At 40.7% G+C, this 53,424-nt stretch overlaps 4 protein-coding genes across 4 annotated transcripts; 1 reads left to right on the top strand and 3 right to left on the bottom strand.

Moving 5' to 3' along the window:
* Positions 1-9,920: 9,920 nt before the first annotated feature.
* On the bottom strand, positions 9,921-11,501 carry LOC128737479 (protein saal1). Its single transcript, XM_053832121.1, has 2 exons — positions 11,411-11,501; positions 9,921-11,345 (listed from the first exon to the last, which is right to left on the bottom strand). The coding sequence occupies exon 2, from the start codon at positions 11,341-11,343 to the stop codon at positions 9,931-9,933; it is 1,413 nt and encodes a 470-aa protein (XP_053688096.1). The 5' UTR covers positions 11,344-11,345; positions 11,411-11,501; the 3' UTR covers positions 9,921-9,930.
* A 15,237-nt stretch (positions 11,502-26,738) lies between these two features.
* LOC128737988 (39S ribosomal protein L48, mitochondrial) lies at positions 26,739-28,769 on the bottom strand. Its single transcript, XM_053832781.1, has 3 exons — positions 28,661-28,769; positions 28,511-28,591; positions 26,739-27,215 (listed from the first exon to the last, which is right to left on the bottom strand). Exons 1-3 carry the CDS (start codon positions 28,670-28,672, stop codon positions 26,787-26,789), a joined length of 522 nt encoding a protein of 173 aa, XP_053688756.1. The 5' UTR covers positions 28,673-28,769; the 3' UTR covers positions 26,739-26,786.
* LOC128737986 (uncharacterized) lies at positions 27,684-28,858 on the top strand. The gene has a single exon (XM_053832779.1). The coding sequence runs from the start codon at positions 27,785-27,787 to the stop codon at positions 28,499-28,501; it is 717 nt and encodes a 238-aa protein (XP_053688754.1). The 5' UTR covers positions 27,684-27,784; the 3' UTR covers positions 28,502-28,858.
* An 8,322-nt stretch (positions 28,859-37,180) lies between these two features.
* On the bottom strand, positions 37,181-38,744 carry LOC128737984 (venom serine carboxypeptidase). The gene has a single exon (XM_053832776.1). It carries the CDS (start codon positions 38,661-38,663, stop codon positions 37,212-37,214), a length of 1,452 nt encoding a protein of 483 aa, XP_053688751.1. The 5' UTR covers positions 38,664-38,744; the 3' UTR covers positions 37,181-37,211.
* Between the last annotated feature and the right edge of the window lie 14,680 nt (positions 38,745-53,424).

Below are 53,424 nucleotides of genomic sequence, written 5' to 3'. Positions count from 1 at the left end.
AAGACCAAATACATGGAAGGAAGAGGCTCAAAGGAAACAAACGCGCGTCTCCCATGGACGTTGACGGCGACGAACTAGAAGTGGTAGAAGAGTTCGTGTATTTGGGATCGCTGGTGACCGCAGACAACAACACTAGTAAGGAGATCCAGCGGCGCATCCAAGCGGGAAATCGAACCTACTTTGCCCTTCGTAAAACGCTACGATCCGGAAATGTATGCCGCCGCACGTAGCTAACAATGTACAAAACTCTTATTAGACCGGTAGTTCTTTATGGACTTGAAACCGTGACGCTGCTCACGGAGGACATACGTGCCCTTGTCGTATTCGAGCGGAAAGTGCTGCGGATGATATTTGGCGGAGTACAAACTGAAAGCGGAGAGTGGCGGAGGCGTATGAATCACGAGCTACAGGCACTGCTTGGGGAGACTCCCATCGTACATCTAGCGAAAGTTAGCAGGCTACGGTGGGCCGTCGTAAGGATGCCGGACGACAGTGCGATGAAAATCGATCCTCTTCAACAACCCCACCGGCATCAGGAATAGGGGGCCCAACGTGCACGAGGGCTCGACCAGGTCGAAAGCGATTTGCGACTTCTGAGACGACTAGGAAATTGGCGACGAGTGGCCTAAGACCGAGTTGAATGGAGACGAGTGCTTGAAACAGCACGAGCAACCCCGGCTGTATGCTGCTGAAGAAGAAGAATGTTCCCGAAGGACTCGTCGACCACGACACTTTCGAAATTACTCCGATTGACGATTGTTGAAGCAGCTCGTAGATTGAAGCGATCATTTTCCCCGAGACCTGATGGCATTCCAGCCACTATTACTTTGTTGTATTTTTAAGTTTTAACAAGTCTTTTGCACAAGGCAAATTTCCTAGTATTTGGAAACGATCCTTCATGTTCATAAGAGTGGTGATCGTCGACATGTTAGGAACTATAGAGAAATTACCATTTTGTCTGCAGCTTCCAAGCATTTTGAAATTATTGTGAGCACTGCCATGCTTAACCGTACCAAAAACTATTTATCTACCTATCAGCACGGTATTCATGCCTGTCCGATCGGTTTCCACCAACCTGCTCGACTTTACCTCCTTCTGCATCACGCAACTTGAAGAAAAAGCACAAATCGACTCAGTTTACACTGACATAAAAGCTGCATTCGACTGCATCGATCATCGCATCCTTTAACGGAAACTGCATCGTTTGGGAGCCTTAAAGCAACTTGGCTAGGTTTGAATCATATTTACGCAATAGAGTCTTGCAAGTCAAATTAGAATCTACTGTTTCATCTGCGTTTACAAATAAGTCTGGGTTTCTTCAAGGAGGCAAGAATGGGCCCTTGCTGTTCATATTAGTCTTCAACGATGTAGTTATGCTACTAGAAATCGGATACGCACTTGTCTACGTTGACGATCTTAAATTGTTTCTCACCGTACGCTCCATCGACGATTGTCACCGGCTTCAAAGATTATTAGATGCCTTTGTGAATTGGTGCAAGTTCAACTACTTGATCGTGAGCACAGCAAAATGTGAGGTAATAACTTTCCATCGCACTCAAAACCCTATCATCTTTGACTGCAATATAAGCAGAATTACTCTTCGTAGGGTAGAGCAAGTTAGCGACCTCGGCATCTTACTCGACTCTAAACTTATGTTTAACACCCGCCGTTCTGCTATTATTTCCAAAGCATCCCAAAAACTAGGATTTATCTCCAAAATCGGAAGAGATTTTAAGGACCTGTCGTGCCCTTAGCCTTTCATTTCAGCGGCACGCTGAAAACTTGACTTTATTCGGCAAGTATATCCAACAGACTGATCCTTCAATTAAAAAAGGCCTGAGAAAAAGAGTCTTTGTTTGCCCGCATATTTCCTTCTCGTTTCTTCCTACGCATTGCACTATTCTCGCGTCAACAGTATTCCTGTTTATGTCCCCTTTCGCCGGCTGGCTGGGCGAATAATTTTGGATGCGTACTTGTATCAACACGCTAAAATCACTTATTACAAATGACCTCATTTTAGCCTTAAAATCATTATTTGCATTTCACTTACAAATAAGATCTTCTTAAGTGTTTGCTATGATCCCTACAATATTCCCCTTCTCTATTCTTTTCTTCTGTAAAAACTTTTTTTTTTTATTTAATCTTGACGTTTTGTAAATACAAAATGTACCCATCATCATCATCATCATCATCAGCCGTTATCATTACCATCAACATCCTTATGAGTGGTATTGGAGAGTGAACCAATCGAGAAGCTATTTTGAACCCAACATCTGTTAACTGTACTCAAAATTTTAGTACTTTCACATAAAGATATGTATTTGGCTCATAAACCTCTATGTGTGGGATGCATTGAAACTATATCAAGCTTTTTTTTCGTGTGAGAGTTCACCCAATGAGGTAAAGAGGCGTGAAAGAACAAGATCTTTGATGGTTTTAGTAGCGAAATATCAGGAAAGGATGTCAAACTACAAAACCAAACCACGCCGTACAATGGGGTTTATTCGTGAAGTTTGATGTTACGTTTGATCGTGATTGGTTCATTTACGATTCTACTTACACCATGATGAAATTTTTTCATTGCACTAACACTACTTTACCAACACCTAGTGATGTCCGAAATTTTCAATTATTCGATTAGCGATTAATCGGCGAGCGTTGTCTGAACTAATCGATTAATTCAACTATTCGTGCTAGTGGTATTCGATTAGAAATATTCGAATATTTTTTTCATTAATTCGATTAATCGAACGATTATGAACGATTAGCGGCCATTATTCGGGGATTATTCGCATTCATATTATTTCCTTTGAACTATTCGATTAATTCAACTACTCGTGCTGGCAGTATTCGATTAAAAATTATTCGAATATTTTTATAATTATTCGATTAGTTGAATTAATCGAACGATTAACGGACATCACTACCAACACCGCCACGCCTGTATATACCTCATTGGAGCTCACCAGTGTAGCCTTCGTGCTATTCAAGTATAGTTTGAGTATTGTGAACCTTTCCTTTACTCAGTTACTGCACACATTTTCATAGCGAATACAAAACCAAAGCAGCCATGAGTACTCTCTAGTATTTTATTATTGGATTTCCAAGTCAGTTCAATTACAGTTCACACACAGGAAAATTAGAAAAATCGGCAAGTTTTTTTTAAGATTGCTTGTTGAAATTGGCAACACAGGTTCAATGTATTTCCGCCGTACTTCATATAAATCGCCATAAGTTGAATATCGTTTCGTACATAAATTGTCAAGAGTTTGACCAAAACATCCCGTTACGCCTCGAAATTCGATACAATATTTCAAATAAATTTAATGATGAGGTCCTCAAATTCCCTACATTGGTGTAGATCCTCCGAAAAAGATCGTAACCAAAGGCAGCGTTGAGATCTGACCAGCGTAACACCGACTCACCAACCGTAACCACTTCTCACCGCGCATTCAGAACGAATTTGTGCGTCGGTACAACTCTATCTTTCAACTTCACCGAAATGTCTGAAAAGGTCTTAGTCATTTCAAGACGGAGACACCACTGCCAAGCTCCTCTAGACTGTAAACATTGTCACATGCAGCAGCCATGCCAAACTTCCGCTCAAGCTCAGTACATCTCCTTTTTAGGAGCCACTGGTGCCTTTCCAACTTTACAGAATCGCAATTGGTTCGCACTATTACTTACCCAACTGCAACGCTTAGCCACACTTCCTTGATAAACATTCCGTTGTTAGGCAGCTGTGCTTGCGAACCGATATAAACATTATCGGTATACGAACCTCTCGCTAATTGCTCTCAAAATACAATTGCCAAAACTGACACCATGGATCACAAACGCCATACGTTTCTGCCTTCAATTTTTGTTTCTATTGAATTTGAACGTACATCATTGTTTTTGTCTCTCAACTGAATGCCATTATATTCCATACTTTTTTTCACTCAATGCCGTTTTATTCCAAGCATATTCTTGTTTTCCGCTCTATTCTAACAACATATTTTTTTTGCTTGCCCATTTTTTTTTTACTATATGCCTTCAATTTTCATGCCATAATCATTTGTTTGCCTTATTCTTTTTTTTTTCATTGAAGTGTACATCAATTTTTTTCAATTGAACGCCATTTTATTTTTTTATTTAATTTTTTTATTCTTTTGCACGTACTAATATTCTTTTTTTTTTCACTCTGCTATAATTTTTTTCCATTCTTTTTTTCACTATATGCCATCAAATTTTTTTTTGCGTTTTTTTTTTTTACTATATGCCATAATTATTTTCGCCCATTCTTTTTTTATTCAAGTGTACACCAATTTTTTTTCCACTGAACGCACGCAGAATCTCTTTTTTTTCACTCTATGCCGTCAATTTTTTTTTGCCTGTTGGAAAGCTTTTTTTTCGCTATATGCTATATATTATTGCCTGTACCTTGGCCTGTACGTTTTTTTGCACTAATATGCCTTACTTGTTTGTTTACTCTTTTGTCTATTTTATACGTGATATTATTCTACTTCCCTACTGGGATAGTAGGAATTTAACTTACCGCGTTAGAGCGTCCTACCGTCTGCGCCATGTCGTGCCCTTAGCCTTTCATTTCAGCGGCACGCTGAAAACTTGACTTTATTCGGCAAGTATATCCAACAGACTGATCCTTCAATTAAAAAAGGCCTGAGAAAAAGAGTCTTTGTTTGCCCGCATATTTCCTTCTCGTTTCTTCCTACGCATTGCACTATTCTCGCGTCAACAGTATTCCTGTTTATGTCCCCTTTCGCCGGCTGGCTGGGCGAATAATTTTGGATGCGTACTTGTATCAACACGCTAAAATCACTTATTACAAATGACCTCATTTTAGCCTTAAAATCATTATTTGCATTTCACTTACAAATAAGATCTTCTTAAGTGTTTGCTATGATCCCTACAGGACCCTCACTAATTTAAATCGTCATACTGTGCATTAGTCCGTCCTAACCACATCAGCTCACCTGGATTCTAAGAATCGAACGCATCCAAAGACGAATTATCCGTATTGCCCTCAGAGATTTGCCTTGGAGAGACCCAGAGTATCTTGATCCTTATTGTGAACGTTGTCTTCTGCTCGGTTTGGATACACTGGAACGGCGCAGAAAAGTTTAACAGGTAACGCTTGTAGCAAAAATTTTGAACAATGACAATGATTCAATCAATTTTCGAGCATCGCAAAGATCTCTGCGAACTACGGCTTTATTGAAGGAAGTCAATGTCAGTCAATCAGTCAGTTGTCACGGCTTGTAATTGAGCAGACTGTCAATGCGAACAGCATCAAAAGCAAGATGTGATTGAATATTTAAAGCATACAAGCGTGAAGAACGTTGAACAAACAGAGAGCTACATAGTTGACAATTTTCACAGACTATGAGAGATACAAAACGATGTCGGTTATTTTGTTATTCACACGCGCTCTCGTAAAAAATATACTTGTGCTACAGTTTTGACTTGGTGTATTGTTATCCTGCACAATTTTTTTTTAAGTGTAAGTCAAAACATTTCGTGTTTCGTGTTCAAGGCCCCTGTAGTAGATATGTGTGATGTAATGGAAAAATATGAAATTACAAGAAACATACACACACACACTCGAAACATAATTACTTTCTTAGTTCTGGAGAGAGAAAATGGCATAAAAGAAAAGAAGAACACTTGTATATGTGGGAATAAATTTCAAGAGTTCGGCATTGACGTTAACTTACCGTCGACTAGAGCAATCACGGGAGAATACGTGGGATATATCGCTATTGTAGAACAGCTTGCTCGTAGCCGAGTTTATTGTCGCAAAAAAAGAAGACGGGAGTACACTGCCGATCGGGAAAAAATCGATTCGTTTCTGAACGTAAGCAACAACAACCGAACGCTTTGGTGAGAGGGAGAAGATATTCGGCTTTCAGATAGAAGCAGAAACCGAGAGTTGAAAAAGCGAGGATTGAAATTCGTAAATCAGTCTGTTAGCTAAACTTGGAAGAATCGCATGGTTTTTGCTGGTGAAAATAAAAGCAATAATTTCTGTTACGACAGCCCCCAGCCCCCGACGCATTTATTTTTAGTCCAATTCTCCTAGACTCCGCTTTTAGTCTGGCGTAGATTGCCTCCGCCGTCGCAAAGTTCCTGGCTATGATATCGAAGTCATCTGCAAAGCCTAGAAGTTGGCTATCCTTGGTAAAAATCGTGCCTCTCGTTTCAATGCCCGCTCGTCGGATCACCCCCTCAAGAGCGATGTTGAACAGCATGCCTGATAAACCGTCACCTTGTCGCAACCCTCGCCGCGTCTCGAAGGGACTCGCGAGTGTCCCAGAGAGGCGTATACGAAACACATCACTGGATCCAATGTAGCTCTGATTAGTCGCGGCGATTTGTCCGGAAAACCGTGTTCGTGCATTATCTGCTATAGCTTGTTTCGATCGACTGTATCGTATGCTGCTTTGAAATCAATAAAGATGTGATGCGTGGGCACGTTGTACTCCCGACATTTCTACAAGATCTGTCGGATGGTGAAAATTTGGGCCGTAGGTGCGCGAGCCCCCATGAAACCCGCCTGATAATTCCCTTCGAAACCTTGTGCTATCGGTGACAACCGGCGTAAGAGGATCTGGGAGAGTACCTTGTAGGCAGCGTTTTCCAGTGTAATACCTCCCAAATCCTCGAAATAACCCAGTGTAGAGCCTTTGCTAAACTGCTTGGTTTCGCTGTGTAGCCCTTCTGAGTTTGGTTCACCTTCTCATAAAACTTGCGCGTGTCATTAGCTCGGAATAGTTGTTTTAATTCTTCACGATCTCAGTCCTCCTTTTGGCGCCTTTTCCTCCTCAGGATCGTGGTCAACTGGTTCCTACCTCATCGGTCGGTATTTGGTCAGGTTCTCTCTAGTGGCAAAACTTAAATAATCTTTCCAAGTAGTTTTTTTCCTCCGCCGCTTGTTGGCATTCCACATCAAACCAATCATTTTGTATACTCCGAGGTTCAATACGTAGTGCCTCTCCGATGGCCGAGCGTATTCTGCCGTCTTCGAGGTTTGAAGCACCTAACTCCTCGGAAGAAGGCAGTGCCTCGTTCAGTGCTCGCGCGCAGTTCTCGGCAGCTTGCGGGTTATCTAGCTGCCTGATGTTCAGCCGAGGAGGGCGGCTTTGACGTGTCCGGTATACGGTGGACAGCTTTGAGCGCACATGTACTGCTACTAGGTAATGATCAGAATCAATATCCGAATCCCGTCGGGAGCGTACGTTCCTGATGTTAGAGAAAAACCGGCCCTCTATGAGAACGTGTTCAATTTGGTTCATTGTACGTTGGTCAGGTGATTTCCAGGTGGCTTTGTGGATATCCTTGCGCGGGGAAAAGGTGCTTCGGATCACCAGGCCTCGGGAAGCTGCGAAGTTTATACATCGTTGGCCGTTATCGTTCGTGTCGGTGTGCAGGCTATGAGGTTCTACCACCGGTCTATACATTTCTTCCCTAGCGACCTGGGCGTTCATATCCCCGATGATCCCCGATTTCCTGCAGAGCTACGATGCCGAGTTTGCGGGGTTCGAGCTGTTCAATCAGCACCCGCTCGCAACCTGCGAAACTTGGCGATCTGCAGTTCCAAGTACCGAGTCTCCATTCGTCGTCCTTGTTCCGTCGCCTAGGTCGATGCCGAATATTCCGCTCCGAATTTGCTTGAATTTTGTAAGTGTTGTAATTTAATTTAGGTGTGTAGCCATACTGGGGCAACACTACCGAGTCTCGCGATGGGGCTGCCATCTTATAGTGCCGAGACTCACTATACCTCCTTCCCGGTTAGTATTCGACCTTAGTTTCCACCGGGGTTGGTGACCCGATCTCCGCTAAGGTTGCTTGTATTCCGCCTGGTACCACGAGGAGGTCGGGATTGGAGTTGCTGGATAAGAGGCTAACGCCCACTATGGAGTCTATATTCCGCATTAACCAGCCATTTACCATATTCAATGCCACATGGCCTAAAACATGGCCTGTCGAATTATCGGCTCTTTATTTCTTCCGAAAGAACATGAGGAAATTTGGAGTCCAACAGTTTCATGTTCCAAATTTTCAATTATTAGTCCGCCTTCGTCGCCTACTGGGTCTTTGCCGATCCGAATTACTGTTTATATCGTTCGTTGGTCGTTTTTTTAGTGGTGCTGGCTTGGAAGACCCGCGACCAATTCCACTGTATTGCCTACGTAGCAACTTAGCCTGTCAGAAGATCCGGACTGGTACCACGAGGAGATGGGAATAGGAGTCGTTGGATAAGAGACTATGAACCACTGTACTGGGTTTATTTTGGTACCCATTATGCAGCGGTATAACAACCCAAGGAATATCCAGACCTCATAGTTTCTCAAATCACACTGCGAAGTTGTTTAACTATTCGCTAGCTGCCAGCACCACGCGGAGGTAGAGCGTAGAGGTAGAGAAGTTACTGGTAGAACCAGATAGTGGTGAAATCGGGTATCGACGAGATTATGTTTTTGATATATCAAGCCTGAAAATCATTTTTGACTGCCATGCTGTCGATGTCGTTAGAAAAGCAATGCGGGGTGGAATTCAGTCACATAGGGGACCAGCAAGGGGTGCATTTTGGCGCCTGCGGTCTACTACTATCCTGTTCGCTTGCAAAAATTTGACTTTTGAGACAGACGGCCTTTGTAATAGATAGACGGAACCGCCGTCATGTCGGATAGTATTACACCTCAGCGCCCGGGTAGCAATGAACAGCGAGTTAAATTCCTCGTCAACAGTGAGCTATTGTCGGATGTTTCATTTACCGTAGGCAAGGCAGACACAGTCATCTACGCTCACCGTTTCCCGCTCGTCACCGCCAGTGATGTTTTCTATCAGATGTTCACCGAAAAGCCTTTGTCCGGCACGGTTTCTGAGGAACCCATTGCTGTTCCGGATGTGGAACCGGAAACGTTCATTGAAATGCTAAAATTTGTGTACTATGATAATCCCACCATCAGTGAGGACAACCTGGTAGACCTGTATTATGCTGCCGACAAGTACAACCTAAACGGATTGAAGAAGCTATGTCATCAGTTTATCAATCGAGAGGAGGCGTCAGTGATGAAAATTCTAACAACTAACATTTCCAAAGGCTTCACAGAATTAAGCGAAGCATGTCTAGCATCAATCTGCCGGAATCCATTGGTTGTGTTTAGAAGTTCCGACTTCCTAGAGCTGCCCATGGAACTGGTCGAGACAATATCACGACAAACCAAGCTTCGTTGTAACGACGACCAACTGCTGGATGCTCTTCGCAAGTGGTGCAGACATCAGAAAGCCAAGCAGACCGAACTGTTTGATCAACTGTCTGGCGTGGTTCGAAAACGACAAAAGCAAAGCCGCGACTTTCAGTGCCGCAAGTGGCTTTTCTTTGGACCGATCTGCTACACAATAGACGCCTGCAAGGGAACCTTTTCGGTGACCGCTGTTCGTGAGTTCGACCTGTTCGGAGTGGGAATGTACATAGGATGTCACGAAAATGAGCAACCGATGTCGATTTCGGTGGTGGTTATGAGTGGAGAGAAAATGATTCGCCGATGCCAAGCGAATGTTGTGCCCCGCGAGGACGTCTACGTGTACGACTGTATGTTCGAACGGGTGTCGCTTCGGGCTGGTGCCAAGCTGACCGTCGTGTGTGACGGGCCGCGAACGAGCGATGGAGTGCTTAAGAAGTTCACCTTCTGGAATAGAGGTTTTTCTTGGACCGGCGATAGCTCGGTCATGAAGGTGGAAGACGACAGAAACTTTGAACACACGGCAATTGCCTATCTGCTTTTTCAGACAAAACCATTTACCGACTAAATTAAGTAATAAACGCAAATATTAATAATTTATGAGCAAGGCTTCTTCGAACAGTAATTAAGATTTTTCGTTTCGTGCCTTGTATTGTTGTAAAAAGTACGGAATAGTCTTAAGTTAGGATCGGTCTTTTTTGCTCCAAACGTTGCGCGCCCCTTCCATGAGTAAATTACACGTTCGTTCCAGCAGCGGATCCCCGGCCATGGTTCCTCGAATCGCACTGCAAAGCCGTTCCACTATTGGCTCGCTAAAACAGCTTGCTTTCCACGTATTTTCTATGGTGCTTAAATCGATCGGCTCAGCAGTAAAGTAAAGGGTTTCCAGTATTTCGCCCAACGCTGTTTGTATGTCAAATTCACAGTCTTCAGTTTCTTCCTTATCATCTGCGGTGGAACTCTCCTGATTTGTTGCGTTCTTCTGAATCGCTTCCTGTTCCTTTGACAACAGAGTATAAATCTTGACTAAAGCTAGAAACGTTTCGGCATGAAAATGATAGACTATTGCGCTGTAAATACTGTTGATGGACACGAAAATCCGAACATGCATCTTGGATAGTGGAAGAAGTGAACTTTCACCACTCAGCGGAACAAGCACACGCCACATACAATAGACTATTTTTTCCACGTAGTTCGTGTAAGCTTCGTTAGCATTAATAATCAGGTTTTCGTGAATCTCAAGGAACTTTTGAATAGTTTTCAAATCTTTACTTGTTAAATATTCCTCTTCGAACTTATTCTCAGCCGCTGTTTCGGGATAAACTTGCTTAAATCCTTCCATTAGTCCCTCGATAAGACTGGGCTTCGCAAAGATACTGTAGAATTCGTTGAGCTGAGCATAATCAACTTCAGCTTCCGTGAATCGATTCACCATCGCATGGACAGCTTCCACGGTATGTTCGATCAGCTCCTTGTTTGTTGTACTGCTTAAAATAAAGCCCAGTTTGTCCGTCATGCCTTCAATCTCTCGAAACAATTTAAACCAGCAGTACTGCTCGTCATCGGATCTATCCAGCAAAGACGTTATAATCCTCATCAACTGCACAAGTACGAGCGTATCACTGGATTCTAGAAACGCACATAAACTCATCAAAAGTGATTTGTTCTCATACAAACACTTATGGGTCTCATCGACACAGCACATATTTCCGATGATCCCGAACAAAATCTCCATTAACCGGTAATCCTGGGAGTTCTCGGACAATCCAACAAACAACTCCACGACGTCGTGCTTCAACAGAAACAGCACTACATCCTTCTCGATCGTCATGTCCCACAGACTGCACAAATCCTTCTCGAAATCCTCATCATCGGCGAGGCTCGTTTTCAGTTGCGGCAGCTTAAGGATCGTTGTCAGCACAAACCGTTCGCTGTACATTGTCTCGCCGATCCGATCCCCTTTCAGTTTCTCCAAAATGCCATCCTGTTCCGGTTGATCGTCTTCTTGTTCGTAGTTCGTTGGCTGGACTGCCGCCGATTCCATCACCGGCTGAGATTCTTCCTTCGGTTTTTGTTCTTCGTCAGAGGCTTTCATTTCTAAAAAAAAATTAGGCGTGATAACTATATATCAGTAATTTCATAGACCAATTTTTAATACTAACTTTTGTTTTAATAGTTTTCGTGCAGATTTTCACTTTATTGCACAAAATTATTACGCTCCTGGAACTGGAACCACTTGAGGCTCTTGAAAGAAACTCCCGGACTCGACAAACGATAACAAACGATAAGTGACGATTGTCAAAGCAAAATCGTAAACAAATGAGTTGCGTTGCAAAAATAATCAAACAATGTTGGATTAGGGTTGTCAGTAATATTTTGTATTAACATTATCAGACTGGAAGAAATTATACTCAAATTGGGTATTTTGGATATTTTAGTGGTATCCAGCTTTTTACGCGCTATAATGGCGGACGCTATAAATTGTGTTCGTAATATGTGAACAATCTTTTTGACAACTCTGCATACATCAAAACATCCTGTACGGCAGTGTTGCTCTTTCTTTCGTTTACACAAAAGAAGGAAGGCAATAGTTTTGTTTACATTTCGCGCAGTTTTGCTTTCCTTCTTTGACGTAAACGAAAGAAAGAGCACGGTAGTGTTGCAAGAGAAGAGTGCCAAATTTGATGTATGCAGAGTTGTCAAAAAGATTGTTCGCATATTGCGAACACAATTTATAGCGGCCACCATTATAGCGCGTAAAAAGCTGGATATAAATTTTCCAAGGGTAAGTCGCTTAGAACACCCTAGCCGGAAAAAAATAACCATAACACGAAGATAAAAATTAAGGTAACAGTAGGATACAAAGTACAGCAAAAACAATAAAATTTATCGTCTGAAAGGATAACCGAACTATCAAACTTATTGTTGACCACCATAACTTTCATGGTTTTCAGAGATTCTATACCACAAAAATGACGGGTTGTTAAGTATCTTAACAATAAAAAAATCGATTTTTCGCGAACAAAAATTTTCATTGGCAGTGAAAGTTACCGTCCTATTATGATAATTTTTTTAAGCGCAAAAAATAAAATATAATTAAAAAACGCAGTAAATTTGTGATGAAATATGACCAATTCTATTGCTTAAAATAAGAAACAAAAATATGAATAAAATTTGATTTTGAGACACTTTTGCAATAAATTTACCATAAGTTTCAATGTTCACAATAAAAACTGTTGTTGACGCATTGTTTTGTTTCTACTACAAAATTTTTCTTCGGGTATTTATTTATTTGTTTATTTATTAGGGATATTTCATCTGACATAAAATATTGCCCGTTTCTTTGGTAACAAAACGCGCTGCTCACTTTTTTGATAGCTTGAAATCGTCGCAGAAAGAATCTGCTTAGCTGTATGTAAGTTATAAGTCAGGGTGTCGACTCATTTTCGAAAATAAAATTCCCTGATTTTCCCTGATGCATTAAAAACTTTTCCCTGATTCTCAAAACTTGTTTCCAATAGGTTTATTTAGGCGATTTTGTTTGCTTTTGCGAATACATTGCAAAGATTCTTTGCAAGATGGTAGATTTAAGGTTTCTAATACTGAAATCTCAAATAACAATAACTAAAATCGATTCGCAGTAATTTGATTAATATACCCTTAGTTACAGCATCCCGGTTAACTGCGAGGTACGATTGTGTAACAAGCTAGTCGTTGTATGCTCGAATCTTAGTTGTGAGTGGGAGGCACAATTGCCCCGTACTCTAACAACAGCGTACTCTAAACTGTTGAATAAAAATCAGAATGTTTAAGTTGCGAAAGTGAGATTGTAATAACCAAGACTGTCTTTTTACCATTAGTTGTTACATTTTATTGTTACAAAAAAAACAAGCGATATCGTTTTTATATTTCAGAAATACATACTCGTTTGGAATCAGTATCGACAAATAACAATACAATAAAAGAGTAGTCAGTACGCCTCGACACAGTCAGACATGAAGTTCTTAAGCGTCGACCGTAGACAGTATGCAGAGCTGTAACTAAATTTTGCTTCTTATCTTTGCGGATTATTAACATGGAACGGTTTATAAAAAAAATTAAAAGAAAATCACTGCGAAATCATTACCTGGAATTACGAAACTTTTCATTCACATACCTCCCAACTTTTACAAACTGTAACTATCTATTAATTTGTAATGCAAAATCATTTCTTCAACTGTTCAATCTGTTCTTTTAAGTTTGCTGCTTGTTTGGCCGCATCATCAAAAATTTGCTTACGTTTATTCTCCAGGATTTTTACTTCAATATTACGTTGATGATTTACTTGTTTATTTCTTTCAGTATCTGCAAGCTCTTTTTTACGACATTCTTTAAATTCCATAAATTTTGCATGAGCATTTCGGGCGCTGTGGATTAGTTCTTTCGTTATCGACAACAATTTTATACCTCCTTCGTAGGACACTGCATCGTAGACTTGTCGCCTGGCGACAAGTGATTCATCGTGCATATTTTCAAACACGCATTCAGCATTAATTGAGAAACCTCTTTCAATGTTAGCATTGCCGTGAGACAAACAGCAAATCATCTTGACTACCGTTGACAGCTCTTCGTTTTTTCCTGCTAACAATCTAATCCAGAAGTGATCTATACGATTCTCCGTTCTGTTGTATTGCTCAAAGATTTGACGGTCATTAATTATCTTACGATATTGATGCATTGATCGATCCGCTGCATAACCGGTGAGTCGCCCAGCATCGACTAGTATGGATAACAGTTTTTCGGCATGACGTTTCGCTGAATTCGCATCTGCAACAATTACAGCTGGGTCAAAACACGAAGCAGATTTGGTTAATGGATAAATGAGAGGTGATCGGTTCAACATCTTGCATATAATGGCCCTTAGCATTTCTCTGCATTCTGCTCGAAATCCGAGAATATCCTTGGCCTTCACATTGCTACCAAGATTCTTAAGAGCTTTTGACGTAGGACTACGTCTTACGGCAAGTTTTGAGAATAGGGTGTCATTCCAAAAAATCGAAAAATGCGAGCGTCACGAAAAATGAAAGGTTTTGAGCGCTAATAGCTCAGCGGTTTTCCAATCGATTTTCAATATTCTTACACCAATCGATTGGAAAATCTTCTAAGAATTGACCCAAACAAAGAAAAGTGTGGATTCTTGATGTTGAACTATTGAAAAATTGAAAATAATGAACCTATGTTTTACCAGAATTCTCGCTTCTTGATTGGTTGTTGGAAATGACGTCATCAAAGTAGAAACGCGTTTTCACGCTTCGGCTTATAATTCAGTCAATTTTCAATAGATTTCCAAGATATTTACGCCAATTGATCGGGAAATCGATTGAAAATATTGAAAATATAGAAAACTATTGATTTTCCCAGGTAACCAATAAGCATTTCCAATGCCATTTAAAAGCAAGCCAATAAGCATTTAAGTTGCCTTAAATGCTACTTAAATGCTATTTTGGCAAAATATGCGGCTACTTTACTGCTAGCCCTCTTATAGTGCTGACAATGCTTATTTGCAGCTAGTTACCAACAAGAAGAATTTAAATAGAATTGTGGATGCCAATTTACAACAGTTATGCAGTCAAAAAGCTGATAAACAACAACCTGCAGTATAAAACGTCAGGGATGCTAATAAACGACTGATTTACTGCTTATTTTAATGCTTATTGGTTACCTGGGTTGTTTTTGAAATTGAATTTGAAAAATTGTTGTTTTTGAATTGATTTTGAAAATTTGAATTATTTTCATATTTTTGCCTTCTCTCGTCAGTGCTTCCCTAGCACGAATGACAGAAATATATACGATATAAGCTATGGATTAAGCTTCCTTATGATTGTATTTAATTTACGCTCTATAGAATCCGATCAAAAATTGTTGAGCTTCAGCTGTTGCTGCTTCCCACGGATAAGGCAACGAAGACATGCAAATTCACCAAGCGAGTTGGAGCTGGAGCACTCAATGATCGCTGCCGTGATGGAATATCTGGCGACAGGAGTTCTGGAATTGGGACGACATATGCTGCATGTCGTGGGACATGAAGCATCCCACGTCACTTGCAGCTGGCCACTTGGAGTGGTATTTCATCGTGATTCATAGCTGCTGAGGCTTTCCGGTTGGTCCGTTGCAACCAGCCGTGCCTGGTTAGCGGTTATCGGTACTCCAATTTACCGAACAGAGAATTACGTTAAATGCGTTAGTGCAAGTTTATTGCAAGTAGGAGTTATGATAATCAAACAATCGGTTCTTTTAAGGGCCACACAACGATTGAAGAGTTTATTATATTTTCTTGCCCAGTTAATACCATAATTAACACAGTCAACGAGGGAAAAGTTGAATTTTTCGCCATTGCGGACGACCAACCAATGACGGTAATAAGTTTTCGGGTCACAGGTGACATTTTCTGCGACTTCCAATACGTCTGCAGGTTGTAAATGCTTTATCCGTGTCCTTTTGTAAGCCGCAGAAAAGTTGCGCAAAATTTTCAACTTTTTGAAAACTCGCGCGTACCGTCTACCGATTACCAAAGGAAAAGCACTATTCAACGTAGAAACATATCATACAAATTTATTTACTGTTTGGTTTAGTTACTAACTTGGTTTCGTTTTAATAAAATAGATTCAATCAATTCATGGATATAACTCCAAAATCGGTTGAGGATTGAATGTATACAATGTTACTACTTTGATAAACGTTACGTATGTAGCTTGTATTGACTTACGTGGTCCTACGTCACCTATGAGGTCGTGTCTTGTGCACAACCCCTCTGATTTTTTTTGGTATCAAATCCAAGTGAAATGTCGCTTAACGGTAGACAATTTTTATTGTCTTTTACGACGTCTGCAGTAACCTAGATATGTTTAGTAAAAAAAATTAAACAAAAAGAACCGTGCACAGAAGACTATAAGCCGCACAAATAAAACAGTTTACATGGTAGTTATCGTATTAACCACACGCGAGGAGAAAAACAAAACTGATTTATTCATGTAGCCATTCTGATTGTACTGATTGTAAGGTAGCCATTCATCACTTTTAAGAATCCACTGCTCATTCTTTATTATATTTTTTCAGCACTGTAATTATTTAAGATATTGTTGAACAGATTGTGTTGAAAGATCCTAGAATTTTATGAAACATTGGTCACATAGTTCATATAGACATAGTTCATGGACTCACGAAAGAAAAAATAATTTAAAACTACGAGATTATCAGTTTTCCTAGGAAATTCTAATGAAAATTTACTGATTTTCTCAGATATCGCTTATCAACATACCTTTTGTTATGAAAATATAGATAAATTTGAAGATTTCTGAGGTACTGGAAAAATGATTTTAAATTTATTAAATATATTTTCCGTTTAAAATCCAAACATTACGCTCGTGCACAAAATTTCATAAAATTCACTCTTCAGCTCAATCGATGGGACAATAATGAAACAAGCCCCTTTTTGTTACAAGCAATTAATTGACATCATCGAAATTTTTGATTATTCTGCCTTACTGAAGTAATGAATAGTTACTTAAAGTTCCTGGACTTAAAAAACCGTGAGCAGGTCGAATGGCTGATGGATGACGACGACCTTATGAGATTTGTAATTATTGTATGTGTAAAAATACCTTTGCAATGTTTTTCAGCTGATCAACTAACATGAATCTTTCCATTAGATTCCGTATGTTGTGACAAAGGGAATTGTACAAAAAAGGTAACATAGGTTTATCAGTTTGATATTCCTTCAAAAATGGTTCAATTTCTGCAGCGACAGATTTGAAAAAGGATAACTTTGCGCTTAGCAAAGGATCTTTCAAATATTTTAAAACCTCTTGATAAGAATACGTGGTGGGCTCGATTTTATCCTTTTGCACGCCTTCTGAAAACTTTCGCATGTTCGGAATTGTGTCTAATGCTCTTTGTGCAATATTCAATATTTTCCAACCATCTATGAGCACAGAATTTTAGTGGAAAGGTACTGCTACCTGTATATTGTATATACAGGGCGCGCCGTGCAGGCACATCTTTAAACACGTTATAAATTGATCGTAAATAGCGGTCTATGTCCCATTTTGCATTTTTCAGGCCGTCTTTGAAAGCACCATGAAATATGTGAAGCCCGCAACTGCCTATGTCTAGAAGTTTTTTATTATTTTGCTCAACGTCTACTTTTAGTTCTCTCAGGAAAGCCCAATTCGTATTAGGAAGGACCGTCCATCGACACTTGCAGGAGCTTATTCAATCGAATATCATTTATTCCGGCTTTAAATGCCATTAATAAATCACTTGCTCTAGATCTGCCCAAGAACTGTGATGTGAGGTATCGTGTGACATTGCCCAGTAAACATTTTCGTACGTATATCGAAGTGGAAAATGAGATATATGTACCGATATATATCTTGAAAAATCGCACTAGACGCACGAAACCAGCATATGCGTACTATTTTGGAGGCGATATACGCACTGCAGATTATTCGTAAACAATTCACATTCATAAGTATTTGTATACGATGAGATCCGATTCAACATGATTAATTCCATAATGCTATACAATTCTGTGATGAAAATCGTATGTAAATCAGTCGTCATCATTTTGTACGATTGAATACAAACTAGGGTGCGATTTAATAAGCTTTGTGTACGATTTCGATTTTGTTCAGAGACATTTAAGATTATTTTCATATATTGATATACGATTTGTGGTTTACTGGGTGACAACCTGATTAAAACAAATGTTTTGTTAAAAAACTGAAGTTCGCATTTCAAGGCGCGAAGCAAAGCCTAGGTGCTACATTCCGATAGGAACTTGACCTTCACGGATTTCAAAGCCAGGTCAATTACCACATAATTGCTACAGGCTACGCCTACGACCCTGTCGAGTTTTCCATGAGCGAGAATGACGAATAGTACAGTACCAGCACCAATATGCTATCAGCCGTTTTTCACCTGCATGAACTTTCAAACCTGTATAAATTTCACCTGCATAACACGCAAATTCCACTTGCAAACATATAACATACTGACATTGTCCGCCATTCTCGATCATGGAAAGCTGGTTAGAGTCTAACTCTCATCTCTCAGCTTTAATTCTGGTTTGTAAGGCCAGCATCGTATCTCGAGGCCAACTGGGAGGCTCAAGGCGAAAAAACCTAAAAATCTGAAAAAAAATGATAAAATTTACCTCATTTTTGTCCACGTCCCAAAAACGAACGTTTATGTCCATTTGTTGTTTCTTCGAAACTTTGTTTAGAGACTCATCAAAACCAATAACTATGACATCGGCATTTTTCATCATTTCTATGAGCTTCTTCCGAAAAAATGGAGCTAATCCATGCATTATTGTATAGCTTATTTTGTCCCGTCCAAGCTGCATTTTTGCTGCCGTTTGGCTATCGCTGAACATTAATTTCATGATGGCCAGATCATTTTCAGCAGATCTCACGGACTTGTGGGCCATAATTGTTTCAAGGCACCACAATATTTCTGCCTTTGAGACCTCATCCTTGATGAGAAATTTTTTCAATGGTGCCGAACAGGAACGACGTTCTTCAGATGCACTGGCTAGAGGTTCAATGACGGACTGCGTAGTAGCCGGAGTCCTGTGCGGTTCTGGTGTGAAATAATTGTATACGCTGTCAGTACAGCATCGCTGTACATGCTTCTTCGACTTCATGTGGCTTAATAGGGACTGCTTACCCATATTACTTAATTCAATTTTACTTGCACACACGGTGCAATATGCTGCTCTCGGGTTTTCAGCTATCTGTCGCAACCATGGCTTAAAATCGGCAATACTGAGCCATGTTTCCTGAAAGCTAGTTATTCCTCGCTTCATAATGTACCTGGAGTAAAAATATAAAACATAAAATGTTTCAAAACGAAATGGTGCAGAAAATGGGTTGGATTGGTGCATGATATTATCACATTTAATATCTTTTTATACAGAGATATAAACTCGTATTCGTACACCAACATGCAGAATTCGTCTTTCTACATTTGAAAGTTTAACAGAAGTTTTAGGGACATGTTATTTAGGTAAAATGATAGTTTCAAGTGTTAATAATTAATATTTGAAACTATGATTTTACCTAAATAACATGTCCTTAAAACTTCTGTTAAACTTTCAAATGTAGAATTCTGCATGTTAGTGTATGACTACGAGTTTGTATCACTGTTGAACAATTTCGTAAACAAATAGCAGTAAACAGCAAAGAACTCACTAAAATTATTTGGTGCTATAAACGACGAAATTGCAAAATTCTCCGAATAGATCAATCAAAAGCAGTCCTCGTCTTATCAATCATCCACTTTACTTGTCGGCAATACACCTTACTCGGAATTATGTACTGATTTTTAAGTCACATTCGCGATCGTAACTACGAAGTTAAATAATTTATTTTCTGATTTCCCTGATCAAAAAACAAATTCCCTGATATTCCCTGATTTTCCAGGAAATCGACACCCTGTAAGTATATATTATGCTTATCTAGCATGTGAGCTATTGATTTACTTGACAAAATGAACGATATATGCCCCCGGGACGATTATAATTCATCGCGTACGAAAGGGTGGGGAAATTGATAATATTGTCTACATGAATAAAATCTGATACTAAATTAAATCTTCGTAATCTCTGCGCAAACAAGCGCAACGGTTCACCAAAGTCAAACAATTCCTCCGCATTCGAAAAAGTCCTTACACATTCAGTAATTGGTTCGTTGTATCCAAACACAGTCCGATGAAATTGGGTCTGCAATAAACCCGTCGAGCGCAGTGATCGTTGCGAAGCGCGAAAATTAATCATTGATAGTAAGTTTGGGGCGTCAATTTCGCCATTGATAACTTTAGCTACAAATAACGCCTGTTGCACCTTGCGTCTATGTTCTAGTGTGTCTAGGTCGAGTAAACGGCATTTGTCTGCGTATGGAGGCATGTCATCAGGATTTCGCCAAGGGAGGTTTCGCAGTGCTAGTCGGACAAACCTCCGTTGCACACGTTCAATGCGCAGGTTCCAACTTAGCTGCTTTTGGAAACCAAACTAGGCTGCAATTTTCTAATAGCGGACGAACAAGGGCGCAATACAACGATTTAAGACAGTGGGCATCCTTAAAATTCCGACTAATCTTAAAGATAAATCCGTGCTGCCGTGATGCCTTGGAGATAATTGATTTACAATGCACATTGAACGTCATTTTTGTGTCCAACAGGACTCCAAGGTCGTTAACTCGGTCCACTCTGCGTAACTCAATACCATCAACGGTGTAACCAGACGATCGGGCTTTTAATGCGGTGAAAGCTCATAACTTCACATTTGGCAACGCTTATAAGCAGCCAATTTTGTTTGCAGCAGCTCGTAAACAAATCAAGCAAACCCTGCAGTCGGCAGCAGTCGTCTATATTTCCTATCGAGGCAAATAGCTTCAGGTCATCGGCGTACACTAACCTACATCCAGTACCCAAAACAGTACAATATGGTTAAAGAACAACAAGAAAAGCAATGGTCCCAAATTACTGCCCTGAGGAAATCCAGACTTATTAGTAAATACAGATAAAACGCTGGATCCAAGTTTTATACGAAGCACTCTGCCACTGAGGTATGAGTTCAACCATTTAACCATTTGTTGAGAAGCACCGAGTCGAGATAGTTTCCGCAAGAGTATTGTATGGTCAATTTTATCGAAAGCAGCTGCCAAGTCTATATAGATGACATCAACTTGTTTCTTGTCTTCCATTTCCGAAATACACATCGATGTAAACGCTAGCAGTTTAGTGCGTACAGACCTACCGAGCATAAAACCATGCTGAGCCGTTGAAATGTAATGCACCTTATTCGTGCCAATTTTGTTTAGTGTCATTTCCTCTCCTGACCTTTGACACTGATGATCCGGCCCTTTCGCTAAGTAGCAGTTGCGAGGTGGTTTTGAATCAACCACCACCACGATATCATTCACTTCTATTGGCTTAACTACAGTGTACCATTTCGTAGTCCTGGCATGTAATCTCGTAACCATCGACGCCAAAACACATTGGCTTCAATTTGTGATGTACGCCATGAGCGTCGCAATACGCAGCGTGGGCTATCTCTAAATGTACCGCCCGTGTGGCTTAGTACGTTACCAACACACCCCAACGTTTTTTCATTCGTCGGCCGATCATCACAGCTAATGGATCAAAATAATCCACGCCCACAAAGGAAAATGGCCTTGTAAACGCCGTGGGTTTTGCCTTCGCAAGGTTACCCATTAAAGGAGAATAGGAGGCTCTCAAATTTTTGCAGGTCTCGCAGTCTGATATCACCTTTCGGAATAGTACATGAAGCTTTGGAATCCAAAATGTTTGCCGCAGTTCAGTTCAATGCGAATTTGAATAGAATTTTGGTTGCCAATTTACAACACCTATGCAGTCAAAAAGCTAATACGGTGGACCCCCGTTCGTTTGAACGATTCCTCATGCAAACTATCGGGGTTACTTTTTAATTTGACCAACTGGTAACCCGAAATACGCTGAAACCTGTGTGAACTGGCCGCCCTGCTCTTTGTTATTGTTGTGGTGGTTTGTTATAGTTGGCAGTTGCAAGTGCGAATATTGCATTTTCCGATCGGATTTCTATCTTAATCGTTAGCAAAACGAAATGTGAAACCGATTAAACACGCTAGGTCAGTACAAACAAATTGTGTTTATGTGCATGGTCTGCATAAACAAATGATGTCATGTTGAGAATGACATTTGAACCATTTTTAATTTGCACGTCGTGCAAACCAGCGGGGTTCAAATTAAAAAGTATTAAAAATGGTCAAACGAACGGGGGTCCACGGTATACAACAACGTGCAGTATAAAATGCCAGATATGAAGTATTCCACCACGCACACATATAAAGATTTTTTGACATTAGCTGAGGCCCTCGCTGAGGCTGTTTGCAGTAGGAGTAATATCAACAACATCAAATTCCAAACTCCCGGATCCTCTCCTCCACTCTTTGCTCCCCTCTCACTCCTACATCAGCGATCCTCAGCAAATGTCATTCTCGTTGGTGACGAAACCGCAAATTACTTCATGCGGTTGATTTGCTGCTTTGAATGGCTCGCTTATCTTCGGTAGATGCTACATTGTTCTCTGTTTTGGAAATTCCTAATGTTTCGGGTAGCGGAAAATTTACCCGACTCGCAACCGTATCTGGCGGGTTCGGGTAAAAAAAAACTATTGTCGGGTTCGAGTCGGGTACGGGTTCTCAATTTTTTCCAAACCAAGTACAGTCGGGTTCGAATATATAGAAAAACTGCTCTGAAGATATCGAAAAATTCAATTTAAAACGGGATTTTTATGAGCAATTACGCACATTTGATAGAAAAATATTTCTTGAATACCTTTAAATCATTCTAGTGGAAACTAGAGCTTTTTGACAAATTAAATCATTTAATCCAAGGAAGAATATTCCTTTTTAAAGCAATCAGTGATCAACTGATACTGCAACCAGTGGATAACCGGTAAAGCGCGCCCAGTAGATTGGCAGTCCAGTAGTTAACTGGAAGTCCACGCACCCAACTGGTAAAAAGAATTAACTCAGACTAGCGCTAACCTGATAGTTCCCAAGTTCATTTTACTTGCGGGACTTCAGGATTTTCGTCCCTATTGCAGTACTGCTGCTAAACGTGACTTTTTGTGGTTAATTGGATGGTTTCAAAGTGCAATTCACTTACCGGACGTCAAACCACTTGATCCTGTTGCAGTTCCAGTAGGTAGTTCCTAAGTTCAATTTACTTACGGGACGTCACATCCTTTGATCCGATTGCAGCAAAACTGTAGAATGTGGTATTTTCGGTGGAACCCGGTGGTTAACATGTCGAAAAGGAACAACGGCAGTAGCCGTCGTTTGCAATTCGGCTCGTTTGCTTTGCCATGATCCTGATCATCCTGTGGTTGTTGATGAGGTGGCTGTGCTTCTATCGGATTGCACTTTCAATATGAGGATCAAAGTTTAGAAAGCAATCTGCCACTGTCTCCGCCGTTCACAAACCTTCCTCCATTTGCGGCAAATTAATTTCTGTATCAGGATCTTCATTGGCCTCATCATCATTCACGCATCTACATAATTCCTCATTGTTAATAACAGTATCAACTAACAGCACTTGTAAATTCTTCACTGTCATGTCCTCCCCCCCACCTACGAAATCAGTATGACGGCCTCGCGTTTGTCACACATTCCGGCCAAATTGGACGCCAACATGCATTTAATGTTGATGGTTTAAGCGACGCAAGAGCTGATCCTATAAATGTTGCACACTCTTGCATAGAACATGTTTGCCATGTGCTAATGACGGTTATCGAATCGTCCGCTTCCGGTTGGTCGAGAATAAACCGTGTGCCTAAAGGTAACAATTTTTTGGAACGTATAAATTATTCTTTAATCCCAGGGTTGGATCAAGAAAGTTGTGTTCGGCAGCAGAAACATTACTTTCACATTCGGATGAGTAAGATCCATATGACCTGGTGCGATGTCGATCAACAGCAAAACACGAAACGGCAAACCTTTTTCCTCTGAATAATTTCTTACCTCCGGAACGTAATGGTTATCGAGCTAGTTTTGAAATACTTGCTTAGTAACCCAGACCTTTGGGAAAATTTTTTCACAGCAATCCGCAAAAACTATCTGGCAAAGATTTTTAATTATTACCAGAGGTTTATTTTTAATATAGAATTACATTTTATTTCACTGCATTCCCCAAGTAACAACGGTAGCTGAATTGCAAGAGCAATTACTGTTTACAGGTTGATTTAAGACGATCAAAGTCGCATAAAGTAAGTATACGTAAATGGTGTTTGAACAAGCGATGTTTAATATATTTTAAGTTCTTCAAACCAGCTCTCTCTCTCTCTCTCAAAAGCTGATAAACAGGCTAAAGCGCTAAACAATTCTTCTGCTAAACAATCCGCTTCTAAACAGCTATAAACATCGAACCGTTTAAAAGCTGCTGCTTAAAAGCGCTAGAAGCTTTCATTAGGCTCACAGCTTTCAAAATACTTTAAGGGTGTTAAAGTGATTTTACAAACTATATACTACCAAGTTTTCATTCGGCTCACAGTACACATACTCTCAGATCATAGAATTTCACAATACGGCTAGCAGCAAAAATATATGTCAGTTATCTACATTATCGACTGCTTTAGGTGTAAAGATATTCCCACTGTTTGGACCCACTGGATCATATGTTGAGTGCTTATGGACCATCCGAAGATGGCGGATTCAATTCCCGAAAAAAGACATTCATTTTTAATTAAAGTCAGGCCATTGCAAATCATATTTAAGGTTTTTGTCACCCCGCCCCCCCCTTGAAAATTGGCTTGAAAAATCGGGGGGTAAAAAAATAATTTGTAGGATATGAGTCAAATTACTTTTTTTTTTGTATGCCAGAAGGGCATTGGGTTAAAAGGCCACTGCGACTGTATTGTAATTTCAGTTTATAAAATCAATTATCTGTGGGCTCTACAGTCTGAAAAACTCGAAAAATGAGTCTCCGAGTTGAATTAACGCTTCTACCACGAAACAGAAATGGAAATTCGAACAATGGAATTTCCGAAAATCGTCCAAAAAAATTTTCCTTCGTTTTTGTCTTTTTTTCGTATAATTTTGCATAGAAAATAATAACGTATATATTATAATCAAGAATAGAATCGGTTTTCACGTTTAAACCTTAAATAAAAATTCATAAAATCCATGTTTTTTTTGTCCGATTAAAAAATTCACTTTGTTTTTTTTCGCCCCCCCCCCCCTTCAGTGGCCGAACACCGGAAGGACAAAAACTTTATAAAATATTTGTAATGGCCTTATTCGACATTTAAAATATCGCGTTTGACAATGTTCACGGCAAAATAAAAGACTACCCAGGTAACCAATAAGCATTAAAAATAAACAGTAAATCTGTCGTTTATTAGCATCCCTGGTATTTTATGCTGCAGGTTGTTGTTTATCAGCTTTTTGACTGCATAGCTGTTGTAAATTGGCATCCACAATTCTATTTAAATTCTTCTTGTTGGTAACTAGCTGCAAATAAGCATTGTCAGCACTATAAGAGCGCTAGCAGTAAAGTACCCAAGTAACAATTTCAGGCTGATCAAACGCTTTTATAGCTGATTTTATTCAACCTGTGGCTGATCTATGGTTTAGGTTTAGAAATAAAAACCTTTTTTCAGCTCTTAAACATCTAAATCTGGTGATTTTATCAAGCTTCAGGCTAATTAATAGCTGCTTTCGAAGCTGCAATGAAGCTTAATAGAAACTTTTTTGCGCTTTTAAATAGCCAATTTGCGCAATGCTGTCAATTCTATTTTTAGAACGAGAAATAGTTTTGCAATCTACTTTTCCAGTCGTTTAATCAACGCTTCATCAACCTTTATGCAGCCAAAAAAAATCTATCTTTAAATTTAAAAAAATGAAACGCGGCCTTTTTTATTTTGCTGTAAACATGTTTCGAACGCGATATTTTTAATTTCGAATAACTTTAATTCGTATAAGTAAGCTAGCTAATTAAAAATGCATGTCTTTTTTCCGGGAATTGAACCCGCCATCTTTTGATCCATAAGCACTCACCGTATGATCCGCCCCATTTGCATCTGCAGAACAGACAGTGAGAATATCTTTACACCTGAAGCCTAGCCCGCCTAGCGTGAAGCAGTCGATAATGTCGATAACGGATAAGCTTTTGCTGTCAGCCGAATTGCGAAATTCTATGATCTGACAGTAAGTGTGCTGTGAGCCGAAAAAAAACTTGGTAGAAGTTTGTAAAGCCACTTTAACACCTCTAAGCAGCCCTAAAGTAGTTTGAAAGCTGTGAGCCTAATGAAAGCTTCCACTCTACATTTTAACACCTTTAAGCAGCCGTAAAACGGTTTGATGTTTATGGCTGTTGAGAAGCAGATTGTTTAGCAGAATTAAAGCTTGTTTATGAGCTTTTGGGAGAGAACTGGTTTGAAAAACTTAAAGTAGCTTAAACATCGCTTATTTAAACACCATTTAAGTGCTTACTTTATGCAGCTTTGATCGCCTTAAACCAACCCGTTAACAGCCATTGCTCTTGCAATTCAGCTACCGTTGTTACTTGGGTAGCCGCATATTTTGCCAAAATAGCATTTAAGGCAACTTAAATGCTTATTGGCTTGCTTTTAAATTGCATTGGAAATGCTTATTGGTTACCTGGGTATTGATTGACAGCTTTACGCAAATTGGCTATTTAAAAGGGGGAAATTATTAAGTTTCATTGCCGCTTCGAAAGCAGCCATTAACAAGCGCGAAGCTTGATAAAATCGCCAGATTTATAGGTTTAGTAACTGAAAAAAGGTTTTTATTTCTAAAAGTAAACCAAAGTTCAGCCACAGGTTAAATAAAATCAGCTATAAAAGCGTTTGATCAGCTTGAAATTATTACTTGGGTCTTCATCTAGGTTATTATTCAGTTCTGATAATTTCATCATTCTAATCAAGCAGCAAATCGTTTATTTCTGGTTAATCATCTAATGCGTAATATTAACTTTTTATTTCTTATCCCGGGATGAAGTAATTTCACCTAATTTCTGCTTTAGATCGAGCAAATCGCGATCGGGAACAAAGCGAGCGTCTTCCACCTCAGACGTGTGCTCGCTCACGCTCAGAGTGACCCCTTCCGGTAAAGCTTCTTGCAATATTCGCACGAACATCGGATAAAGCGGTGCTTGCAAGCTCGCAATTTGTACATTACGCTCGTAGACGGTCAGTTTATACTCACTCTCGATAATCGCCGAAGCGGGCTTAAACTTTTGCACGTTGAGCTTGCGCGGCGGCTGAGCCCAGGAGTCCACCGTGTCCAGGTCCATCGTGTCCGCAACGTTGTAGATGAACTTTTGGTAACTTTCCAGTATCGGATAGTCATAACCCTTGATGGTGAAGTTAAGCGTATTGTAGACAGGATACTTGGGACGAAGTTTCTGCAAAACAGGTAATGTGCACAAAAAGGATTACTCTTTACTATAGTAAATAAAGTGTTTGATATAGTATTAAAGTTCAAATGTGAACCTGTAAAAACTCTACTATAGAAAAGATTTAGCCCCTTCCTAAGAAAATCGGTTCAGTATTTTAAGTTAAAAACCTGTAGTGAGAAACCGCTCCCACGCTAGTTTCGCCAATGGTTTATTCTAATTTGGCTTTCCACTAACGTTCCATATGAGAAACTAACCATTATATGTGATCTGGACATGGAACAGGATCACCATTCAGTAAAATGAATTTTCTTTAAAAAACACTTATAGACCACTGTGCATTGGTGCTATTTTACTCAAATTTTAGGCAAGTCTTCTAGCACTGCATTATCAGAGAAAACATCGACTGTCAAAAAAACGATAAGATAACCTCCAATCTGTCAGTTGGAAAAAAGCTGAAAAAAAGTAGCTTGAGCTTCATGTTTTTTTTCTAGTATCGTAACGGTTTCTAGCATTTCACTAAGTTTAATTCAAGAAATAAAAATAAATACAGTGTACCAAAGAGTGTTCGCTTGAAAATGCCTCGCCGACTACGTGACCGTCCAAGAAAAGTTCCTGGCGGTTTGGGTGCTGAAAAGTCGAAATCAGATGCAAAGATGATGCCACCCCCTGCATCAAGCCAAGCTTCCTCCAGCCGACCGAAGCCAGCTACATGGCGTTCACAAGCTGACGCAAGCGATATATCGCAATCATCGGGAGCCGAGGAGCAAAGTCCTCGACGACGTGCACCATCCACATCCGGACAACGTGAGCAAGCTGGTCCGTCCGGAGTTGGCAGAAAACCGCCTGCATCCAGACCGTCAAACTCGACTTCATCGGAAAGTGACGGAACAAGTCCGGAAAAGCAGAGCGCTGGACGTTTTGTACGGCGTTCGCGGTCCGAATCCCGGGCATCGCCCCAGTCAGATAACAATCGGGGACAACGCCGGGTGCGTTCTGAAGCACGTGCAGCGTCAGGAGTACGCGCTCTGCAGGAAATTCGCAAACTGCAAGAAACGACCAACCTGTTAATCCCAAAACTGGCCTTTGCTCGCGTATTTCGTGAGGTGCTTATGGAGTACAGCCACCGAGATTTGCGAGTCACAGCCGATGCACTTATAGCGTTGCAGGAATCGGCCGAGACCTATGCAGTACAACTTTTCGAGGACTCCTACCGGTGCACTTTGCATCGCGAACGGGTAACACTTACGCCAAAGGATATGCATTTGACTCTTTATATGCGACATGGGCGGTAATAAACTTACCTCCAAGTAATCCGGTTCATACATGCTGCCTCCGCTGGAGAACGGGCGAATGCACCTACCGGCAGCCAAGCGACGACAAATCTATTTTCATTGCCAATGGAAACAAAATGATTTAGTGATAGATTTAATTAGATTTTTTTATTTGCTCACCCTAAATAACATTCTTTAACTTTCGATTGACGTTTCGCTTTTTTTTTATTATTTGTTTGCACCGTTTGCACGCGTGAAAAATGAAAACTTTCAGTGACAGGTTTGATTCAGGTTATGTAACAGTCGAACTATGGGAAATAATATGTTGCAGACGGCAAAAAAAAAGTACAATGCGTGTTCATGAAACATACTTTTCGATTAGCAGTCTGATGTACTGATTAGAGAATAAAAGAAATAATAAATAGTAATTTTGTGTTTTTCTGTAAAAAAAAGAGACGGGTAAGTATTTTTACATTTGCGAATTCTACAATATTACCGCAAAAGTTAGGAGTGATTTATTTTACGCTTGTTATTTTTTTTAGCTATCCACGAACATTTTCGGAAGTTTTTCACAGCATTTTTCATAGCGGTTCATATTATGCAATTTTTAACATTAACAAGGAAGAATTGAATTTTTTTTTGAAAATTGTTTCTTGATGTTTTGAAAGAGGTTTTTTCGATTTTTCCGTAGAGAATGTTTGGAATAAAAGATTACTTTCGAGTCCATTTCATTCTCAAAATTAGAAAAAAAATATTGTTAAACTATGCCCATGACAAAATTACACGAAATTTTGACGCCTTTTGGCCCAAATCTGTACAATAATTTCAAAAAATTCGTTGCGGCCATCAATATACTTATATCAATGACAAGTTACTGTGGGATTCCAGAAAAATTCCTATTTTAAACTCAGTTTTTTTACAAACTTTTTCACAGTAGTGGAAAACTCCAAAAAATAGATGAAAAAACTATGTTACGCTGCATTTTTTCAAGTTTTAAATCTCACTTATATTCCTAATTTAAGATCAATTTTAATATCCACTGCCAAGTCTAATTTCAACTTTGATCTAGTTTAGTTAAAAAAGTCTAATTTAAAACCAGGAAAGAAAAAGTATAAATGGAGTAGGAAAATTGAGAGGCGACAACAGAAAAAGAGAAAACATAAAAAAGGCAACCGGGATAAAAAGAAAACTAATACGTAAAAGAAAAGGAACAAAAGCAGAACGTAATAAGGGGCAGAACGGAACAGATGAAAGCAAAAAAAATAGTAAAGGAGTTAACGGGATAGAAAAGGAATGGAATGGGAAAATGCGACAGAAAGGAAAACAGAAAAACCGACGAAAGGAGAAGGCAAAACTACAGAAAAAGATGAACAACAGAAGATAGAACGAGAAAGTCGGAGAGCAAAGGGGAAAAAAGGGACCCAAAAACGGAGCATTATAGAGTAAAAACGGAACAAAGGACGAAAAATGAGTAGGGGGAGTGTTAGAAAATGGCAAAAACGGGAAACAAAAAAGGAAAAAAACAAAAAAACGCGAAAGAAATATTTGAAAAATGAATGAGAAACAAGAAGCAAAATCGAGAGATAAAGAGGCAAACGGATAGAAAAAGAAAAAATGTGAGAGCAAAAATAAAGAAAACAGTACAGATAAGAAAAAATTGAATAAAAAGTGGACGAACTGGTAAAGAGAAAAAATGGGTCGAAAAAGGGTAACAAGTGTGAAAGAGTAAGAAGAAATATGTCAATCCTAATTTCAAGTGAAACTCAACGTTGTATTAATACTGCATCAATATTTGAACCTCAAATACCTAATATCGGGCACCAACTTTACAAAAAGGGCCAATTTGCAAAATGTAAACAAACCGAGTGAGAGTTATTTTCTGCTGGACTAGCGTAGGAAAAGAAACCCTCACTCGGTTTGTTTACATTTTGCTGATGGACCCTTTTGAAAAGTTGGTGTCGAATTGCCGATATATTTAGTAGCCTCCGATAAACTGACAACAAATGGTGGAAATATCAATTTGTTTTTATTTTATGGTGAAATGCAATGCAAATTTGTCAAGTGAGGTTGTATGCCGCTACGGGTTAACTTAAATTTAAACTTTCAAAAATTAAACCTAAATTTTAAAAAATTTATACTTTAAAATTTTAATTCCAGTTTCAAGTCTAATTTCAAATGTACTACTTACTTACTTCTACCAGCAGAGAGCCGGAATGGCTCTTGTCGTATCGAGCATTCGTCTTCACTGTATTCGGTCCCGGGTTACTCGTCACCGATTCGTTAAGCGTCTGGACAGCGACACACGCAAGTCGACTTCAACCTAATCGAGCCATCTAGCACGTTGGGCCCCTCTGTTCCTGATGCCGATGCATGGGATTCTTGAAGAGAACGGATTCAATTGTACAGTCGTCCGGCATCCTTGCGACGTGGTCGACCCACCATTGTCTCTCAACATTCGCCAGGTATGATGGGATTCTCTTCAAGTAGCGCCTATAACATCTTTCGTTCAAATACGGTAAGTGCACGTAAGTATGTCTTCCGTAAGCAAGATTACTGTTTCTGTAGAGGACTACCAGGTCTGATAAGCGTTTTGTACAGCTTTGTGTTTTCAGTTTTGCCGAGCAGGGCTTCCAGCTTGAACGCGTTGTTAAATCCCCTTACTCGTATTATTGTGGGCAGTGATAAAAGATCCGAAATTTACGAATACGAACTCATCAACCACTTCTAGCTCATCGCCGTCAATAGTCACTGTCCGTGGTCGGCAAACGCTATTTTCTCTGGAGCCGCCTCCTACCATATGTTTGGTTTTCGACACATCTGATAGTCACGGTGAATGAATTATTCAGTTTTCACGTGTCAACTCGTCCCAAACAGAATTCTCAATGGGTCAATCAAAGGGTTACAAGCTACTACAAAGGAGATCGTGCTAAAGCCGTTCGGCACTACGGCTAACTATTGCAACCCGTATACGAAACAAGAGTTCGTGTCAGCCAGTAATTGCTGCAGAATCTAGAATCTTTACAAGCTTTACACTTTACACGGACAGTGAACTCAAAGAAGCCTAAAGCGGAATCCCAAACGGTTCTGGCCGGTTATGAACTGTAAGCAGTGTCTTCAAAACTGAGCCGGTGGCTTCACGAGTAATCGACGGTGCTCCTCAAAATGTGCCAGAAGGTTCCAAAATGTACTTAAGGTTAAGATGCGAGTTATTTGCTTTTAAGAAACAGATGTTGCAGCCTGCAATTAACAAGCTGAAACTATCTTTGCAACCGAGCTCAGATTAATGGTCCACCGATCATCTTCAAGAACGGAATCGTTCTTGTTTTCTGTTTCCAAGAAAAAGGATCACATGATTTTGCAATCAATGTGGTTTCCCACTAGGGAGCAATATTTGACGTTTACGTTTTTCACTATTCGTCAATGATATATGGGGAGTGTTAGCTCGAGCATGCGGATGATTTAAAGTTTGTTCCTCAGTAAAAAGTCTTTCGAATCCAATCCCCGACAATCTCCGTGTTGTGTTGTTCATGTAAATATTTCGATTTCTATGTTTCGAGTAGTAATTGCAACCAACAACTGCTGCTCTCAAGAGCTTAAGTTATTTAGTTAGTGTTTTCAATTATTATGTAGACAACAGCGTGAGACCAAACGGGAAATAAAATGAACAACATGGGAATGGGAAGGAAAAATGGAACTGTTGTTCATGTGAATATAAGATAAAATGGAACGACAAAGAAAACAGAGTAATGAAACCGAAAAAAAAACAAGAGAAAATGGAAAATAAAGAAAAGTGAAATGAGTGGAGACCGTTACTCAGTTGGTTCGGGATTGCTTACAGTGTGAGGATCCTATCAAAGTGATCCCTCTTCTGAAGAAGGATGCCGACCTAAATGCGATGAACTTAATCTCCTTCAAAATTGGTCTGAATAAAAAATATCGCAGCGTCGCCAATCCGAATCCAAACGCTATTGGGCTTCGCCTAACACTACCTCGTGTTGAGATAACCCCGGTTGGCGATTTTTTATCCGCCAACACCGAGCCGGGCTCTTCGCAAATGGAGTCCGCCTAGATACAACGGACCGTACAATTCTCGATTCGGCTCCAGCTCCACCTTTACGTCGCTGGCTATCGGAATGCATCGATTCTAGCACTTTGGGAACTCCTGACCTCCCCGCCGTAGTCGCGCCTATCCTGGCTGCGTTCAACAGTCGTCCTGGTCTTACGTGCGGTTGCGGGGCACGGAGTTTCCAACATTGCATTCATGGCAAGTACGAACTTTCAAGCCCGCATCGTCCCACCGAACCGCTCTGCGCTTCTAGGCCATTAGACCCCAACGTTCCTGCCTTCCATGGACGACGCAGAACTGGTACCTCAACATTAGAGTCAAACAATGCAGCTGCTGCATCTAGCGATATGGAAGATAACCGTCCCATGCGCTGTTACTACCAGAACGTGCGAGGATTACGGACAAAGGTAGACTCATTCTTTCTCGCTGCTAGCGAGTGCGACTACGATGTTATTGTGTTGACCGAGACATGGCTGGACGAATGTTTATACAGTGGCGCAACTGTTCTGCAATGGGTTTGCTGTCCATCGCACCGATCGTAACCTCTCGAACAGTAGAAAACCCCGTGGCGGAGGTGTCCTGATTGCTGTTTCAACTCGATGGAACAGCTATATTAATCCAACGCCTGTGTCCAATGCTATAGAGCAGCTATGGATTAAAATCGCTACGCCTCGTCGAGTTGTGAGTGTGGGTGTCATCTATTTGCGGATCGTCGAAACGATATTAGCAGCATTCATGAGCACGAGGACTCTATCGGTGCTGTTGTCTTCAACTTGGAACTCAGTGATTATGCTCTGCAGTCTATAATCTATAATCAACCTCAGCTTCGGTGGTGCAAGTCGAGTGACGGGTCATTCCAGGTCGACTCCCTAATGGCTTTATCTGCTGCCAGTTCTACACTTATCGACGGTTTTGCCCTCCATGGGTTGATGCAAGTCAATGGTATTGCCAACAAAAAAGCTAGATTTCTTGATTTGGTCTTGACTAACGAGGCCTCAACACCAGTCTGCACCGTTTCGCAAGCAATTGAGCCTTTGATCACTTTCGACGCAGGCCATCCTGCTTTGGGCGTCCTGTTGAATCTCCCAACGCCGATCATTTTTGAGGATGCCTTCGGAAATGATGGTACACCGGACTTTCGCAAAGCTGATCATGACGGAATCAGATCCGCTATCTCTCGCGTTGACTGGCAGATAATAAACTCTGCTACATTGATTGACGACGCCGTCGATTATTTCCAGCGAACAATCTTAAACGTGATTAGTGAATTCCCAAGTAGCACACTTTAGGTCCATTTAGTTGTAGCAACTGGATTACGACTGAAATTAGTCATATTTCGGTTACCACAACAACTTTGCAACAATCGTGCTAGTAGGGTTTGTACCCGACGCCCACCCGCCTTGTAAACCTCCTTGGTCGAATAATCACCTACGCAGACTAAAACGGCTGAGAGCTAGAGCTCTACGATGATACTGCCGGAATCGTTCTCACCTCGCAAAACAGGAATTCAACCTTGCGAGTAACGATTACAAGAAACTGGACAGATTTCTGTACCAACGAAATGTTCTCCGTACACATTTGGCATTTCGTAAATTCCAAGAAGAAAGAGGTTGGTCTGCCGATGTCAGTTCACCTTGGGGAACAAGTTGCCAACAACACTTTAGGAATTCGTTCAACGAACGCTCTGCCTCACCTGCACAAATCGCCATTGCGTTCAACGACTGTCCTAGTGATACTTTGAGCTTCGCTCCGTACATTGCGAACCAAATTTTCGATTTTAGCTTTCTGGCCGAAAACGAACAATCTGGCGAAATTTGGTTCAAATTCGTGAAGGTCGATTACACGGGGCTCGGACGCTTCGCGTGGAATGACCCATATGTAAATTCAAGTCTAATATAATGGTGGGTATGAAATGGAGAGAGTTACCTGGAAGGAGCGTCAAACATAGCTCTGGCTCTCTCAAGCTCCCACTTGGCGCCTCCACGCAGATCTAAGCCAAATGATGACGGGCTTACCCGGAAATGCTTCATGTATTTACTGAAGCAGCTAAGCTAGGAGGTGCGAACTAGAGCACCTGTTCTCCAGGTGAGGGGCGGCTCACACAGCGTCTGTCTCGTAACGGGCGGTTGAATATGAAATGCTGTATCCCGCAAGCTATATCTAACATGACAGACCCATCAGCGGGATGTAGGTATCGCGACCCCGGTGAGGTAGTATACAGAAAACTCAATTACCACGAACAACGAACAAAGAAATTCAGGACGGAACAATCGGTATAGGACACGGCAAGGGACAAGGAAACGATTAAGGGATGATTGGAAACTTGGTACCTGGAATGTCCGAACTCTCCATGAACCGGCACGGGCTGGCTTGCTTGCTCGAGAGCTGCATCAATTCGAAGTGGAGATCGCTGCTATTCAGGAAATTCGGTGGCCAAATTCCGGAGAAAAGGAGTTCCGTGCAGTAGACCCTATTGCAGGCACTTCTTTCAAATACCACATCTACTACAGTGGCGGTAAGAAAGCAGAACATGGAGTCGGCTTCGTAGTGTTTGGAAAACAAAAGCAACGAGTTATCCGGTGGAGGCCCGTAGATAACCGTATATGTGTGCTGAGGATTAAGGGCAAATTCTTCAACTATAGCCTAATCAACTTATACCCACCGACAAATGATAAATCCGATGATGCTAAAGACGAGTTTTACGACAGGCTTGAGAGGACCTATGGAGAGTGCCCAAAACACGACGTGAAAATCATCATCGGAGATGCAAACGCGCAGATCGGGAGGGAGGAATTCTTCCGTCCAGTTATTGGAAGACATATACAAGGTGCTTTTCCGAATCCTGTTCTGCAGACTGAGACCGTTAGCGGAGTCCTTCGTCGGCGAATACCAAGCTGGTTTTCGTGAGGGTCGCTCCACGACGGATCAGATGTTTACCCTGCGCCAGTTGCTAGCCAAGTTCCGGGAGTACAACTTGCAGACACACCATCTGTTTGTGGACTTTAAAGCGGCGTACGATTCAGTTAAACGGAATGAGCTGTGGCAGGTAATGCTAGAACATGGTTTTCCGACGAAACTAGTTACGCTGATTCGTGCGACGTTGGACGGATCCAAATTATACGTTAGAATAGCGGGTGAGACCTCAGCTGCTTTCGTGACGTTGGATGGACTGAAGCAAGGGGATGCACTCTCTAACCTGCTATTCAACATTGCCTTGGAAGGTGCGTTACGAAAGGAATGGAACTATCATCACGAAATCTCACATGCTTCTTGGTTTTGCGGACGACGTCAATATCATCGGAATCAACCGTAGAGCAGTGGAAGAGGCCTTCAGGCCCTTTAAAAGGGAAGCTGCAAGATTGGGACTTACCATTAATACCGCCAAAACGAAGTACATGGTTGCTGGTAGGGAACGTGGGAGCCCAAGTGGTGTTGGTGCCGAGGTGGAGTTAGATGGGGAACGATATGAAGTAGTGGAGGAATTTATATACCTTAGTACACTCGTGACATGTGACAACGATGTAAGCCGCGAAGTGAAACGACAAGTTGCAGCCGCGAATCGGGCTTTCTACGGATTACGTACCCAGCTGAAGTCCCGTAGTTTGCAAATTTTGCACAAAACTGGCGCTCTACAGAACATTAATCCTCCCGGTGGCCCTTTACGGACACGAATCATGGACGCTCAAGGAAGCTGATCGGCGAGTGCTTGGGGTTTTTGAGCGTAAAATTCTGCGATCTATACTTGGTGGCAAAATGGAGTGTGGCGCAGACGCATGAATCACAAGCTGTACCAAGTATACAAATATGCTGATATAGTGAAGGTAGTGCAATGTGGCAGGCTGCGGTGGGCTGGACACGTGACCAGAATGCCCGATGAAAGAGTAGCCAAAACTATTTTCAGCAGAGAACCAGGAAGAGGCCGTAGACTCCGAGGCAGACCCCGAACCCCCGCGGTGGGTGTGTGCTGTCGAAGACGATGCACGTTCAGCTGGTGTTCGTGGGGATTGGAGAACGGCAGCCCAGGACCGTCTAATGTTCAAGTTAGATTCAACTTAAATTTTAAATTCCAATTTCAAATGCAACTCTAAATTTAAATCCGATGTACGTCCAATTTCAATTCTAATTTTAAGTTCAATTGCGAGCGAAATTCCATTTCAAAGTTCCAGTGAAATTACTCCAAATTGAAGTCCATTTAAGTGCAATTTGAAATAAAGCTTCAAGCCCAAATTAGTCGAAATTCAAACTTAATTTAACATCATATGGCAAGTCCGATATCAATTCTAATTTGTAGTTCAGTTCCAAGTCTAGTTTCTAGTTTAATTTTAACTTTGATTGGAAATCCAATTGCACCCAGAAGTCCGAAGTTTTCAACCTAATCGGTTGGTTTTTTTTTGATAAGTAATACCTAGTTTCTCCTTCCTGCGATAACTCGATTTTCCAGGTCAAATCATTCTTCCGAAAGATCGGCTGACCAACGGTTTGTTTATGTCTGAGCACTTAAGTGGTTAATCCTTAACTCGAGAACGAACAATAAGGCGTGAATTTTTTTAACATTTAAACATTTTTAAAGCATATGCATTGGATCCAAAAATGAGCATATATTCGGACAAAAAAGAAAAAAAAAAATGTTCACAAGTATTATTTAATCTCTGGAATTGGTTATTATTAGTGCCCTCGTTTTGCAACTCTCCTAGCGAATCCCTTACCGTGCGTCAGTCTCATGATCAGATCCAGAGCCCACTTGGGCTGATCCTTCGGTACCATGTGGCCCGCGTTACGTACCAGCACTTCCACCAGGTTTCCCGCTTCCTTAGCATAGCCGGCAATTTCGCCGTCGACTTTCCAGATGTATCGTGGTGCCTTCAGGTATTGCTCGTGACCCGGAAAACTTAGATGATGCAAGAAGTTCACCGTCAACGGATAGGCCACGATAATGTCCAGCTGTCCATTGTAGATGGCAACGCGATACTTCGTCAGCAGTTCTTGCAGATACGGGACGACCGATTTCATCACATCCTGCTTCAGATGTTGTTCGACCTTGTTTTCACTGTCCAAATCGTGGAAGGAGTTGTTTCCAACATGGATCGCCCGCCGCGTTTCCGGCAGCTGCAAGAATTCGCCCATATATTGATCTTTCTTGTCGGGTTTTGTTTCCAGATAATTGAAGTAGGTTTCGAAGCCGGACACGTTTTTGAACAGCGAACCGCTCGCGGTTTGATCTCCATTGATTAACTCATCGAAAACCTCGAACGCACAGTCGAAGTCGTTTTTACTGATACAATCCCGGCCCTTCTTTTCGTACTCGTGGAATTGGTCTCTTGCATTGGCATCAATAAGTCCAAGCTGATACAGGTAATCTCCATAGTACAACTGGTGGAACGGGTCACACAGCCCGTTACCGATGGCTAGTCCTTTAAGATTGATTTTAACTTTAGAATTGTCGTTTTGACGATGAATCGTATGTGCTACGGCTGGCACATATTTGCCAGCATAAGATTCGCCTGTAACGAAGAAGTTGTGGCTTTGGAGGTTTGGAAATAGTTGGAAGAACTGCATCAGTGCATTGTGTAGATTAGCTCCCACTTGCTCCTCATTTACACTGTAACCTTCGTCGTGATCAGTAAAACTGAACCCGGCTCCAACGGGATTATCAATGTAAATCAGATGATGATTCAAATGCCAGGAAAATTTTCGTGGGACCAGTTTCATGTCTGATCCAACCGAAAAGGGACCGTTTTCAGTAAATAAACCGTACAGCGACGAGGCTCCGGGTCCACCCTGCAGCCACAACACTACAGGTGCATCATTCTGAGCCTCATTGTGCGCCGCAAAATACCAGAAAAACAGATTAGAGTTGTACGTCTCGTTCACCGTAAAATAACCGGAATAGCTCTCAACATCGGACGGAAAACTACCGTTGACCACCTTCGCCGCTTGCCGTCCGGCTTCGGTGGAACCATTTTTAATGAACGGCGTTAGAAACAGTGGCTGACCGAAGTCTTTATCGTCGCCGAAATTGAGCCGGCGTACACCTTGCAGACTGGGGTAAGGATTCACGAACAGTCGCCCGTAGGCGGTTCCCGCAAGTAGCAGGGAAAACGCCAGCTGCACAATCATCCTCTTTAAAGTTACTTGTTATTGAGGCTGAGCACAACAAGCGATAATCAAATTACTTCTTGTTAAAGATCTATCGAGAGAATAAAAAAACCGAAACCGTCCGAAACGAAGGATGAAACGGGACTAAACGTAAGCCAAAGAAACGGTAAATCAAAAGGAGTGTTGCACGAGCAAGCAGTGATGTCAATGTTTGGGTGAAAATAACAGGATTTTTATTATTGCCTGAAATGTACCCACAGGCAGCCACAACTCAGGATGAGGACTTTTCTCTAAATATCACACTTGAAATGTGCGAAATAGTTGGCAAATTTTTTCAACAGATTTATAAAATTTTTAATGTTTGGTTTTCATTTTTGTCAAACTGAAGTTATTCTAGTTGAATGGGCACACTTTTGGGGGCAGGAAGGTTAAAAATAAACGTTTTTTTTAAATGTCTATAGACAATGGTCTGTCGATTACGTTGATCCCGAGAAACTCCGTAGCACTACGAGAAGCGATAGTGCAAAATGCAAAGTAGGTAGTCGACAAAAAAGTATAGGATAATGGATCCGTGTTCCTACATTAACAAGCAGTCATCAGCAGAGGAATTTCGGGTTCAATTGAATTTAAAATCAAAGTTGAAATTTTACTAGAAATTAGACTTGGAACTGGATAAGAAATTAGAGTTGAAATTTCACTTGAATTCGAACTTACCATAGGCACATTTGGCTTTTAATTAAACTTGAATTTGGTCTAGTTTGGGTTTAAATTGAACTAGAAATGGTCTTAAAATTGGATTTGGATTAGTTTAGCCACAAATATCGCTTGATGCATTTTGCGTCTGTGGTCGACCGTGTCTAGGTTAATTAAACGGTGTCGATTTGCATAAGGTGGCAAGGTATCGGGATGACACCAAGGGAGATGTCGCAAAGCCAGTCGAACAAATCTCCTTTGTACACGTTCGATGCGTGGATTCAAAGTGATCTGTTTGGAGCGCTAAACCAATTTACAGTTTTCCAGCAGTGGACGAATTAGCGCGCAAAAACACGAAATTTTAGTTCAAAATTAACATTCTTCGTCTTATTTTCACACACGTCTGTACCGCTTTTTCTCCTTTCCAGTCCTGTTTTTCCTCTTTTTGCTCCTTTTCTGAACTTGGTTTTACTCTCATTTGCCATCCGCTTTTTTCTTTTTCTCTTGTTTTCCTTTTCTACTGTTTATTTGTTTGTTTGTTTATTTGTACATCAACAGGCCTTGTGGCCCAAATGATAATTTAACCTAAAAACTACGCGCTATAGATAAAAAACGATTTTTCAGCACGTTACGGCTGACGTCAAATTCGAAGCTGGAGTAAAAACGGTTAAATTGGCGTTGGAGACCGGTAATCGTGCTGAAGCTGCTGTAGTTAGTCGGTCGATTCGACACGTGTAGAAAGTGGCTATTACGCAATGTACGACTCCGGATATGAATATCAAGGTTTTGCAATACAGTCAACTTTCGCTAATTGCACTAAGCTCTTAGCCCGTTTAGTGAAAGACTTTCGTTAATTGGGCTGAGATGTCAAAACCGAGGGATATATCGATTGTTTTTGTCGAAATCGTCACAGAAAGGTTTAAAAAAATATACACTTATATTAAATACAGAATCAAAGTGGAACCAAGAGTGGAACCTAATCTTTTCATTGTTGAAATTTAGTTGTAGATTGTTTAACAAGTTTCATGCTACAATGTTAATATATATTAGCATTTTTAACTATTTTTTAACTAGCATCACGGTGAGATGCTAAAAATAGAAGGGTCAAGTTCATAAGGGATCGGAAAACGATATGAAGCAATTGTGTTCCATTCAATTAATTTTAATATTTTCTATATAAATTATTTTCCACATGTGAATGAACTATATTCAAGAGCCCCTCGGAAGAAAAAATACGCTGTCAGAAATGACGTTTGACTTCGTTTTAGATGGGCTATAACCCAATTAACGGGAGCCCGAATAAAACGTAGCCCAGTTAAAGATAGCCCAACGAACGAAAGTTGACTGTATATACGGGCAATCCACCCGTGAGGTCAATAAATCGGAGACAATTGTTGCTCTATTTACATCGCGACGAACATGAAGGGGGTCTAGGTCGATGAGCCTACAGCGTTGTTCGCAGCTTGGCAGCTGGAAAGGGTTATTCCACGGAAGTATCCGAAGAGCAAAACGAATGAATCGCCGCTGCACTGACTCGATTCGGCTAACTCCATTTTGATAGTATGGGCTCCAAGCTGGAGCACAGTATTCAAGGTTGGAGCGGACTAATGCACAATAAAGAGCTTTCAAGCAGTAAACATCGTTGAAGTTCTTGCCGATGCGCATAATGCAGCCAAGGTTTCTGCAGGCTTTGTCCACGATGAACGCGATGTGCTGTTTGAATGTAAGTTCAGAGTCGAGCAGTATCCCCAGATCCTTGACGCAGTTTTCACGACGCAATGGCGTATTTGACAGCTTGTAGTCAAAAGCGAACGGGCTCAGCTTTCTGGAAAATGTGATGACTTCACACTTGTTGGGGTTAAGCAGCCTGCGGTTGTCGACACATCATTTGGCAAAGGTCGATAGTTCCTCCTGAAGGACAGCGGCGTCGGATAGATTTTCGACTTTTGAGTATAACTTGAGGTCGTCAGCAAACAAGAGTCGCGGATCTTTAAGCAGGTAGTTGACGTCACACGCGTACCAGGAATAACAATATTATGTGACTAGAATGAACCCAAAATGTTTCTTCACAGGGATTTAGTATATGATATACCCTTTCAGAAAAACATTATCCCAAAATATTCTATCGATGAAAAATTGAAAAAATCAAGTTTAAAGTTTTTTGCCGTGACATAAGCAACACTTGTATGTTGTTCGGGCGACCAAATAGTATAAATTTACCTCCAGTGTCTCTCAGCGCCTGAATTCATCGAAATGCTGTAATAATAAGATTACCTATAAGTTTTCCAAACATGATATTGTTCTATCTCCAATATACACGGCACCAGGGAAGCGAGACCTCCAGCGCATATAATATGGAAACCAGTTTCTTAACCTACATCTATTCCTTCATTCCTTCCTGTGCTTCAAAAAAGCACAAATTTAACATTTTCTACGAGATGTTCTAAAACATGCTCAATAAACTTGTAGGTTTGTAGTTTTTTCACTATTTTGAATATAAAAAATCCGCTATACAAACAATATTTACCCTATTGAAACTAAAAAAAAATTAAAATTTCTTCATTTAGGGTGATTCAAAAATCGTCACATTTATTGTTTGTAAAAATTTATAACTTTGAAAGTTTTGGTACAATGTAGAAAATTTATAAGTTTTCAAAAGCTTTATAAAAAATATAATTAATAAGTGCACAAAATTGAGACAAAGTTACAAATATTACGGCAAGTCGTTGTATCGGCAGAGTTATTTATTTTAATCGATATTTTTGTCCTGAAAGTTCAAACTACAGCAAACCAACATTCAGCAATCATGAATCTCAAAAGATTTGAATCTCATATTGCAAGAGATTGAATTTTAATTGAAATTAAATTAAATTAAATATTCCAAGAGATTGTCTATCTGACCGACAATCAAATGTACCATCAAATGATCCTACTCAAACAATTCCATGGAGGCTGGGTTCTTAATCTAACATCGAAATGCTAATCAAGAGCATGTTTAAGCCCTCCCTCGTGACAAAAAAAAAACAAAATTTCATCCTTGGGTCTAATAATATACTTATATAATTTGCTGATTGAGGATTTTTGTGTAAGAAAGCGAGAGAGCGCTTTACGTTTTTGCCATTACAAACACGTAACCAATTTCTTACGGGTTTCGTCAGAAATTTCGCTACCTATGAACAAAAATTTTAATTTTTTGATTTTCTTCACAGTTTTAACATATCGTTTGATGGTTTCGTAGCTACTCGAAATCCAATATGAAATTATCAAGTAGGATCGATTCGCCTTGTAATTTGATTCGCCTTGTAATCATTCTGCATAAAGTCATTCAGAATTTCAAGTTACAGTTTTCTGAAGGATTACGTTACATCTACGGATTTGGTTTCATTTGTAATTGAAAAATGGCTAAATTTTCACCATCAAAAATCAATCAATCTAAAATCCATGATTTGTTTTGCAGAACATTCTGACCTTTTAGGGAAAAATAACAAATTCCATATGGCTACTAAATATATCAACATGAAAATAACAAAATAAATGAGTTGTTAATGGGACTGTTGCTGTTGGCAGCCATTAAAATCATCAAAATCGACCTGGAAACTAAAAAACTGTTTTTGTTTAAATAGCATACGTGACTTCGCAAATAACCGCGAGTGGTTAAAACGTTTCTAACCAAAAACACGTGACGGCTTTTCGAAACGCCCTAATACCAAAAGGTTCACCCTAATGACTAAATTCTCAAATTTGAAACAATTTTGAAACATTCTGCAAAAGATTGCAGTAGTTTTGATACGTGAAGTTACCGGCGAATTGTATTGAAAGTGCATGTGCATAGAAATCTATACCTATAAAGAAGGATTTCTGTCTGTCTGTCTGTCTGTCTGTCCTGTGTTCCTTATAGAATCAAAAACTACTGAACCAATCGGCGTGAAAATTTGCATGTAGAGGTTTTTGGGACCAGGAAAGGTTTTAGTGATGGTTAGAGACCCCTCCCCCCACTAAGAGGGGGGCTGCCATACAAGTGAAACACAAATTTCTGCATAACTCGAGAACTAATCAAGCAAATAGAACCAAATTTGGCAAGTGGGTGTTTTCGGTGACAAGAATTTATTCTAGGGTAATTTGAGACCCCTCCCCTCTTTCTAAGGGGAATTATAACTCCTCTCCCCTTTAAGAGGGGGGGTTTCCATACAAATTTCCTCATAACTCGAGAACTAATCAAGCAAATGGAACCAAATTTGGCATGTGAAGGTTTTCGAGGGCAAGAAAATTTTCTATGTTGAATTAGGACCCCTCCTCACTTTAAGAGGGGGGGCTCCTGTACAAATGAAATACCAATTTCCTCATAACTCGAGAACTAATCAAGCAAATGGAACCAAATTTGGCATGTGTGTATTTTTGAAGACAAAATTTTTTTCTATGATGAATTGGGACCCCTCCCCACTTTAAGAGGGGGGGGGGGGCTCCTATACAAACGAAATACAAATTTCCTTATAACTCGAGAGCTAATCCAGCAAATGGAACCAAATTTGGCATGTAGGTGTTTTTGGAGGCAAGAATGTTTTCTATGATGAATAAGAACCTCTCCCCACTTTAGGAGGGGGGGCTCCTATACGAATGAAATACAAATTTCCTCATAACTCGAGAACTAATCAAGCAAATAGAACCAAATTTGGCATGTGAAGGTTTTCGAGGGCAAGAAAATTTTCTACGGTGAATTAGGACCCCTCCCCACTCTAAGAGGGGGGGCTCCTGTACAAATGAAATACAAATTTCCTCCTAACTCGAGAACTAATCAAGCAAATAGAACATTTGGCATGTAGGTGTTTTTTTTGGTGACAAGAATTTATTCTATGGTGAATTGAGACCCCTCCCCTCTTTATAAGAGGAATTATAACTCCTCTCCCCTTTAAGAGGGGGGACTTCCATACAAATTTCCTCATAACTCGAGAACTAATCAAGCAAATGCAACCAAATTTGGCATGTGAAGGTTTTCGAGAGCAAGAAAATTTTCTATGGTGAATTAGGACCCCTCCCCACTTTAAGAGGAGGGGCTCCTGTACAAATGAAATACAAATTTCCTCATAACTCGAGAACTAAGCAAGCGAATTGAACCAAATTTGGCATGTGTGTGTTTTTGGAGACAATTTTTTTTTCAATGATGAATTGGGACCCCTCCCCACTTTAGGAGGGGGGGGGTCCTATACAAACGAAATACAAATTTCCTCATAACTCGAGAACTAATCCAGCAAATGGAACCAAATTTGGCGTGTAGGTGTTTTTGGAGGCAAGAATTTTTTCTGTGATGAATTAGGACCTCTTCCCACATTAGGAGGGGGGGTTCCAATACAAATGAAATACAAATTTCCCCATAACTCGAGACCTAATCAAGCAAATAGAACCAAATTCGGCATGTGGAGGTTTTTGGAGGCAAAAATATTTTCTACGGTGAATTAGGATCCTTCCACACTTCAAGAGGGGTGGCTTCTACACAAATGAAATACAAATTTCCTCATAATTCGAGAACTAATCAAGCAAATGGAACCATATTTGGCATGTGGGTGTTTTTGGAGGCAACCATTTTTCCCATGATGAATTAGGACTTCTTACCTTTTTAGGAGGGGGGGGGGGTCCCATTCAAACGAAATACAAATTTGCTCATAACTTTAGAACTAATCAAGCAAATGGAACCAAATTTGGCATGTGAGAGTTTTAGATGGCAGAATTTTTTTTCTGTGGTGTATTACAACCCCTTTCCCTTTCAAGAGGGTGGGCTCCCATACAAATGAAATACAAATTTCCTTATAATTTGAGTACTAATCAAGCAAATGGAACCAAATTTAGCATGTAGGAGATTTTTGAGTCTTGAATTTATTTTATGATAGTTAGAGACCTCTCACCCCTGTGGTAGGGGAATATGGACTCTCATATAAATAAAACAGAAATTTTTGCGAAACTCAAAAACTAATCCAACTCGAGAAATTCGAGACTCTTCCATAAAACATTAATCAATAACAAGACCACAGAAACTATCTATAGTAACACTAGATCATTCAGGACGAGCCGGTCGCGAGTGTTGCCGGTGACCCGCCGTCGGAAGCGCCGCCCACTGGGGGGCTTGCAAAACTCGAGAAGTGACAAAGATCATCCGAGATTCATGATTTATGTACAACACAGGTTAATTTGTGGCAATACGAAGTTTGTCGGGTCAGCTAGTCTAATATAAATCATAGAATTTTAAATCCCAATATTCGCATACATACGCAAAACATGTTTTTCATCGAAGATTTTTATATTAAAAAATTACGAAAAACTTAAAGTCAAGAAGTCTTGTAAGCATTTGTATAGAACTTCACGAAGAAATTCATCAAAAGTTAGATTTGTGCTTTTATCAATGTAAGGAAAAGATGAAGGTTTAGAAATTAGTTTCCATGTTACACGCGCTAGAGGTCTCTCTTCCATGGTGACGTGTATATTGGAGATAGAACAATATCATGTTTGGAAAAATTATAGGTAATATTTTTATCTACAAATCTTTCTTATACCATTTTCACGAATTCAGAGGCTGAGAGACACTAGAGGTAAATTTAAACTATTTGGTCGTCCGAACAATGTACGAGTTTTGCATATTTCATGGAAAAACCTTTAAACATGATTTTTTCAACTTTTCACCGATAGAATATTTTGGGATTATGTTTTTCTGAAAAGGTTTATTATATACTAAAACCCTGTAAAGAAACATTTTAGGTTCATTCTAGTAAAATAATATTGTTATTCCTGGTATGCGTGCGTCATTGAAGTAGATAAGGAATATTAAAGGACCAAGATGGCTGCCTTGTGGTATTCCAGAATGAGCAGTGAACGATCCAGAGAGACTGCCCTCAATGTTTACCTTTAAGTGGCGATCGGATAAATATGAACGGAACCAACGCAGCAACGGACCACCTATGCCAAGCTTATCCAGTTTAGCAATAGCGATTTGGTGGTTCAATTTGTCGAAAGCTGCGGAAAGATCAGTGTAAATGACATCTGTTTGCGACCGAGCATCGAAACTATTTATCACGTAGGATGTAAGAGTCAAAAGATTGGTAATCGTGAAGCGCTTGGGTATAAATTCATGTTGGTTAACAGAGATGTACTGTTTGAACAACGCAAATACTGACACTAGGTATTGAGCCTCGGAGTACACAAAATGATTGGTTTGATGGGGAATGCCAACAAGCGGTGGAGGAGAAAAAAAATGCTTGGAAAAATTATCTAAGTATTGCCACTAGAGAGAACCTGGCCAAATACCGACGAGCTAGGAATCAGTTGACCACGATCCTGAGGAGAAAAAAGTGCCAAAAGGAGGACAGAGATCGTGAAGAATTAGAGCAACTATTCCGAGCTAATGACACGCGGCGCAAGTTTTACGAGAAGATGACCCAACTTCGGAAGGGCTACACACCGAAACCTAACATGTGTAGAGACGAGGAAGGGAATTTAATTACAAACGAGCGCGAGGTGGTCGAAAGATGGAAGCAGTCCTTCGATGAACACCTCAATGGTGAAGTCGTAGAAGGAGGCGGAACGGAAATTAACCTAGGAGCGCCCATGGAAGATAGTAACCGGAGATAGACTACCGGAGGAATGGTTGGAAGAAGTGGTTTGCCCTATCTACAAAAAGGGTGATCGGCTAGACTGCTGCAACTATCTGTGGTGACCACCCTCGAGTACAACCCTGACAGAACAGCTGCTGGCAGTGTTCTGATTAGTAAAATAAAGATTCAGTTTCTAGTTTGACTGTCGAACCGTTCACCTCACGTGTTATCAGTACCGTATATCACAGTTCCCTAAGTTTATCCTCACGGTGTTTGAAGGAACATATTAGTGGCGACGAGTGTAAAATTTTGGAAAAATCGCGTGTGAATAGTTTTTTTTCGACAGTACCTAGTGTTTTTCCTGGAAGATTTTCCAGTGTTCTGCTGTTTGCGCCGTGCGCTAAGTTTGCCGGTAAATTGAGTTTGCAGCTTGGTTTGCAGTGAAGTGTTTCCCAGCGTTTTGGTTTGCTGGAGGTGTTTTCTGGTAAAGTGAAAAGCAAGATTAAAAAAAGTAAATCTGTTTGCCCCGCCGTTAGTTTGTGCGGAGTGCTGTTTGAAAAGAAAAAAAAAGCGGTCTTTTTAGTTTTTCCGCAAGTGCAGTGTTTTGCCGTTGAGTTGGTTTGGTTTGTTTGGTTTGCCAATACACAGGTTTGAGTCAACGGTCACGTAAGTTTTTGCATGGTTTAATTCTGTTGAGTTTAGAATTTGTTTTAGTTTGCATGCTATAAAGTGCGTTTGTAAGCCTTTTCTTTTGTTTAGCACACAGAGAAGACGCTTCTTTTTGTTTCTACCGTGATTGGTTTGGCAAAAGAACCATTTTGTATTTGCCAAAAGTTGCACTAACATAATCAAACCGCAGCATTTTCGTTTCGCTGACAAGTTTCGGTTAATGCAACATTGATACCATTCAGCGACGGTAAAGTTTTCATTCATTCGTTTGCAATTTGCACTACATACCAACAGTTTCACCGTTTGCTTGTGTTGATCGTTCCCGCACAAAGCGGAATACGAAAAGATTTATTGTTTATCGCGCTTGCTTTGAGTTGTGTGTGGAGATCAAGTTCGGTTTGTTTTGATTTGATCTCTAGTTTTGCACTGATAAAAATAGCATTGTAGTTTCGCGAATAAAAATTAAATATTTTTGTGAATTTATTTTATTTTATTTTTGTTTTTGTTTTTCACATTTTGTCAAGTATGCCGCTAGTAAATCAGATTGAGCCGTACGTTCCCGGCACAATTCCGTTCGCGCAGTTTCTGGAGCAACTAGGGTGGGTGTACGCGCACCACAAGGTGACGGATCCGGTTGAGCAAAAAGTATCGTTTTTGGCTTCATGCAGTAGGGAAGTTTATAGTGATATAAAACTTCTTTTCCCTGGCAAGGATTTGAAGCTTTTGTCGTTTAAAGAAATTACTGATGCTCTGCGGAAGCGGTATGACAAAACGGAAAGCGATCTGATCCAGCGTTTTAAGTTCTACAAACGCAACCAAGAACCGAATGAAAAAGCTGTGGACTTCATACTAGCTGTCAAGCTCCAGGCAGAATTGTGTGAATTCGGAGCGTTTAAGGATATGGCGATCCGCGATAAATTGGTTTGCGGAATTAGCGATGAAGATCTGCAGAAAAGATTGTTTGACGAGGACAATCTAACCTTAGCAAAAACGGAGACAATAATTACTAACGCCGAATCAGCGGAAGAGATAGTGAAGATAATCTCGAAAGATTCCAGTTCGCAACGTACGAGCGTGTTGAACCGACTTGGAGATCGGGACAGTCGTGTTGATGTTCGAGATCGCTCACGTGGACGGAGTCGTCAGCCTAGCAGAAGAAGAAGTAGGAGTCGCTCAGTATCGTTTGATAGGAAAAATCGTTCCACTTCAAGGCATCGTAATTTGTTTTGCAATTTCTGTCGTAGGAGTGGCCATACAAGGCGTTTTTGCTACGATTTGAAAAACAAGAGGAAGACAGTTAAGTTTGTCGATTCTCCAGCAGCTAAACCCAAGTTGACCGATTACCAGAAGAGTTTGAGGCGTCGATTGAATCGTTCCGTCTCGGATGATGAAGATATGGACTGTATGATGATTTCGTCAGTCAATAAAATCAACGAACCGTGTTTCCGTAACGTTTACGTTGACGGCTTGCGGTTAAGAATGGAGGTCGATTGTGGTGCTGCAGTTTCCGTCATCAGTTTGGAGATGTACGAGGGAGAATTTGACCATATTCCTTTGGAAACTTGCGACAAGAAATTGGCAGTGATTAACGGTAGTCGTTTAAAGGTGGAAGGACAAATTACAGTCCGTGTTGAGTTTAACGGACAGAGGAAAACTGTTGAGCTAGTTGTTTTGAGGAGCGGTAGTGACTTCACTCCTTTGCTTGGACGAGATTGGTTGGATTTGTTTATTCCTGACTGGAGGAGAGCGTTTGGAAACAGCATCAATCAACTGGTAGTTTGCCCGGACCAGATTGTTTCTGAGTTACAGAGTAAGTTTGCCAATGTTTTTGATAAATCTCTATCAACGCCAATTAAAGGGTTTGAGGCAGATCTTGTTCTGAAAGATTATAAACCGGTGTTTAAGCGTGCTTATGACGTTCCATACAGGTTGCGAGATAAGGTTTTACAGCATCTCGAAAGCTTAGAAAAAGATGGCGTCATAACACCAGTAGATGCAAGTGAATGGGCATCTCCGGTAATTCAAGTTGTTAAAAAAGATGGTAGCATTAGGATGGTTATTGATTGTAAAGTTTCTATTAATAAAGTTTTGGTTCCTAATGTTTATCCGCTACCACTCACACAAGATTTGTTCGCCTCTTTGGCAGGCGCGAAGGTTTTCTGTTCTCTAGATCTGGCTGGTGCGTATACACAATTGTTATTGTCAAACAGGTCAAAGAAAATTATGGTGATAAATACGATCAAAGGTTTGTTTACGTATAATCGTTTGCCACAGGGTGCTTCTTCAAGTGCAGCTATATTTCAACGGATCATGGATCAGGTTTTGAAAGGTATCGATGGAGTTTACTGTTACTTAGATGATGTTTTGATAGCAGGCAAGGACAACTCAGACTGTGTACGAAAGCTTAATTTGGTGTTAGAGCGTCTTTCTAATGCCAATATTAAAGTTAATATGCAAAAATGCAAATGGTTTGTCTCAAGTTTGCCATTCTTGGGTCACATTTTGTGCGACGGAGGTTTGTTGCCGTGCCCGGAAAAGGTCGAGACGATTCGGAAAGCGAAAGTTCCGAACAATGTTTCTGAGCTAAAGGCATTTTTGGGTTTGGTAAATTACTACGGGAAGTTCATACCCAACTTGTCCTCACGCCTTAGCTGTCTGTATCGTTTACTAAAGAAAGAAGTTAAGTTTGTCTGGAGCTCGGAATGTAGCCGAGTGTTTGAGGAATGTAAGCAAGCATTGTTGAGTTCAAAACTGTTGGAGTTTTATGATCCGAGTAAACCTGTTGTCGTTGTAACAGACGCATGTAGCTACGGGTTAGGTGGAGTGATTGCTCATCAGATCAAGAATGAAGAGAGGCCTATTAGTTTTGCTTCCTTCAGTTTAACAAATGCACAAAAATCCTACCCAATTTTACATTTAGAAGCGTTGGCAGTTGTTAGCACCATAAAAAAGTTTCACAAGTTTCTCTTTGGCAAGAAGTTTACTGTGTATACAGATCATAAACCGTTGATTGGTATTTTTGGAAAGGAAGGAAAAAATACGTTGTTTGTGACGCGTCTGCAGAGATATGTAATGGAACTGAGTATCTACGATTTTGACATTGTTTACAGACCGTCAGCAAAAATGGGCAATGCTGATTTTTGCTCAAGATTCCCTCTTCCAGAAAACGTACCCGTTGCTTTGCAAAATGAATTTATAAAAAGTTTAATTGTATCCAATGAGTTTCCGCTAGATCATGCGTTGATTGCAAGTGAATCACGAAAAGACTCGTTTTTGCAGCAAATTTTTAACTACATGAAGCATGGTTGGCCGCAGAATTTAGATCGCAGTTTAGCCAATGTTTATGCGCAACACCAAGACCTGGAAGAAGTTGAAGGTTGTTTATTGTACCAAGATCGTGTCGTTATTCCTGCTAGTTTACAAAAGCAAGTACTGCGTTTATTGCATAAAAATCACTCAGGAATAACCAAAATAAAGCAGATGGCCAGAAGGACAGTTTACTGGCATGGCATGAGTGTTGACATCGAAGATTTCGTAAAAACTTGTAGAGTGTGCTGCCAGATGAATGCAATTCCAAAGCAAGTTCCGCATTCTAACTGGATTCCTACCACAAAACCGTTTGCCCGCATTCATGCGGACTTCTTTTATTTCGACAAGAAAGTTTTCCTGGTCATTGTAGACAGTTTCTCCAAATGGCTTGAAGTTGAGTACATGAAGTTTAGTACTGATGCCAGGAGTGTAAAGTCGAAGTTTATCAGCGTTTTTGCTAGATTTGGGTTACCGGACGTAGTTGTTACGGACGGAGGACCACCGTTTAGCTCTAAAGAACTGATTGATTTTTTTCAGAGACATGCTATCAAGGTTATGAAGAGCCCGCCGTATAACCCGTCCAGCAATGGACAAGCAGAGCGCATGGTAAGAGTGGTAAAAGAAGGTTTGAAAAAGTTTCTGTTGGATCCAGAGTTGGCAAGGCTAAGTATGGAAGATATGGTGTCATATTTTTTGTTTGGTTACAGGAACACATGTTTGGAGGATAACAGTTCGTTTCCTTCTGAAAAGCTGTTTAGTTTTAAGCCCAAGACGCTGTTGGATTTGATCCATCCTAGGAATAGTTTTAGAAATCATCTGACGAAGAGAGAGTCTGTGGATAAACCTGTATATAGTAACAAAGCCAAACAACACCCAAAGTATGACTGGATTGATAAGTTGCGCCCAGGAGATCTAGTTTATTATAAAAATTTTAGACCAACTGACATTCGACGATGGTTAGAAGCTAAATTTCTAAAACGTGCTTCTTTAAACACATTTCAGGTTTCCGTCGGAGGTCGGGTTTATCTGGCGCACCGCAATCAGCTGAAGCTGTTTGGCACCCGCAAGAATCGTTACGGTTTGATTTTTGCGAGGGATGAGGAGATTCGTAGTAACCGAAAACGAGCACGTGACGATGACGATGAAGGCGTTGACGACGATGCTGACGATTTTCTCGGTTTCGCAGCAGATTCGTTTATTTACCGAGGAACTGACGATCATCCCAAGGTTTGTGATTCGAGAGGTGGAAGTGTTGTAACAAGTTTACCACCTGAGGAAGTAGATCCCCAGGAAGGCCCATCTACGCGGCAGTGGTCGCAATCGAAGCCATCGAATCCATCGTCGAGTTCCAGTGTACAGCCGAGGAAAATACGTCGCTCCAATACATCGAAGCAATCGAGTTTAGCGTCGAAATCAAAGCGTCATCCGTCGAGAGTACGACGTTCAACTAGATCACAGTGTTCAAAGAAAAATTCTGATTTTATATACTATTGATGAAACATCAAATCGTGTTTTTAGTTTGTGGCAGTGAAGTTTCGCCACTATCAAATGTTTTTTTATAAATAATACGCGGCAGTTTAGTTTAACCGCAATCTGAATTGTACGACAGTTTTGGCAGTGAAGTTTGGCCAATTTCAAATGTAAAGTAAATGTTTTAACAAAAAGGGGGAGAACTGTGGTGACCACCCTCGAGTACAACCCTGACAGAACAGCTGCTGGCAGTGTTCTGATTAGTAAAATAAAGATTCAGTTTCTAGTTTGACTGTCGAACCGTTCACCTCACGTGTTATCAGTACCGTATATCACAGTTCCCTAAGTTTATCCTCACGGTGTTTGAAGGAACATATTACTATCGTCGTATTACGCTGGTAAACGCCGCCTACAAGGTACTCTCCCAGATCCTGTTACACCGGTTGTCACCGATAGCACAAGGTTTCGTAGGGAAATATCAGGCGGGTTTCATGGGGGCTCGCGCAACTACGGACCAAATTTTTACTATCCGACAGATCTTGCAGAAATATCGAGAGTACGACGTGCCCACGCATCACATCTTTATTGATTTCAAAGCAGCATACGATACAGCCGATCGAGACAAGCTACGGCAGATAATGCACGAGCACGGTTTTTCGGACAAACTGACGCGACTGATCAGAGCTACATTGGATCGAGTGATGTGTTTCGTACGCATCTCTGGGACACTCTCGAGTCCTTTCGAAACGCGGCGAGGGTTGAGACAAGGTGACGGTTTATCCTGCATGCTGTTCAACATCGCTCTTGAGGGGGTTATCCGACGAGCGGGCATCGAAACGAGCGGCACGATTTTTACCAAGGGTAGCCAACTTCTAGGTTTTGCAGATGACTTCGATATCATAGCCAGGAACTTTGCGCCGGCGGAGGCAATCTACGCCAGACTGAAAGCGGAGTCTAGGAGAATTGGGCTAAAAATAAAAGCTTCGACGACCAAATACATGAAAGGAAGAGGCTCAAAGGAAACAAACGCGCGCCTCCCACGGACGGTAACCGTTAACGGCGAC

Source organism: Sabethes cyaneus, chromosome 2 (assembly GCF_943734655.1).
Source record: "Sabethes cyaneus chromosome 2, idSabCyanKW18_F2, whole genome shotgun sequence".
Classification (NCBI taxonomy): domain Eukaryota; kingdom Metazoa; phylum Arthropoda; class Insecta; order Diptera; family Culicidae; genus Sabethes; species Sabethes cyaneus.
Note: the sequence above shows the minus strand (reverse complement) of the source record. Positions and strands in the feature narration are given on the sequence as shown.

Bases quoted from the DNA above. Each gene is read 5' to 3' on its own strand.
- LOC128737479 (XM_053832121.1), bottom strand. From the start codon at position 11,343: ATGAAAGCCTCTGACGAAGAACAAAAACCGAAGGAAGAATCTCAGCCG.
- LOC128737986 (XM_053832779.1), top strand. From the start codon at position 27,785: ATGCCTCGCCGACTACGTGACCGTCCAAGAAAAGTTCCTGGCGGTTTG.
- LOC128737988 (XM_053832781.1), bottom strand. The intron at 27,216-28,510 runs GTAAGTTTATTA...CCTGTTTTGCAG, and splicing joins ATGAACCGGATTACTTGGAG to AAACTTCGTCCCAAGTATCC.
- LOC128737984 (XM_053832776.1), bottom strand. From the start codon at position 38,663: ATGATTGTGCAGCTGGCGTTTTCCCTGCTACTTGCGGGAACCGCCTAC.